This window comes from Colobus angolensis, unplaced genomic scaffold, assembly GCF_000951035.1.
Source record: "Colobus angolensis palliatus isolate OR3802 unplaced genomic scaffold, Cang.pa_1.0 Scaffold289, whole genome shotgun sequence".
Taxonomy (NCBI): domain Eukaryota; kingdom Metazoa; phylum Chordata; class Mammalia; order Primates; family Cercopithecidae; genus Colobus; species Colobus angolensis.
This window is the reverse complement of record NW_012116143.1, coordinates 1,594,062-1,656,919: the sequence shown is the minus strand read 5'-3', so window position 1 is coordinate 1,656,919 and position 62,858 is coordinate 1,594,062. Positions and strand designations below refer to the sequence as shown.

The following is a 62,858-nucleotide window of genomic DNA, read 5'->3' as shown; positions in this document are numbered from 1 at the left end:
GCCCGTCTCGGCCTCCCAAAGTGCTGGAATTACAGGCTTGAGCCACCACGCCCGGCCATAAGTTCAGTCTTAAATTGATACTTATTGAAGCTGGGTTTTGACTACATGAGTTTCACTATTCTGTTCACTCTACTTTTGTATATATTTGAGGTTTTCCATAATAAAAGTTTTTAAAAATCTGTTTACTAAACAGCCAACATATAGCTATAAGAGTTATAGAGTAAGTATGGATACCAATGTTTAAAAAACAGTATAGGGCTAGGCATGGTGGTTCATGCCTGTAATCCCAGCTACTCAGGAGGCTGAGGCAGGAGAATAACTTGAACCTGGGAGGCAGAGGTTGCAGTGAGCCAAGATCATGCCACTGCACTCCAGACTGGGCAACACAGCAAGACTCTGTCTCAAAAACAAAACAAAACAAAACAACAGTATATTTTTAAATACATGGAAAAATTTTTAATTCCATTAAATTATTTCCATTAGTTATTTAAAATATATGGAATATTTTACTCTGCCCACTAATACTAAAAATGTATTATACTTCAAGCAAATGCAGTTTCTCATTATGGTAAATATGTACACTGTTATTTTACTACAGATATATGAAAGATCTGTTTTATAGAGAGTTGCAGTCAATTTACTGTACGTATCCAGCCTATCCTCTGGAAAGGGAATCCTCTACATAAATCAACACAAGGTCCAAGGTCTCCGATATGTCTGATAATAGCCACAGGATGTCATTGTGCAGGTGTGAGAAACTCATCTCCCTAATAAAGGAAATAGTTTACTTGACCATCATTGAATGCCATTTTGAAAAAATATGAATGCTTTTAGATTTTTAAACTATATATACATTTTAAACTACATTTCTAAAATAGTTCACCTTCCTCTTTGGCTCATTTCCTGATAGGTGACTTTATTTTGCTAGCTAGGGTTACAAAGTTTACTAAACTGATTGTTGAATTAAATAGCTATTTGTTCCATAGCGCTAGAAGTTATTCTCATCAAACAAAACAAAAGCATCAAACACCTGGTTGCTGTAAAAAAAAAATTCTTCCCACCTTTTTAATATACAGGCATACCTCAGAGATATTTGAGGTTCAGTTTCAGACCACTGCAATCATGGAATTTTCTGGTTTCCCAGTACATATAACAGTTACGTTGATACTATACCGTAGTTTAAGTGTGCAATAGCATTATCTCTTTTAAAGTGTACATACCTTAATTTAAAAATATTGCTAAAAACATGCTAACAAAGTGAGCATATGATGTTGGGAAAATGGTGCCAATAGATTTACTCAACTCAGGGTTCCCACAAACCCTCCATTTGTAAGACATGCCATATCTGCAAAGCACAGTAAAATGAGGTATGTCGATATGTTAGCTGTCAGTCCGTGGTAAGAGAGGAGAGACGCACACTATAATTCATAAGTCTTCTAATTATTTTCAAACTATTTTGGGGAAACATCATGGGGATACTAACTTTTTTACAGTATAAAAGTAAGGGTCGGGCGCGGTGGCTCAAGCCTGTAATCCCAGCACTTTGGGAGGCCGAGACGGGTGGATCACGAGGTCAGGAGATCGAGACCATCCTGGCTAATACGGTGAAACCCCGTCTCTACTAAAAATACAAAAAAAAAAAAAAACTAGCCGGGCAAGGTGGCGGGTGCCTGTAGTCCCAGCTACTCGGGAGGCTGAGGCAGGAGAATGGTGTAAACCCGGGAGGCGGAGCTTGCAGTGAGCTGAGATCCGGCCACTGCACTCCAGCCCGGGTGACAGAGCAAGACTCCGTCTCAAAAAAAAAAAAAGTAAGTTAATCATTCTGTAGTTCCTCGACTAATCCTCCTCTTTTTTTAAATTCATGTGCTGCTTTATTTCCATAAGGATACACTGAAACATTAGATGATAATGGCTATTGACAAATGTAGAAATGAAGCATCAGCTTCTCTAACCACTCCTACAAGAATGTTAGTACACATTGTCATTACCTGCTTACTTTTGATATTGTCTCATTATACTACATTGTAAAATAATGTAGAGTACAGTAAGGAGGTGATCCTGTATTTCAGGTAAGTGGTAGGTGGAAATCCGCATTTCCTCTTGAGGAAAATTCCTAGGAATCGCAGTAGAAGGGACTTGGTGGTCCTCATCCACACATGAACAAAGAGCAGACAACTGCGTTACAAGGGATTCAACTCGCCACTGCTCTGTAATGTCATATCCATGTTGATGAGAGCCCTGGCACCTGCTCAACTCCCCCTGTAGAGTTTCGCAGTACTTCCGTAGGATGAATTTCAACACTACAGGAACATCTGAAAGGGCTAAAATATTTTCATGCAGGCCAGGCATGGTGGCTTATACCTGTAATCCCAACATTTTGGGAGGCCTAGGTGGGTGGACCACCTGAGGTTAGGAGTTCAAGACCAGCCTGACCAATATGTTGAAACCCCATCTCTACTAAAAATTCAAAAATTAGCCAGGTGTGGTGGCACAGGCCTGTAGTCCCAGCTACTCAGGAGGCTGAGACAGGAGAATTGCTTGAACCTGGGAGGTGAAGGTTGCAGTGAGTTGAGAATGTGCCACTGTACTGCAGCCTGGGCGACAGAGCGAGGTTCCATCTCAAAAAAAATAATAAAAATAAAATAAAATAGACAGAATATTTTCATGAAGTTTCCAAACCTACAAACTATTTTGCTATCAATTAAAACAAAAATATTCCTAATTAAAAACAATAGAAAGGACGGCAGGGTTAGTTTTGTTAAGTTTCCAGAAGTATTTGCTGTCACAATGTTCCTCTGAAACAGGTTCGTTTTCTCAGATCTACCTACACTTCCCAAATCGCCTGCATGTTCCACGCTTTATGGTAGAACGCTCAGAAAACACGCCTCATGGGGAAATCAAACATTTGTATGGGGAAAGGTCAGTTTAGAATTACAGCTAAGTTCAAATGTTAATTTTCTGGAAGTGCATGTTAGTCATTTGAAAGCACAAAAGAACAGAAGGAAGGTTAGAGTTTTGATGAAGTTAAACCATGCATGTCAGTAAGTTCTTTTCCTGCTCACAGAAGAGGGTGAGCGCCGAGATGAAGCGGCCACTACAACTCTTGCATGTCGCAAGACTACACGGTAGGTCCCAGCTGAGTCGCAAGAGGCATCTCAGTGAGGTCTTTATTTCATCTGCTTCTTGCTTACATCACTAAGTGGCTAAATGACTAGCACTTTTCTGCTCTATGAGAAACATGCAGAAGAGTCAATCTGCCTACGTTTTCGGTTTTTAGTTGCAGCTGGACAGAAATTCACTTTGCTGCAGGGTTGCTTTTTGCTAAATCCTAATATGATCACTGTGTGCCCTTATTTGAGTAATACCGTCAAATGAGAGAAAAGACAGGAGGAGACCTTTAAGGAAGGGAAAGCCCACTCTTCCCCACTGATGGTATAGGGCAGAGAGTAAGGACACAAAGAACAAAATTCAAATTCCATTTTACAGGGCAGGAGCCCCTGTCAGTTTACAACTCTTTCGCACAGTCAGGGCAATATACTTGCTCCTTCTGGAAAACAAAGTGCTTGTTGGCCAGATTCACGGAGCATTTTTTGCAGTGGAAGTAGCAGTAGTGCCAGGATGGTCCTTCATAGGCCACCACACTGGAGCGTTTACCAAACCCGGTGATGGAGTGCTTGAATCCAGCACACTTCTTGGCCACAAAGTTCTTGTAGCAATCCATGCAGTGTTACTGGTCCTCCACAGCAGTGAAACGCTGCCCAGCCAGCTTCTTAGAGCAGGTAACACACACAAAGCACTCAGCATGCCAGGGCTCATCCTGGTAAGTGACTCCCCCAGATGTGATGATGGCCTTGTTGCACTTCACGCAATACTTAGCAAACTTGGTCTCACGGCAAGTCACACAGTAGAAGTCCTTCCCTTTAGAGAAGAAGCTTCCAGTCCCCATGACTTGCTTGCAGTTGCTACAGTCTTTGTGCGAGATGGTCCCCTTGTACTCCATTTTTAATCCCCTGCCACAAAGGGCTTGAAGCATCCGTTACACTTGGGAGAGTCCTCCTGAGTGGCGAACTTGTTGCACAGGATCTTGTTGTCCTTGGCCACAAAGGTCTCATTGGCCAAGGGGTGAAGGCACTTGGCATAGTGGAAGCAGGGATCATGCCAGAAGCAGTTTTTATAGTGCATCTCCTTGGAGTCCACACGGATGGGCTTGCAGCATTCCATGCAGATGTTGGCACAGAACTTGTCAAAGCATTTCAGGCAGCAGTGGTAGTCACCCTTGTGCACATACTTTTTCCTCTGCAACGGGTCCCTGCAGTAGAGACAGTCAAACTTCTCCACCATGGTGCCCACCTTATAGCTGAAGGGACCTCACATTGGATGTGTGACAAATAGGATGTATTTGGCAAGGGCTGGATATGGTTGAAAACAACTTCCAGTGAGCTACCTGGGGATGCTCACCAGCATAGCTGGTGGTGGCAGAGGTGGCAGTGGCTGCAGACTGCCTCCTCTTTTAATATATGTGTTGTATTCATTCTCTTTTGAAGCATTCCGCAGATTATCAGAATCAGTTCTTCAGTATGAGCTGTTCAACAATTCATTCACTCAGTAGATATTTACTAAGAATCTATGTGCCAGGCCTGGTGCTACAGGCTAAGCATAAAAGGAGAACACCACGGGCCCTACCTTTGCAGAACTTATGATCCAGTAAATTTTGTTGATTAGAGCATTTATCATAAGCAGCAATATTCGTGTGTGTGTGTGTGTGTGTGTGTGTGTGTGTGTGTATTCAGCTAACTCAAATTTGAGGAAAAAAGGGTAAATACTAGATGACGCTCAAATCTTTTATCAGCTCGTTCCCTGTAAGTCCCTTCTCAACATTCTAAGTTCTTTGTCCTCTAAAAAGTATTCAGCAATCTCAGATGTCCTTCTTTTTGTGCTCCTTTTTTGGGAACAGTTAGGTTTCCACACATTTTTCCCCCCACAGGTGTACTCCTACATAGAGAAATAGCCTATTTCACTGCAGAAAGGGTGAGAAAGTTCCAGAAAAGGTAATAAACCAGCTGTTAACAGAACCTAAAAACCCTACTTCTTAACTGTATATCTTTCTATCTGCCCCCTAAGAGTATGCCTTTGGAAACACAAAAAGAGAGTATGTCTCCCTTCTGGGGATCAGCAACGGATGCTCCAGTACTGGAGGCCTCCGTGCTCATAACAATATACGTCCTGCCGTTAAACTGTTTTAGAGAAAGTGCTCTTCACTGGGTACATGAAACCAATGTCAAAACCTAGCCTGTGCCACTAATGTGTGACACTGGGGGCTGTGGGCTACAAGGGACCCGTGCATCTGTGTCAGGAGAGAGGCCACAAGCAAAGAAAAATGCGTAATGAAGTCTGTTTGACACAAAAGCTACCCAGGAAAATTCTCTCTGGAGCAAATGCCCAAAATTCCATCTGTAGCCTGACTAAAAGTACCTAGGAGAGAGAGTTGTGAAAGAGGAAGGAGAACAAAGAAGGAGAATCAAGGGAGCTGTGACCCTAACTTATGGTCCAGCTTCTATCACCTGTGACAACAAAGCTAGGAAAACCATGCTACCTACTGCCCTAAGACATCCATCTTTTAAACTGAGTCCAGTCACCAAAATGAAAAGCAATACTGACTCACCCCTCCACCCATGTTTTCCGTTCTGGACCAGACCTTCTATCTTGGCTCACAGGAAAAGAGGGAAGCATTGATGTGTGCCAGGTGGAGGAGAAGGGACCATGCTTTGGAATCCCTCTTTCTAGTCACACCACAAGGGAAGATGCGTACCCTCAGGAGAGCACCTGGCAGATAGTCACCCACTTGGCTCCTGGTCCCTCTCCATTTCCAGCCACTTTCTCCTGCTGAACCCATCTTGCAGTTTGCCTAAATTAGGGCTCTGAGTTCTGTCTTTCCCACACAAGCAAACTCACCCCAAAGAGTTTCGTCCAATGGGACCATCATTCAACTCTTGGAAGTCTCACCAATCTCAATCTGTGGAAGGATATTTCTCCCTGTCGTAATGACCAGCTTGACAGCAGATGTACCTTCATCCCATGTCCTGCTTCTTGACTCCGAATCCCTTAGGCCATCACATTCTAAATTCAGAGTACCTCACTTCCTAAGCATTTCCTGTAACAGTAAGATATCCATACGTTAAGTTATTCAATTTTCCTATAATGATCATCTCAACCAATCTCCTACTCACTGCCCCAAGGTCTCTAGGAATTTATGCAAATGACACTGGGGGACAAGGTGATAATCTCCCCTTTTCTCAAGGGCACAGGCCTCTTCAGACACACACTAGGATATGCTGTCTATGAGCTATATTTATAATATGGCATTGACATAGCTTTTCTCTTGCATCTGCACTCCATCTTGCTGCTTCTCTGGACTTATCTCAATCCTCAAATTCTCTGTTTTAAGCCTAAGTCTTGACTCCACACTGTTGCAAAGCTATTTCATTAATGTAACTGGACACATCACACAATATCTACAAGGCAATGTTTAGCCTTGTGTTATAAATCAGAAGCCTGTTTATGTTCTAAGGTAGATTCTGTCATTAGCTGCTTTGGATCATAGGCTAAAAACAACATTCGACTGCTCTCTGAACCCTGCAAAGTGTAAAAACTATATGGGCCAGGTTGATCACTTGCTAAAATGTCAACCTGTTCTTTGACATTTGTGTGAGTAATCCAACAGGTTCTATGCAGGAAGCACAGTATTTGCTAGAGTTATTTCCAATACAGTACAGCACTTTGCTTTGATAATAGAACTCAGCTTCAGTCTTCTTTCACCTGCAAAAACAGAGATTACAAGTGTTTACAGAAAGCACTAGCACAATTTGACAAATAACAAATGAGAACAGTTTCCTGATATTTTCAGGACTTCAATCACATCCTGTAGTACAGCAACATTTTCTTTTCAGACACATATTTAGGTCCCCAAACACCGAATAAATAGAAATAGCTTCCTTCCAAACAGCAGAAAGAACATGTGTGTGGTTTTCGTTTTTGTTTTTGTTTTTTTAGACAGGGTCTCACTCTGCCACCCAGGCTGGAGTGCAATGGCGCTCACTGCAACCTCTATCTCCTAGGCTCAAGCAATCCTCCCACCTCCCACCTCAGCCTCAAAAGTAGCTGGGACCACAGGCATGCACCACCTTGGCCCAGGCAATTTTTGCATTTTTTGTGGAGAAGGAATCTCTCCATGTTACCCAGGCTGGTCTTGAACCCCTGGGCTCAAGTAATCCTCTTGCCTTGGTCTCTCAAATTTCTGGGATTATAGGCATGAGCAACTGCCCCCAGTCAAGAACTTTTTATTTATGGTAGTTTTTTTCTTATGAATTAGGTGATGATTGAGATTGAGTGGTTAATTGTTAATGAGATTGGAGTTACTGCCATAGCCTAACAATAGACTTAGAATCCTTTAATGTTGAGCTTTTCCTAAATGATCAGCTTAGCTGTTTGTGTTAACACCAGTGGTTTGTCACCAAAACCATTCATTTAATTGAGAAAGCAAATAAATAAATAAAGACTCACAGCACAGGATCTGAATGCATCAGCCAATATCTGATTGTGTAAGTCATACAGACATAAGAGGGTTTATCAGCAAATCCAAAAGACAATTCTAAACAGGACTAAAAGGCAACATTTTTAGTCCTGGGAGTATATGGGGAAAAAAGTCTTTATTCCAGGATTTATGTACCCTTTTTGGTTGTTATCCCCCTGAGATGAGCAAATATAACTTCTAAATTCCTTGCACTATTTCAAAGTGCTCAAAACAATGAATGCTCAATAAGTGGGATTGAGTGATTTAATAATTTAAGGTAATCACTCTGTTGTGATGATCATTATAGTCATTTCTTTATCAACTGTTTTTTAGTATACCAGGGTACTTTGTAAAAAATAAACGGTCACGCACCACTTCATGATATTTTAGTCAATGACAGACTGCATATGCGACGTTAGTCCCATAAAACTATAATACTGTACTTTTACTGTCCCTTTTCTATGTTTAGATGTGTTTAGATACACAAATACTGCTGTGTTACAACTGTCTACAGTATTTAGTTCAGTAACATATTATACAGGTTTGTGACCTGGGAGCAACAGGCTGTAGCAAGTAGCCTAGGTGTACAATAGGCCACACCTTCTAGGTCTGTGTAAGTATACTATGGTGTGCACACACTGACGTGTCTCCCAAGAAGGCATTTCTCAGAACACATCCCTGTTGTTAAGCAATGAATGACTGTATTAGAATCACAGGATGATGAATGTTCTCCATGGCCCCTCCAGATCCTCTCTTCACCCTCTCCATCATGCTCAGTGTCCAAGAGGCTAACTTCAATAGACTGTTCAAATGGCCTCCCTTCTCTCTAACTTCCACTCAAGGTCAGCCAATGGAACCACCAAGAGGAGTTTGAGGAGTGGGAGGAAACAGGGGAGGGAGTGTTGATTTCTTGGTCCCCTTCCTGCTTTCCCAGGCTGCTTTGCTCATGGAGGCCACAGCTCCTGTCAGGTAGCCCTCTCCTGAAGCTACAGCCACATCTCTTCCCAAGTTTTACATTCTGGGAAATCAGTTTTTCCCTTTGTCCTTTCAGGCCTAGGGATGAGAAGGCTCCCTCATATTTGTAGTTCTCATGGGTTTCTCTTAATCCCTGTATCTGTGTGTGGTCCTTCACTATCTCCTCAGTTACATCATTAAGTGTGCCATTTGTGTACTGCCAGGATCCTGACTTATACACATACACACTATTACAAAACCCAATTCAAACTGGCCTAAATCATAAGTGGAATTTATTGAATGATGTAACCAAAAAATACAGACATCTGATTTCAGGCCTCCCAAGGATCTAATCATCTTCCAAAGGTCCCACCTTTGAATACCATCCACTTGGGGGTTAAGTTTCAACATTTGAATTTTGAAGGGACAAATATATTTAAATCATAACATGTCTTAGTCAATTTTTAAAATTAAAAATAAGTTTTCTAATTCTTTTTTTTTTTTTTGAAACAGAGTCTCACTCTGTCACCCAGGTTGGAGTGCAGTGGCGCGATCTCGGCTCACTGCAAGCTCCACCTCCCGGGTTCATGCCATTCTCCTGCCTCAGCCTCCTGAGTAGCTGGGACTACAGGTGCCCACCACCGCGCCCAGCTAATTTTTTGTAGAGATGGAGTTTCACCGTGTTAGCCAGGATGGTCTCGATCTCCTGACCTGGTGATTCGCCCGCCTCGGCCTCCCAAAGTGCTGGGATTACAAGTGTGAGCCACCGTGCCCGGCCAAGTTTTTTAAATTCTAAAAGCAATAAATGTTCATTATACAGAATGTAGACATTTAAGATTAACCAAAAAAAAAAAAAAAAAAAAGGAGATGGGAAAGTGTAGCCTTTAATTCCACTGTGGTTAATATTTTGGTATATATCCAATGCTCGCTTATTCCTCTCTCTCCCCCTCTGGGATCTTACTGTAAATATTCTTTTAAGTATCTTTGCACCTCAGAACCTAACACAGGTTCTACATGCATGAGTAAATGATATTCAGGAAAAAGATGAATGCTTGAATGTCCAAAACAGCTCTTTTGTCACATGCTACTAGAGATAATACAGCAACTGCTACACCATTCTGTTCCCATGTGCCTGCCAAAGGAACACCATGTCAAGGACTTGTCTGAACCATCAAGAAACCATAATACTGTACTAAGTTCAAGGGAACACTCCTTAAAAGGAGAGGGACTTTACAAGCCCGTTGGCAGGGCTTCACAAGTGAAGGAGCCCTTCACTAGGAGCTAGAAAATCTAGATTTAAATTCCAACTGGGTCATTCTACTCATTTTACTTGTTTAATCCTTCATTTTCTAATCTCTGAAATGAAGACATCAACTTATGATCTATAAGATCCCTAGTAGTTAATAGTCTATGACATGTATCTCTATCTATCCAAACACAAACATATGTGTGTGCGTGTATGTATATGTGTGTGTATGTGGTGTATGTGAGTGTGTGTAGTAATGAAAAGAGGCAAGAACTATGCCTTAGGTGCTAGAATGACAAAATCTGAGTTTGTTTCCTTGTTTTCTAAAAAGCGAAAGTCTTACAGGAAATCCAGCCAATATGTTTTTCATGCCTACACTTTCTGTGGCTAAGTTAGGAAAACTAAAAGCAGGAAACTCAACAAAGTACAAAAAAAAAAAAAATTTAAAACCACTCCTCTATGTGTGTGGCTTTTTTTAGCTCTCAGTGAGATTCTCAAATGATTGTTGTAATTCTATCTGAAGTTCCCTTTCTTGTTTCACGGCTTAATGCTCTGTTGTGTCATTTCCGAAACACTCCCCTATTTCCAAGGTTATGAGCAGAGAACAGCTCTTCGCTCAATTGTGAACAAGTACTGTAAGGGAACTTAACAAATGAAGCAAAAGAAATCGTAATATCAAACCAGGTTGAGAAAGGAAAATGATAAGTGTCTGGAGGAAATGGAGCATGAACTATCACTGCCTACCTTCCTTCTATCAAGCTCAGAGACGTTTTTAAACCTCACACCAATTCCTTGACAGCTTTTAAGAAATGACATGTTTCCATTGTGATCTGAGTTATGCTGAGGTGCCTCTTCACTCTGCCTAAGCAGAAGGTAGGTTAAGCTTTGTAGAGGTGAACCACAGGGAGCCATGCTTCGAAAACTCTGCTCTGGGAAGTTTATCCATTCAAGTGCACCAAAGCTTTAGAACTCCCTACCCCTAGAATGTCTGCTTTTTCCAAATATTCAGAACACATTTGTTCATTCCCAATACAGGTGATGTGTACCCAATTCTTATCCATTTCCTCTAGCTTGGGACATTTTGCCCCTATGCAAGTGCCAGGCCTGGCTGCAAGTGTTGTCTTTGACTCCTCAGGTCCAGACCAGTCCTGCTGTCTCAGCTTTCAATGTTGTGGCCACCAAATGGGTGTGTGGCCCTCCTGTTCCTGCAGTCAGTGGGGACTGGGGAGTAATTTCTGCTTCCACCTTGGCTGGCACAGGAGTCCTCTCATCTTCAGCCACTGTGGCTGCTGTTGTCGCATCGGGGTTTTTGTGTTTTTTTTTAATTTAAATTTTGTAGTTAAAAAAATTAGGGCATATGGTTACATGCATGGCTCAAGAAGGTATACAGTGAAAAACCTCTGTTCCGACTTTGTCCTCCTGCCACCAAATCCCTTTCTGTAACAAGCAAAAATGTACATATATTCTTTTTAACCTCTTTTTTTATTGCAAATGTTAACATACTACATTGGAAATTTTTCACCTAAAATATCTAGAGATTATTTCACAACAGTACTTATAGAGCTTCCTCACTGTTTTAAAATGTTGTATGACATTCCATTATATGTACCTATCATGATTTATTTAACCAGTCTTATTTAGCCAGCTGACAGACTTTTTCAGGCTCTTTACAATCTTTTTATCATGTAAGGCGTATACAATTTCATTATGGGTACAGGCATATCTGTAGGACACATTCTTGCAAGTGGAATTCTGGGCCAATGGGCTTATGTAATTAAAATTTTCACAGATGTTGCAAAATTGCATTTTCTGGAGATTGCACCCATTTACACTCTTCCAGCAATATGAGTGCCTCACGCTCATATTGGGCTTCAGTTTACTTATATAGGAACTTAACCTGCTTGAAACCACTCCAGCCTAATGGTCTCCCAATTTAAAATTGTTTAACATAATATTAATATCTAAGCCTCAATAGTACCCTCCCTCCTACTTGCTTAACTGTATGTAAGAGATCCATTTTTTTTTTTAATTATAATGAACAGAAATTTATTGGTTCACAGTTCTGGAGGCTGGGAAGTCCAAGGCCAAAGGGCTGTCATCTGGCAACGGCCTTTTTTTCTGAGAGATCAATTTGCTAAAAACTTCAGGGATATTACATGTGCCTCTGAGCCAGTCATTGTCATTATTTCTCATTCTGGTGAGCCGAACTAGGACTCCACAGCCTCTGCAGCAGGTGGTTCCATAGAAGTATCACTCAGAACTGAAACAACTCCTGAGCCCATGGCTATCCCCTGTCTACTGGTGGAGTGGAAACTCAACAATGCCTAGAGCTACATCTAGTGTCAATGAGCTACAGTCCTGCAGCTGTACTGGTAAAGCTGGAACTGAAGTGTCCTTGAGGCTACAGATCCAAACAGCTGACCTTACAAAATGAAAAGAACAATACCCCATCTAGATTACACTCAGGTACAGCAGTACGGGGTCCCACAGTAAGGTTGTGTGGATCTAATGTATCAGACCATTTACTCTCACAGTTCCTTTAATTAATACGCTAAATGACTTTTGCCAAGGGTAATACTTACTGCTAGAAGTCTGTGTTGAGGTAAATTCTATAGCAACAATCTAAAATCTCCTTGCTGAGATTTTAGAGTCTGAAGCCCTTGCTCTATTTCTGGGTCTAACTTGCCAGGCTGGGCTCCTCCTTCTTTTACAGAGTGCTCCTTCCTCTTATGTCCCACACTGTTCTTTCCAAAACTCTTGCCCCCATGAGGACCACACTAGTCCATCAGACCATGTTTTATATGCTTTCACAGAATTCAAAGTCTTTTTCTTGGAAAGCTGTTCACCCTTGGTATAAATCATTGGATGCCAACAGAACCATGGTAGATGGATGTTCCTTAGGTTCTCTCCACAAAACTACACAAGCTCTTTTCCAGACACTGCACCCCCATCCCATCCTTCACCCCCAAAATAATCTAGCTGCACAGTTATCACAAAAGGGAGCAGGTTTCATGGGGTGAGCTGGAAAGTGCAGTACACAAAGGTCACCATGTTGACTCTCACTCACAAACCACTTCTGATAGTCTCTAGAGGATCAGGCCAAATTGATAATTTAATAAGTAAATGAGTAAATAAACTCTTCCATACAGTAGTATCTCAATAAATGTAGAAGGAATGACAGAAATAGAAAATCACAATTTGGTAAACACCACAGTAACAATTATGTCAGGCAGAGATAATTAATTGATGTTAAAATTAATAGACAAAAGTATAATGAAAAACAGAATATTTACATAGTTTCAAAGTATCCCCTCATAAGATGCATATTAATTTCAAAGGAAAGACAGTAACTTCACAGCAGTGAAACCTGCCAGATGCCATCTTAACTCAGTGATCAAAGTGCCTCATTACCAATGATGAGACACATCAACCACATTCCTCCTGACAAGACACACTGAGAAGTACAACGTTGCTTCTATGATATTCTTGACAAAATGTATAACCTGAATTAAATCATCGGGAAATATCAAACATAAATCGAAGAACATTCTGCAAAATAACTGGCCAGTACTCTTCAAAGAGTCAAAGTTATGAAAGAGAAAAACTAAGGAACTGTCTCTGATTAAAGGAGACCAAGGAACCATGAAAACGAAATGCAACTGGTGAGCTTGGACTGGATCCTGAACAGAAAAAGTCCACTAATGGGACAACTAACAAAATCTGAATAAGGTCTATAGATTACTTACTAATACTAAGTTCATTTCCTGTTTCAAAAACGGTACCATAGTTATATAACATTTGTAGAAGCTAGGTAAAGAGTATGTGAAAATCCTTCATATTAGTTTTTGCAACTTTCTCAGTAAGTCTGAAAGCATTTCAAAAGGACAAGTTGGGAAAAATAAAAATAAATATAAAAACTATGACAGCAAAATTCACTTATTACAATATTGGTTTGTAGAGAGTGTGAAAATACATATTAATTACAAAAAGTATATTCATGCTTGAATTTAAAACTGGACAAGTAAACTTATCCTTTGATTAGTCAAATGTAGGCTTATTCAGGCATTTCTTAAAAGCACACTCTAAAATTTCAGCATTTATTTTATTATCAGAAGTTGAAGGTCAATATAACAATTGTATGTGAAAATATTTCAGTAATCCTGGTTTGCCCTTGCAATAATCTGAAGAGATCTCAGCTGGGGACTGTTTCATTATGACATTCGAGCACCAAATACAGTGACCTTCAGATTGTCAATTCCTGGGTGAAAATGGATAGAAGGTTTTCTACTTGGCAGATGAAAAATCAAGACCCCCAAATCCCTTTCCTTAGGAGGTATAGCTTAGGTAAGGAACCTATTATTATTATTATTATTATTATTATTTTGCTGTTTGCCCTAAAATATACCAATATATCACTTTAAATATAGTGATTTCATTTACCAGGGGAAGGAAAAAACTTGTATAACCTAGAGGCAATATGTAGTATAAAAACAAACAAAAAAAATAGAATAACTGGAGCCACAGGAAGCGGAACATCTTATATGTCACAGAATATTATAAAATGTTATAGTTTAGTAGTTTCTTATATAAATACTCAAGGAAAAATAACTGAATAACTAGTAGCCTTAATTTAGGGGTAGACGCATAATTACTACTTACAACAGCCTCTGCCAAATTATTTAAATATTTACCTAAAAGATAAAATATCCAGGCTATAAGGTTTACTGGCCTATTGTTCTTTTCATTTCAGAGACATTCACATTATCAAACACCAGCTGAACAACAGCACATGAGCACAAGAGTTGTCAGAAAATCATCTGAGGCCAGTGTAAGAAGGAATAGGTTTGAGGACTTTTCTCCCAATCGGCAAGTGAGGTCCAGGTCTGGAAGTCCTGGTTTCCTTGGCCCTCATAACTTCTGTTCCCTGGATTCTGTGCTGAATCTTTCTTCTTGACCTTTGCCATCCCACTCCCCTTTCCATCTTCTGTTTTTGTTTTCGAGACAGGATCTTGCTGTCATCCAGGCTGGAGTGCACTGGCACTATCATAGCTTGAACTCCTAGGCTCAACCAAGATTCTCCCACTTCAATGTCCCAAGAAGCTGGGATTACAGGCATGAGCCATCATGCCTGTCCATGTTAATAGATGGGCTTGCACAGAAACAAAGTCTGCTTATACTAACAACTTATGAGGTTTAGCTGCCTTTACTTGCCCAAGAGGTTTTCGTTTTGGAGATTTAGCTTTGCCAAACCCTATACTTCCTCTCAAATTGCTAGATTGGAGATAGGTTGAGAGGTGGATGCTTACATGTCTCTGTTCTCAGGTAAGTCTACACTTACAAGAAACTAGGCAAATGACTAATTCACAGAATCTCTCTTCTTTCACAGGGAAGGGCTTCCTCAACCAAATCTAGGGGAGCCTCTTGTCAAATTGGTTGTCTCTAAATTCCACAGAGGACTATATAGAAAATAGAGCCTTTGGGATATGATGAAGACTTCCCAGTAGAATTTTGTCTGCCTTATAAATACATTTCCCTCACTTACTAAAGCTCCAGAGGATTAAGATTATGCCATTTTCATCATTTATTATTCACTCCATCAACATTTATTCACTCTGAGCCAGACCCTGGACTAGACATTGAGAACAGAAAACTAAAACATAGTACCTGCCTTTGAAAGGCTCACAGTCTGGCAGAAAGAAAAACAATAACTTATGATGTCAATTATATGTACTATAGCAGTGATTTTTACAAAATGTTGTAGGAGCCCAGAAAAAGGGTCAATTGAGTTTGCTGAAGAAATAAGTCAGAGAAGCTTCCATTGTGGGGGTAACATGTTAACCTGACCCTTGAAGGATAGGCCAGGTGGAAAGGAGAAGCAAAAAAAAAAGAAAAAAGAAAACGTGGGTGTGGAAGCATACATGGTGAGGTAGGGGAGTGACAGGAGAAGAGTGGTCTCACAGTGGTTCTTTAGGAAGGCGAAAAGGTAGGAGTGAAGTGGTTACCCTAAGAAAGAAGACAGTGATATTAGATATGGTCAACTGGCACATAGCAAAAGATGGAAAGCTAGTCTTCATTTCCCAGACTCCCTCAACTAGCATTCCAGTTCTAATTAGATGCACTGGTAGAATATCAGGAGGACAAATGTGAAGAGGAGGCCATCTTCCCGCTGCTGCTGCCCAGCAAGGTCATGGAAATGGTTTTTCCACAGCATCACTCTAGCGTGCAGTCTTGATCTTTGTGAGAGTAGGAGGCAATGGTAGCAGTGCTGGCAAGAACTTTCTGATCCTGGCTTCCTGGCAATTGAATCACAGCTCTCCTAGGAGTCTACTGAACTCAGAGTTGTCATGGTGGCCTCCTGGTTCTCCAAAGGTAGAGATTCCCCGAGCTGGTTAGTCCTGTAGGGTCTGGCAGTTATTCAGGCAGGCCCAACGTGGCACATGGTCCTTCACAGTACCTTTTCTGTTCAAAATAACAAAATAATTACCATTTTAATTAAGAAGATGAAGTGACTGTTTTTATATATCCTTAGTCTAATATTAGCAAGTTAAAATTTGTTACACTTTTTCAAAACAGTGCTTGTGTTTATTTTTCAATGATATATACTTATTGTCTTATTTATGCCATTTTTTTTTTTCTTTTCTTAAGAGACGAAGTTTTGCTTTGTCCCCCAGGCTGGAGTGCAGTGACACAAACATAGCTCACTGCAGCCTCAAACTCCTGGGGTCAAGCAATCCTCCCACCTCAGCCTCCCTGTAGCTGGGACTACAACATGCCACCATGCCTGGCTAAATTTACGCCACTTCTTGAGTGGAAATATCAACTTATTTTAAAATATTAATTTACCTCTTAAATAATATTAGACTCATTGCATTTTATATTAGATCTATTTTAAATTTATTTTTTCTTTGTGATAACATTAAATCACTAACCTTAACTACATATTCTAATATGCTTTTATACAAACGACATCCAAAAAACGTCTATCCATTATTTGCTCTAGTTCCCCAGAATTTTCCCTTTGATTTTGTCACATATATATGTTTAACATATAAAATGGACCCAGAGAAAGTATTATTTAGAACAAAAAACTAAACCTATCAGCTCCCAGCTTGCAGAAGTCTGATCAATAGGAATACATTTCTATATTATCCCCTTCCACTTACTGAGGTGGAAGTTCCCAGGAAACTGAATTTTTCAAGTTCCTACCTATTCATCAGTCCTCCAGAAAGAGATCTAGATTGGAGGATGCTTTGTTTAGTACAACATGGTAATGAATCTCTTAATTTACAAAAACATGTCCAAAAGAATCCAATAGAGAATAAAGAGCCCAATTTGTCTACTGTATAAAGCAAGGAAAATTCTGAATTTCAGAGGCAACCCTAGGGAGAAGTGACAGCCCAGGGGCAAAGAGAAGAGATTCAGAAGGGTGGGCAGTATTCTAGAGTGAGTGAAGAAAAGTAGGCAGGCAGTCAGAAGCAGTGGGAAAGGACATGAGGAGGGCCTACAGGGATGGCCAAGGAACTCCTAGATATCAATACCTAATATTCCTTATTTAAGTTGTGGGCTCCATGTTATGGATTAAAGCATATAAATAGATAGGAAAGCTATCAGCATTCTAACATTGGAAGGAAGAGTGGAAGAGGAGAACCCAGCAAGAAAGATTGAGAAGAAAGGATTAGAGAGGTGGGATGAAAAGCAGAAGCCTGTGAGATGTTCTGGAGGGTGGGGGGAGGCAAGTGATCCCTCAAGTTCTTGGACTTAAATACCATCTATGCACTGATAACTGTAGGGGAAGAAAAACATTTCCCTATCCTGTTAGGTTCTATACCTGAGGCCTATGAATTAAACTGACAAAAGACAGATTAACAGAAGAAAAGCATACCAATTTTACTTGATGTTAATATTTTTACCATTCATGAAGGCTTCATGGAAAATAAGTGAAAAATCAAAGAAGTGGTTAGACTTCGGGGCTTATATGCCATCTTAATGAAGGGTGATAAATTGAGGAGAAGTAACTAAAGAAAGAAAAGGGGGTTTGGGCTTATAGAGGTGGCAAACTGTGAGAAGGTAAAAATACAGGGGAAACTAATGGTAGATAAGGATGACAGTAAGGTTTCTTTGTGCAGACTCATCTTGGTGCTGTCTCCATTTCTGGTGATAAGGGGTGTTTTCCTTGTCTTGGTATGGGAGAAGAATGGGGACACCTTTGTGAGAATTTATGCTGTTTTAGGCAGATAAGGACAGAGAGCTCTTGCTGTGTCTGATTTTCTCAATTGCCTTCAGATCAAAATTATCCTTATGCCAAAGTGGCATATTTGGGGGTGACATATTCTGATTCCATTCAACTCCCAAATTTATACCTCCAGCCAAGACTTCTCCCTGAACTTTACTTCTCATATAGTTGGCTGTGCAACCCACATTTCCTCTTGGATGTCCATTAGGCTTGTTCACATTAACACACCAAAAACCAAATTTCTATATTCTCATGCCAAACTTCTTTCATTCTTATGTTTCTCATTTTAGTAAGTTACAATTCCATTCTTCTGGTTGGTAAAACCAAAAATCTTGGAGTTATCCTTGATTCCTCTCTTTCCCTCATATTCAGAATCTCATTGACTCTACCTTCAAAATATAACCAGAATCTAAGACATCCCACTGCCTCTATAGCAAACACCCAAGTCTAAGCCACCATCATCTCTCACCTGTTTGCCACAATAATCTACTAAATTCCCACTTCTATCCCTGTATCTCCTCTCACAGTCTATTCACAACACAGCAATCAGGATCCTTTCTAAATAGAAGTCATTTTAAGCCATTCTTCTAACCCTAATCCATCGTGGCACACCCTCTGAAGCCCTCATTTTATGGCCTACAAAACCCTATACAATCTAGCTCCATTTCCCTCTGATCTTATCCCCTACTCCCCTTCCTCTACTGAATCTGCTTCAGCTACTGACCTCCATACTATTTATTCCTCAAACACACCTGCACTCTCCCACCTCTGGACTTTCGTAAATGCCCTTCACTCCACTTTAAGTACGGTTTCCTAGGATACCCACTGGACTTGCTCCCTCTTCTCCTTCATGCCTTTTTTAGTCAAAGTGAATCTCCTCAAAGAGGACTGCCCTGACCATTTAACTTACAATTACACCCTCCTTCCCACTGCAAGCAGTCCCTTTACCCTGCTTTGTTTCTCTCCTAAGGCTTTTAACATATATTGGGCCCTCCCTATCTGAGGGTCCACATCTGCTGATTCAACCGATTGAAAATACTTGGGGAAAAAAACTAACAGAAAATAACAATACCACAATAAAAATAATACAAATTTTAAAGTTATATAGTATAAAAACTATTTACATAGCATTTACATTGTATTAGGTACTATAAGTAATCTAGAGATGATCTAAAGTATACAGGAGAATGTGCATAGGTTATATGCAAATACTGTATCATTTTATATGAGGAACTTAAGCATCTGCAGATTTAAGCATCAAAAATCTAGAACTAATCCTGATTTACTCACTGTCATTCACTGTTCCAGGTTTTTGACAGGGGTCCTGCAAGTAATCCCCAGCCGATACTGATGGACAATTGTACCATATAATCTGCTTTCTTGTGTTTTACAGTCTGTTCTCTTCTTCCCAAAATATAAGCTCCACAAGGGCAAGATGTTTGCCTCCTGAACACTAGTATATCCTCAGTGTCTAGAACGTGGACTGGCACATAATAAGCCCTCAGTAAACATTTGTTTAATAAATGAATAAATATAACTCATTTCCTCAAAAACCTCCAGTAAAGTCTCTTGTAACTAATAGTTTTGCTTTGGCAAAAGAAAACAGGGGCCAAGTGTGGTGGCTCATGCCTGTAGTCACAGCACTTTGAGAGGCTGAGGCAGGCAGACTGCTTGAGCCCAGGAGTTAGAAACCAGCCTGGGCAACATGGAGAAACCCGTCTTTACAAAAAATTTAAAAATTTAGGTGGGCGTGTTGGCACGACCTGTGGTCCCAGCTATTCAGGAGGCTGAAGTGGGAGAATCCCTTGAACCCGGGAGGCGGAGGTTGCAGTGAGCCAAAATTGCACCACTGCATTCCTACCTAGGCGACAGAGCAAGAAACTGTCTTCAGCAACAACAACAACAACAACAAAATCCTCGTTTGGGAGAGAAATAACAGTCAAAAAATAAGAGTAAAATTGCAAATTCAAAACCAAGTTGGAACTAGAAATGGCTAGAAGAAACTCCTTACTACCACCATCAATGATACAGATGGTGTGCTGGGAAGATGATTTGAGCTATTTTTATATAAATATTAAATGGAAAGGAGACTGAAAATTTGACCCAGAAATCTGAGGTTATATGTGTGAACATTAGCCATCATTCATGCTGCTATACACAATGAGGAGTCATGGAAGGATTTTTAACAAAGGAATAGAAGGTCTGGCGTGTAAAGAGCATAGAAGTGAGAAGAACAATTAGGAGGCCATTGCAATACTAGTTCACATAGGTAATGATGAAGATTTGAACAAGGCAATGGCATTGGGAATGATGAGGGAGGGAAAAATTCCAAACACCTCAGCTGTAGAATCAACAGGATTGGTGACTGACTGGCAGAAAGGCATGGTTGGGATACTTCCAAGGTTTCTAGCATTAGTATTTGAGTGAACACCGATGCGGTTATTTGGGTTTTATAATAAAAGAGGCAGGTTTTGCTGGGGAAATGGTGATTTTTAGTTGGACATCCAGTGGAAATATCCAGAAGAAATCTGGAATTAAACAGAATGCACAAATAGAAGAGACAAGAGGAAGGTGAACATATAAAAACGATGGCCAGGAACATTTGAGAATTGGGTAAAAGGAGAGAAGCCAACGAGAAATCGGAAAGAAGTTGATATACATGCCAAAGAAGGAAAAGAAGAACAGTCAACATTGTCAAATACTGAGTAAGATGCTAGCTGAGAGAAGGTAAAATAATTCTTACTGGATGGTGGAGGTAAATTGTTGTAGTCTTAAGGAGTGAATGATGGTGAGAACAAGAGGACACTAAATTAAAGCTCTGCTGAAGAAAATAGTAAGGCAGTAACTTGAGGGTGAGTCAATGTCCATAAAGGATTTTTATTTCCCACCATAGTCCTAACCTAACATTTGAGATCTATCTAGTAGGCACTCAATACCTACTGAATGCAATAATATTTTCATTTATAGACCAGGTCTATATAAAATGGTCCAGTGTTCTCCACATAAAACAGCACAAAACAGATTGATCATTCTAGGTGGTTAGAGGGATTGAAGGAAATAAAGACATTTCATTTTCTGTATCATGTTTTGGGTTAATTGGCAAGAATAATTACTTCTTTCTCACCCCATCTCTGACTATACACACACCCAAATTATAGATTATAGAGGAGAAAGGAATTAAATGACTCCCTTGAGACCAGAACTGCATAGTCCAAAAGAAAAAAATTTCAGTAATCTTACTTTATTAAAAAATTAGGCATCAAGATGCTGCAATTTGCCTTACTTACACATTTAATTGCTCTTATGGGAAACCTGGAAAAAATGTTTAATGGTATAATAAACGTTTACAACCTAACATTAAATGAAAAAAGCAGCTGCCATATTGCATATGATCTCAATTTGGGAAACAGGAAAAAATACAAATACAAACACACATGCACGCACACACAAAGTCGGAATAAATACTGTAAGAAAATAAACTGAACGGTCACAATGGCTCACGCCTATAGCTCCAGTTACTTAGGAGACAGAGACGGGTGGATTGTTTGAGCCCAGGAGTTCAAGACCGGCCTCGTAAACATAAGAAAACTCCATCGCCACAAAAAAAAGTAAAAATTAGCCAGGTGTGGTGGTGCATGCCTGTAGTCCCAGCTACTCAGGAGGCTGAAGACGGAGATCAGTTGAGAAGAGGAGTTCGGTGATGCAGTGAGCCGGGATTGAGCCACTGCACTCCAGCTTGGGCAATACAGAGCAAGACTCAGTCTCAAAAAAAAAAAAAAAAAAAGAAAAAGAAAAAAAGAACATCTTTCTTTTCTGAATTTTCCCAATTTTCTACAATTAAAAACGCTTTAAAGATTTCCATAAAGTCAGTCATGGGAATTTCTATCTAAGCACTTATCAGCAATTTAAGCTCCTTGTCTTTTGATCTAGGTGGCTCCAAAATAACAATAAAGGCTACAGTAATTGAAATTCACCAGACCTGAAATAGACTGCAGACTTCTTCCTTCCCACCTTCTTAGAATCTTTGTCCTATTCATCTTCCTTACGCTTCCCTGGGTTCTCTTACTTCTGGATTCTAACGGTGAGTTGTGAGAAGCAACGCGGAAAACGGAATGGAGACTCCAGCTTGTTTTAAACGAGCTGTATTACCCCGCACAGTGCAGGGGAAAAGATAATTGGCTCAGGTCTTGGCTCTGCCATCTACCACCTGTGGAGCCTTAGACAAGTCAGTTCGTATCTCTGCCACTCAACGGTCTCGGTCGTGTCATCTTTTACCTGGAATGTCATGAAAGATACAGTACATTGCAGGAACTGCCTCAGGTAAAGAATTCTAGGATTCGGTAGGTCTCAGTCGATCCCTCTGAGAAAGGCCGCACCCTAAACGCACAGTCTCTGACTCTGAGGGGGTGGGGTCGGGGAAACTGCATTTTAATAGCTTCTCAGGTGATTCAGATGTTCAGTCAGGTTTGAGAAACCAAGTCTCTTCCCAGCCCTCCTGTTCTTTGATCCACTTCTCTGCTTCCCCCAGGTCCTAACGATTCTCCAGTTCCCGCACAACAGGAGCGGAGGGAAGAGGGCAGAGAAAGCACCGCCAAGGACCGCATGCCCAGCCGGCCGGCCGACCTCCTCACTCCCCACTCCCGGGGCGCCAGGCGGCGGGTTACATAACGGGCCTCGGGGCGCGCTCTCGCGAGGTTTCCACCGCCCCCCTCCTCGTTCCACGTCAGAGGGAACCGGGCGGAACGGCCAACATGGCGGAACGCAGGAGACACAAGAAGCGGATCCAGGTAGCAAAGCCGAGCTCTGGGCAGGGGGCTTCAGCGCGATGGAAAGTGGAAGGAGCGGGGAAAGCCCCCTAAAAGGGCGAGCGAAAGCAAGGGCGAGGTGGGGTGGGGTGGAGTTCCGCCGCGAGGCAGCTGGCTGCAGACTGCGTCGTTGTGAGGGGCCTGGGGCGGGGGGGTGGTGTTGGCGACGGCGGAGACAGAGACAGAGGTGGTGGTGGAGCAGCAGGGTAAGGAGGGAGGCGCAGCGCTCGGAATCCGGCTGCGGGGGCGCGGCTGTGGGCTCGGAGTTCCTGTGGTCGCGCCGTCCCGGGCCTGACCTGGGAGGTCAGCCTCCTCCGGGGCGCAGACATTGACCCTTCCCGGGGCTCCTCCCCTGCCTTCACCCCATCCTCTGGCCTTAGCTGTCCTGAAATTAAGGCCACGGTAATTGGGGTAGCAGGAGGCGGCGGACTGACCTAAAGCAGCTGGTCCTTTGTGCGCATAGACCGTAAGGGAGAATGATCTGGACTTAGATGCCTCGGGGCCTAGGCAGCGATCTGCTCATCCAGATGTTCAGTTGCGTTGCTCTTCTTTCCCCTCAATATTATTAACTTAATAGTCCACTTGAAGCTTGCCAGCTTTTTTCCAGGCGACGTGGTGTAAACAACCACAACCTCGTTGGTGCTGCAACGAGCTGGTGGCGCCCAGAAACCCTTCACATGCCAGTGTGTCATCCTCGTAGTAACCTACATAACATCCCTGCCTCACTCCACATGCATGTCATTTGTGCATTTCCTCCTTGCGATTTTCCCTGGTTCTTGTTCTTTGCCAAGAAGATTAATTATGTAGAACATCTTGGACTCAGGATATTTATTAGTCGTCTCATCAGCTGATGTGCTGAGAAACCTTCATAAGGCCTCATAAATTGATCACATGTAGTAAATTGTTGCTATAATCATAAATTGTTACACTCATCATTGCCTTTCTGTTCCCGTTTCATTGCTTAGAATGATTTTTTCTTTCTTCCATTTTATCCCGTCTTTTTGTTTTTTTTTTTTCAAGTTTATCGATTTATTGGCCTACACTACAGGTGTTTTGAGCTATACAAGTTAAAATTCTTCTGGAAACTTTTTAAGTGCTGTGAAAAAGACACACATGATCAATAAATTTGGAATTTTGGAATTTGGCAGAAATAAAGTAGTTCCGAATAGGGTACGGAAGGGAATTAGAAACAGGCAGATTTCAAGTTCAGACAGATCAGACTAGGTCTTAAGATCAGTAGAAGTTTCTAATTATACTGTTCTTAATCTTTCAAGAGTTAGTGTTATTCCTCTGACGTGGGCATACAATATTTTATTAGATTGTGTATTGAAATTGTCTGTCAGATTTGTACTTACAGAACTTCTTAGATTTACACTTGACAGTACAATTTTATGCCCTTCAATACACATTGTTTTACAATTCCAGTTGCTTTTTAAGATTGTTGTAAGGGTTATATAATTCACCTTTTGAATAGCTGCTCTTATTTTAGTTGTGGTCTTATATTAAACAGAGGCTGTGGAGTAATGTGACAGTGGCAGAGAGCTCAAACTTGAGCCAGACTGCCTGTTTGTACCCCAGCTCCACCAATTATTGGCTGAGTAACTTTGAGCAAGTTAATTTTTACCTCACTTTCTGCATGTGTAAGAAAGGATATTTACCTCAAAAAAAAAGAAAGAAAAAAGAAAAACTTTAAGGTTGCTGTGAAAATAATAGGTGAGTCCACTTATTTATTAAAAGTTATTAAAAGTATTTGGCACATAACCCCTCCCTTCTATTCTACTCCTTACCCAGGATGAAGGATTTAGATTGGATTGTTATTTTGTTTTTTGTTAAGTACTCTTTGATATACTGAAGAAAGATTAGCAACCCTCTATTCAGTAAATAAACTGTTAGGTTGGGAGTTATGTAGAGTATAGCTGTTTACTTTCTATTATTTGAGGATCAATTATTAAAAACCTACTTGGCATACACAAAAGTAAGTGACATTTATTTTTCTGTCCTTGAAATTTTCTACATGGCTGTGTAAAATGTTTGTGAGAGATCTTAGAGTACTGCTTTTATGCAGCCTAACACACTTATGAAAATATACTAGCCTAGAAAATACCTCAGTTTTATCATTCCAGATAATCAGAAGCTCTATAATCACTTGTGATAAAAAGATCAGATGTAATGAAAAGTTAAGAGTTTAACTTACAAAAAAGATCCTGTTGTGGAATTTTTAGGCAAAAAAGTCTGTAATATCAGCTGAGTTCTGTCATTTGTTGCTTGGTGTTTTATGTTCAGAAAGATGTTTACGTTTAGTGATTCATTGATCTTTAATTGTAGTTTGCACATTGGGGAGAAATGTTTGATACAAACAGATAAGTTCAGGGTTTAAAAAAAAAGTAGCTAATTTGCTTTTTCTGTGTAATTCAGTGTAATTTCAGATTCTTGTGTCCCACTGAAGTTTCTAGCAAGAGGACTGTTGTCACATTTCCTTCTTGGACTCACATTACTGGTCACTGAAAACCAGAAGTGAGCTACATGTACTCATACAGTAACTACATATAGATGAACAATGTGCTGCTGCATACCAGTAGTTGATTTACAATCCTGGTATCAAGAAATTTTAGAGGGCCGGGCGCGGTGGCTCAAGCCTGTAATCCCAGCACTTTGGGAGGCCGAGACGGGTGGATCACGAGGTCAGGAGATCGAGACCATCCTGGTCTACACGGTGAAACCCCGTCTCTACTAAAAATACAAAAAACTAGCCGGGCGAGGAGGCGGGCGCCTGTAGTCCCAGCTACTCGGGAGGCTGAGGCAGGAGAATGGCGTGAACCCGGGAGGCGGAGCTTGTAGTGAGCCGAGATCGCGCCACTGCACTCCAGCCTGGGCGACAGAGCGAGAAAAAAAAAAAAAAAAAAAAAAAAGAAATTTTAGAGTTTAAAAGGATCTAGTAGGGTTTGTTTGGAAGCCTTTTTCATGAATTCAGTCTTACATGAAGGCAGAGTGGTGATCCTACAGCTTACTGATCTTAACCCAACACCGTCGTTTTTCAGATAAACTGAGGTCCAGTGAGGTTTTGTGACTTAATCCAGGATCATCAATCAAGACAGTAAAACCAGATTTAGACCAGGTCTTCTGATTCCCAACTGAATACTCTTTCCATGTCACAATAGATAAAAAATAAGTTGCTCTGAAATACTTTAATCCTGACTTCTTTATTATTGAATTGTACAACGTAAAGACTTAACATGACTTGTCCTTGCTAAAGAGAATCGTCCCATTCAGTATTCTGCTTATATGTAAAGTATCCAGTTGAGTTTTGAGACATTTAAATGGCTAATTCTTAGAACTTTTATAACCCTCCATTAGTTATTGTTGTTGCACCCATCTGTCTTCCTGGCAAGCAATAAAACCTTAACATATTATGGGCTTATGTGCTTAATTTCAGGACAGGGAAGAAAAGAGAAAATTTAGGACTATATAGCCAGCTATACAGGTCTGATGTCTGACTCCGAATATTCTGAAGAGAAGGAACTCAGGAAGTCAGTCCTAAATCAGAAAACTCCCCCCAAAGACTTAATGGTTTTGCAGTTTAACAAACCAATTGCTAGGGAAAGAATACAATAGAAGGGAGTTGGAGCTATTACAGAAGGGCACTGCTGTTGTCTAGATACTCTTGTACAGCTTTATTTGTATAGCACACTGTGTTACTAATGATTAAGGTCCCCTCCATCTTTCAGATTTTATTGTTAAACTACTATTTGCATTTTTCACAAATATTTTATGCTGCTTGAACCAAGCCTTTTTCTTTTTTGCTCAGTTCATGGTTGACAGATCAGCTAAGCTAATTTTTATTGGATGTAGTAATTTTTAAAAGTTCCTCTGTGTCACAAATTCTGTAAGATTGATGTCCGTGGCATATTTACTCTTGATCTTTTATTTTTTTCTCAAAAAGGTTAAATATTGACTAAAATAACTTAGAAATGGCAAACTCTATTTTATCATAGTATTTTAGTGTTGCTGTATTTTAAAGTAAAACATAGTATTTATTAAAGAATTTTATAAGAGTGTTCTAACCAAACTTCCAATTTAAATAATTTTGGATTTTAAGTTACAACACCCAAAGTATTGGTATTGGGTGCAAAGAAAGGAAAAGCGGTCCAGCCTAAATTTATTGACTCTTAGCTTCCTCATTTTAAGACAGTTGTGTTCATTCATTGAACTAAGAAGTTCTCTCCATTCATTTGAAGATTGATGGGTTGGTTTCTCTTTATTAGCGGGTGCTACTATTCCCAAAAGGCCTTCACTTTGTTAGAAGTCTTCTAGGAAAGTTATAAAAATATTCTGTTTACATCAAAAGAAAAAGAGGGGAGGTACTGTGGTCCAACGTATAAACAGAAAGAAGGTAAAACTTTTGTACCCCCTTAGGCCACATCAGGAGAACAGTGAAAGTGAAGACTCCATGCATGTTGGATGTGGTGGCTTGTGCTTATAATCCCAACTATCCGTTCATGTTCTCGTGGTACTCTTTTTTCTTTTCTTTTCTTTTTTTTTTTTTTAAAGAGACAAGGTCTCACTCTGGTGCCCAGGCTGGAATGCAGTGATGGCATCATAGCTCACTAGAGACTCAAACTCCTGGGCTCAAGTGATCCTCTGGCTGCAACCTCCCAACTAGCTGGGGCTACAGGTGTGCACCACCTCACCTAGCTAATTTTTTAAAAGTTTTTGTAGAGATGGAGTATCACTTTGTTACCCAGGCTGGTCTTAAACTCCTGGTCTCAGGCAGCCCACCTCGGCTTCCCAAAGTGGTGGGGATTACCGGGATGAGCCGCTGAGCCCTGCCTCTCATGGTACTCTTCTACAGCAATGGGTCTTCCTGGCTTCAAAGCCCAAGCAATGGTACAAACTATATTGTTGCATTGAAGGTAGTCTACAATATGGATAAGTTATCATAAGTTAATAAATTGCAATACTTTAAGAAAGTATCAATAAACAAGTTAATTCTGTGTCTGGTTGGGAGAGATTATCCAAGTCCGTGTTTTCTCTTCCTTTCATTGCCACTTGGTAGTACCTTTACAAAGGACAGGATGCAGTTTTGGAAGAGTTTGGTGAACTTGAAATTAATTGTTAAAATGAGATTTTTTAATTTTGTGCATACATATCAGATTCCCTATTGCATAATATGTAATTCTCAATTTTTATGTATCCTAATATTTAATCAGATTTTACATTTGATGCCTCTAGCAGCAGTAAGTAGATTAGTATATTTATGTCTGTATTCAGGAATAGTATTATTGTTAGTATGAGTATATATGTAACATGCCTAAATTTGATATGGTCTTTCTCTACAATTACCTTCCTCCCAAATTTCCTTTCTGTTGATAAAGTTAGAAATCTGACATCTTTACCTAGCCATTTTGTTTATCCTTTATCATTGAGTTCTATCTGTTCTACATTTGCAATGTTTCAAATATCTAAATTTCTTTCCCACTTATAATCTGGTATCACACCACAGTTTACTTGGATATTACAGTAGTCATCCATCCGTTTCCCTGCCTTATGCATTTTTTTCCAGTTCATCCTACACACAGCCACCAAAATCATGTCTAAATCATTTTTCTAATTATGTCCTATTCAGAAACTACTAGTGGTCTTTCTCCTGCTTACAGGATAAAGTGGAAATTTCCCCACCTACCTTGATGACTCTTTATTCTACTTTTACACACTTAATCTGCCAATACTTCCTAGCTTGTCTCTACTACAGCCAATTTTGTGTCATTCTCAGCCACAATATTTATGGCTTTTCAATCAGTTTACCCAAAACTGGTTCATCTTTCAAAATTTAGCTTCCTCTTCCAGTGTTCCTGTCCACATTGATAATCTCACTCCTACTTTGTGTGCTTTTACTTTGTTGCCAAGGCTGGAGTGCAGTGGCATGATCTTGGTTCACTGCAGCCTCAACCTCCCAGGGCTCAGATGGTCTTCCTACCTCAGCCTCCTGAGTAGCTGGAACGACACATGTGCACCACCTTTTTCTTTTTTTCTTTTTTTCTTTTTTTTTAGTAGAGAAGGAGTTTCACCATGTTGCCCAGGCTGGTCTCAAGCCTGGTCTTCTGGGCTCAAGCAGTCTGCCTGCCTCAGCCTCCCGAGTACTGGGATTACAGGCATGAGCCACCCAACCCATCCTGCTTTGTGTATTTCAAAAATATTTTTTCTGCCTCTCTTTTCATGAAATAATAATTACTGCTTCTAATAGTTATGTAATAGAGTGTACATATCATGTCTTGCAAATCTTTGCTGTTAACTGTAGCATCCAAAGATGATAGGGTAAGTACTCTGTAAGTCCGAAAGAACAGGTCACGTTTATTCAGACTTCTCCCCCACAATTTTTAATCAAGCACCTCCCAGTAACAAGTTATTTAATTAGATCAGCTTTAAGTTGACAACAGATGTATCAGATGAGGAAAAAATTGAGCACGTGTGATGTGATTATATAATAGAATTGGTTTTTATAAACCATTTATAGTAGTATTTTCAACTTTTATAGTATTACTTTTTCAGATGTATGGATATATAGAATATTATTTACTAATTGAGGCTCTGCAAAGTGTAGTGTATTTTACAAACAGAATTAAATATTACCATTTAATATACCTGATACCAACATATATTAATATATTTTAGTATGGTTTCAAAAATTTTAATGAGGAATTTTTGCCTTTTATTATATCAGAAAGTATATTTTGTAGTCAGACCTCAAATAAATCGTTATGAATCTTGTAGATGTTCCTGAACTTGGAGTGTTAAATTTTTAATTTGCCATTTTTTAAGATTCTACTTTTTGGCTGGGTGTGGTGGCTCATGCCTATAATCGTGGCACTTTGGGAGGCTGAGGCATGCAGATCACCTACGTCAGGAATTCGAGACCAGCCTGGCCAACATGGTAAAATCCCATCTCTACAAAAAATTAGCCAGATATGGTGGTGGGCACCTGTAATCCCAGCTACTCGGGAGGCTAAGGCACGAGAATCACTTGAACCCAGGAGGTGGAAGTTGCAGTGAGCTGAGATAGCACCATTGTACTCCAGCCTGGGCGACAGAGCAAGACTGTGTCTCAAAAAAACCAAACAAACAAAAAAAGAAGATTCTACTTTTTGTGATACATATTTTCATATATAAAAGTTTTAATTTCATAAATACTTGATTTTTACAGTAGTCTTCTTTTGGGTTGAGTGGTTTGGGCTTTTAATTTTTATTTCCACAAATAGCCCACAGCTGGTAGTTGCAGACTGTAGAAATTGTACACCTGGTATGATCTTACACAGGTAATTGGCTACTGGAAGTAGAGGACTTGGGAAAGACAAAAGAAGAAATGGGAGAAGTAGCTGCCAAGAGACTTAGTAACCAAAACACAAACCTCCACTTCATCTAACACATTATTCCTTTTTGGGATAAAATTAAAGGTTTGTTGATTGTTCTTTATTTTCCTCAAACGTAACTGAATTCAGATTTATCTTAACTTTGGAAAAACCTGACATAGATAAGTTGGATAGATTCTTTTTTCTATTTTGCATCATTAGATTTTTTTCACTTGAAACAACTGTGTTTAGCATTAATTCTTGGCATCTTAGATTCTTGCCAGATAATTTTTTACTATTATTTGGCATTTTATTCTTTAAAGAAGCAGACCTTCCTGAAATCATTCACATTTAGATTATATGTTGCTGGAAATATTGAGTGTTCTGTGTATTATGCTTAAGCGTGTAATTAAAGACAGTAATTAAGAACAGTGCATTTGTTTCAGTAGCTTACAGCAATAAGACAACTTTTGAAAGTTTATATATAAGATGTATACAAAGATAGACAGCCTTCATTGTCTTCAGTACGTGAGCAGGGAAAATAAGTTCACAGGAGGAATTGTCAAAGAACTTCAGAATGAAAGGGAATACAGGGAAGATAGGGAATGAGAAACAATAAAGAAAATAATAGAAAATTTGGGAAAAGGTACAGAAGAAAGAAAGCAGAGAAGGACTAAAACAGCCTTTCCAAAATGACTCTTTGTCAGTGCACTTCTGTTAATCACATGAGATAGTAATATCTCTTTTAGCATTTTTTGTTTTTGCCTCATCCTTACTGGAGAAGAGGAGAAAGACAGTCCCAGGAGTGTCTGGTATCTGCAACCACAGTGGGAAAGCAAAGAGAATACAAATTGTCATTGTCTCAGTAGTTCTTATGGCTACCACACTGGGGCAGCTGTCATTGATTAATTTGAGAACTCCTCCTGCGATCTGTTGTCCATTGTTCAGGGTACCTATCTTTGGCTGTTATTTTAACATTTATTTATGACATTTGTTTCTACTTACTTTGACATTTGGGTACTCACTACTGGCAACATCTTATCTTTTTAATTACTGCCTTGTGGCTTATAAAAAGAGACTATAGGCCAGCAGCGGTGGCTCATGCCTGTAATCCCAGCACTTTGGGACGCTGAGGCCAGCAGATCACTTGAGGTCAGAAGTTCAAGGTCACCCTGGCCAACATGGCGAAACCCTGTCACTACTAAAACTACAAAAATTAGGTGGGCATGGTGGCAGGCACCTGTAATCCCAGCTTACTCAGGAGGCTGAGGCGGGAGAATCGCTTGAACTCAGGAGGCAGAGGTTGCAGTGAGCTTAGATCGCACCACTGCACTCCAGCCTGGGCGACAGAGTGAGACTCCATCTCAAAAAAAAAAAAAAAGACCATATAAGAATGAAAGTGAGCTGGTACAAAGTAGTTATCATTGTGGAAAAAACAACTCAAATGCCTCATAGTCGAAGCCGAGAAGCAGAAAGGCTTTGCCTCTATCAACTTATATTTGAAAAATGTAGTTTCTTTAAATCTCCATTTTGTCTTTTGAACACATTATCAGTTCTGCTCCAGGGAAAGCTTGAAAGCAAAGCCTGTACTCCACTTGAAAAGATTCATAAAATAGATTTGTAAATTATTCTTCAGCGCATGGATTTCTCAAGTAAATGATTATACTAAATTAATATTCATATGTTGCAGGAAGTTGGCGAACCATCTAAAGAAGAGAAGGCTGTGGCCAAGTATCTTCGATTCAACTGTCCAACAAAGTCCACCAATATGATGGGTCACCGGGTTGATTATTTTATTGGTAGGATTATATCAGTAAAATCATATTAGTGTACATATCTTGTGAAGTTAACCTACATTTGGGATATGTAGAAGTTTTAAAAGTGCTTTCCAAATGTGATTATTCTGGTGATGGGTATATAGCAGTTGATTATTCTGTTCTTTCCTTTTATGATTGAAAATGTCTATAATAAAAAAAAACATGTTTTCTTTTTTTTTTTTTTTTTTTTTTTTGAGACGGAGTCTCGCTCTATCGCCCAGGCTGGAGTGCAGTGGCCGGATCTCAGCTCACTGCAAGCTCCGCCTCCCGGGTTTACGCCATTCTCCTGCCTCAGCCTCCGGAGTAGCTGGGACTACAGGCGCCTGCCACCTAGCCCGGCTAGTTTTTTGTATTTTTTAGTAGAGACGGGGTTTCACTGTGTTAGCCAGGATGGTCTCGATCTCCTGACCTCGTGATCCGCCTGTCTCGGCCTCCCAAAGTGCTGGGATTACAGGCTTGAGCCACCGCGCCCGGCCAAAAAAAACATGTTTTCTAATAACAATTGTTGGAAATTTTTTTAAATAGGATTTATTTTCAGTGTTTTAAAATACTACCTTTTGTTTAGATAGTATGTGTACTTGGAACTAAGAGCTTTGGCTTTTTTCCCCCGAACAATGTCATTATAAGCTGATGTCATTTATAACACCAGAGCTTCTAAGTAGGGGTTGAGTTTGCCTTTCTCATCAATTAAAAGTGAATTGCAGCTGGGTGTCGTGGCTCACACCTATAGTCCCAACACTTTGGGAAGCCAAGGCAAGAGGATTACTTGAGGCCAGGAGTTCAAGACCAGCCAATGCAACACAGTGAGACCCCATCTCTACAAAAAAAAATTAGATGAGTGTGATGGCATATGCCTCTGAAGTGAGAGGATGGCTTGAGCCCAGGAGTTAGAGGCTGCAGTTAACTATGATCCCACCACTGAACTCCAGCCTGGGTAACAGAGCAAGAACCTGTCTCTTAGAAGAAAAAAAAAAACTAAATTGCCAGTAGAGAAGAAAATTCCTTTATCGTCTCTCTCTTTAGTGTTATTAATGATTTGACATTCATTACAACTTTAAAAAAGTAGATGTGCTAATCTCTTCAGATAGTATGTGTAGCTGTTTCTTGTGACAGCAGTAGATTGTTGACAGAGCTTCTTCCTCAGTGTATTAGAGTAAAACTTGATGAGAATTTTTATTACTTGCAGGGAGCAGAGAATATTTTGGTTTATCTACATATGCTTGTGATTAATAAGAGTGATAGTTACATACAGATATTTTAAATTTTTGAATATTTCCCCATTAATTTATCTTGCTTTAGTTGATATTTCTGAATGCCATTATTTCCCAACATTACTTTTAAAAGATACTTAATATATTTCACAAGTTGAGGTTTTGGGGAACTATTAATCATGATCATGTTAGATTTAATTTTCTGTTGAGTTTGGTTTTCTTTTTTGTTGCCAGAGTGTTGAAATTTCACTTTGTAAAATATTATTTAGATAGACGTAAATTCCCATGTATACTAAATTTAAAATAATGAATTTTTTCTTCAGCTTCAAAAGCAGTGGATTGTCTTTTGGATTCAAAGTGGGCAAAGGCCAAGAAAGGAGAGGAAGCTTTATTTACAACCAGGGAGTCTGTGGTTGACTACTGTAACAGGTACTGTTTATTTCTTAGTGAAGAATAACATAATAATTTTAAATTTTCTTTGTAGTCCTGAATCTCCTTACATCATTAAATGTAGTGATACTACAACATAACTCAAATATAGTTTTCACATGTAACCTGATTTCTTTAGTACCTTTGGAAATGTGTTTGGTATTAGACTATTATACTTTTAACTGTATATAATTTTTATTTATGTTTTATTACTTTTATATATTTGTGAGCCCTACTGAAGGGTCAGCAACAAAAATCATATACTAGTGCCTACAGTAGAAGAGGAAGTTCTTTCTTTTATAGAGCAAATTGGGGAGTCTTTTTTTCAAAACTTGCAGGAATTCCTATTAGTTGTGTTACCGCTATTTTTTTAGTGCCTGCACTCTGAGCCATAAGCCGCATACCCTTTCCTATTTGGTTCAGTGTTTGCTAATGTAGTATTTCTTCTAAAATCAAGGCAGCTGCAACATCTACCTTGTCTTTTTCTGAGAATTTCAAGATGAAATACAGCTAATTCAGTAATGTATCATATATTTTTCGTAATAGATTTTTTTCTGTTTTGAAAAAACTTTTGATGGTGAGTGGTTTACCTAAAAGATAAAGTCACCTTCCTTTTGGAAAGAAGTATGCTGGTTTTTCTTTCCATTATTTTTTTTTTCTTGGTTTACTTAATACTAAGCATTTTCTTAATATATGTTAACTAAATTTTGTTTTCATAACACTAAAGCTTATCTTTGGGGATTTTAGATTATTTAATGTGTACTAATATTTTATTTAATGGCACCTAAAGTATCAGCCACCTAAGAACCCTCTTAAAAACCACTATTTCACCACCTGGTTTCTTAAGCTGTCAAGTCAAAGAATTATTGAATATTTCTTAAAATTCTTAGTTGCCAAAGACTAGAGGTTACTAACAGACCTTTTAGAAATAATAGGTTTCGGCCAGGCGCAGTAGCTCACGCCTGTAATCCTAGCACTTTGGGAGACTGAGGCAGGCGGATCACGAGGTCAGGAGATGGAGACCATCCTGGCTAACATAGTGAAACCCTGTCTCTACTAAAAATACAAATACTGTCTCCTCCAACAAAATGAAGATGCATTTAATGGAGCTATTAGATCTGTAAGCCCAAATCTCTGAGTAGAGTGGCCAGTGTGAATCCACATTTTTTGGCTTTTTAGGAGCCTTGGTACTTTGTTATTTGAAAAGCTCAAAAGACCTGAGTACAGAGAGTGTCCAAAGATACTCAATTTTCATTGTATATGCTCTTCCCACTGACATCAGATTGAGTCCTTTCTGCACTAAAATAAATGAGAGTAGCATAACTTTAAGGTCTCCAGAGCCACTTCTTATACAACCGTAGAGTCTTGTTGGCCAGTCCTCATGAGTTGCTGCCCAGTGGCAGACAAAATCACAAAGGGACTCTTGTCCAGTTTCTTTTTTTCTCTTTCTGGCATCCTCCAATACTCTCAGTTTTTCGGAAGCAGCTAAGTGGCATGAGGGAGTCTGAGGAAAAACAAAATAGGAATATGTAGGATGATAAAACAATCTTTTCTAATGTGATCTATACCTTTTTATGGGCTATATCATGAATGAACTCATACATATTAGGTTAAGTCTCCACAAGACTTTGTATCGCTGACCCCCAATCCAGTTATGTCGTCCTCGGTCTTGTGCACATGCCACACTCATCTTCTCTTCTGGTCTTACTCCTATGATAACTTGCCACTTTGCCTAAATGGTTCTCTTTCTCTGTCCCGTGTGCCTCTCAAAATCACAAACAAATCCCTCAAGTCCTTCCTCTACCATGTACTCTTCCCGAGGCCCTCCAGCCTTCATCAGCCTTTGTATCTAAAGGTCTGAGTTTATCACATTAGTACCTCCCAGTTTGGCCCTTAACTATTTTAGAATTGCTACATATGTGTTATTTTTTTTTTAAATCTCCTCCCAGCTAAATCTGAAAACAATTGTAAGACTGTTTTATACTTTATTGTAACTCCATAACAATTACCACAGTGTGAGCACTTAATAAAAACCCACCTTTGCCACATTGGTGAAAGTCCCCAATATGTCTGGCATTTAATAAATGTTTGTTAAATCTGAAAAAAGATGGAGTTGAGGGAAAAAAATACAGAAGCAATTTTTAAAACTTTTTAGAGCTGTTTTAAAACCACTTACTCAACAAATATTCTAGGCTCCAGGAATATAATCATGACTGTGACTTGGTCCCTACATGAGAACATACTCTGATCTGTTAGGGAAGATTTATAACTAATTACAGTGTGGTGTGTTCTATCAGGAAGAGAGAGATGGTGAAATTACGAAGAATGACATCACAAAGAAAATGTTTTAAGTAAATTTTGAAACATAAATAGGTGATTACCCAACAAACAAGAGAATAAAGGAAATTCATTCCAAGCAAAGGGCATAGAACACACCGAGATAGGAAAGTTTGAGTAGTTCTGTAAAAATGTCAGAGAGCTTTATGTTAGTAATGTGTTCTGTACCATGTGTTTAAAGCCAAACGGAGGCTCTGATATTATACAGATGTTAATGTCAGCCTCACCTTTTGACCTAATTGTGAAATTATTTTCAACACAATTTAATTGAAAGTTAATAGTCTACTTTTCTTTCATGGGGGTGGGCAGCAGTGCAGGAAAGTTGACAGAAGCAGATGATCCTGCTGTTTCTATTGCCTTCTGTATCTACTCATCAGGGAAAAGGCTTTTTTCTTTTTTTTTTTTGAGATGGAGTCTTGCTCTGTCACCAGGCTGGAGTGCAGTGGCGCAATCTCGGCTCACTGCAAGCTCCGCCACCCAGGTTCACACCATTCTCCTGCTTCAGCCTCCCGAGTAGCTGGGACTACAGGCATGCGCCACCACGCCTGGCTAATTTTGTATTTTTTAGTAGAGACAGAGTTTCTCCATGTTTGGTGTCCATGTCCTGACTTTGTGATCCACCCGCCTCAGCCTCCCAAAGTGCTGGGATTACAGGCGTGAGCCACCACGCCTGGCAGAAAAGGCTTTTTTCTACTAAAGTTGCATTGTTTGTTTTTAAAATTATTTCTTTATTAAGAATAATTTTTTCCAATAAAGTAAATTTAAGAAAATGGGAAATGTTGCAAATGATTTAGAAGAAAATCCAAATTACTAATAATGTTGCTTCATAGATAGCCACATTACCATTTGAGAATATATACTTCAGGTACCTGTATGTGTACACATGTACTCTTAATATGTGGACATGTATATGAACTGCATTATAAAATGCTGGTTTTTCAATTAACATATGATAAACAGGATGTATTATGTAGTGGTAATAAATGTTCCTGATAGGAAATCTGGAAATCACATAAGTGCACAAAGAAAAGTAGAATATATTTTCATTACAGATTTTTTTGTAAGACATTCTGAAGAAGAGTAAAAACTACAAGACTGCAATTCATTTTCAAATATCCCACTACTATTCTTAAATCCCACTTTGTACTCCTAAGTAGTTAATCATTAAGGTCTCATTTCAGATTCTTGTTTGTTTATATATGTATATGTATTCATAGCAGATATGATTAGTATTTTAGGGGGCACTTTGAACATTTGCACAATTATATGCACAATCATATTTGCAGAATTTAAAAATAGGTCTTCTGAATAAGTAGTATGGGCCAAATGAGGAAACCTAGAAATTAGCTTTGTGGAAGTGCTCATAGGCTGGACCTAACTGGGGAGCAGATGGAAGCCCAGCCAGGCAGGTAAAACACAGGTGCTTCAGGGGACTGAACACAATGACAAAAAGAAGTGGTTGTCTGGGCAGGAAGAAAGCATCTAGTTAACAAGTGCTGCGATGTGCTGGAGCAGGCACCAGTGAGGTGTAAGTAGAAAGGTAGCTAGATAGTCACCATTAGCAGGCACCAGTGGTGGTGGTGCGACCTAGCTTCTAGATTGTATTGTGGTAGTTGTACATTATCAAAGCAGGAATGAAGAAACCAGTCAGGAATTCTGAAACTAGAACATGAGATTTGAAAAAGTGACTTTTAGATGACAAAAATAAGGGCAACCCAGTTTCTTGAGTAGGATTATAAGGTTAAAGAGAAACTACCAAGCAAGGTTGACTTAATTTGGGGTAAGATAAAAAATGAATAAAGCAAGGATCTCTCTCTTAAGAAGTTTACCGTCTAGTGAAGGAGCAAACAACTATAACAAATTATATAGTGAGTTAGAAGATAAGTGCTATGGATAGGATAACAGGAAACGAGAGAATGGGAAGATGGGCTTAGGTTTTAAACAGAGTAGTTGTGGTTGAGAGAAAATGAAGAAAGTGAGGGAATGAAACAAAAGGACATGCTTATTTGGGGGAAGAACATTCTAAGGAAAGGGAATAGCTGGTGTGAAGGCCCTAAGGTGAGAATATGAAATACAATAATAACTGCTAAAAAGAGAAGAACAATCTATTTAGAGAGAAAGTAGTGAAATCAGGAATGCATCATGTTTTGCCAAATATATTGCACATTTTTCAATTTGATGCTGTGCAAGTCCTTTTCAGAAAGAGTCCAAAAATCTCACCTTAGTATATTTAATCATTACTTAATTGAAGATAATCATTACAGTGGCAGACTGAATTGTGAAGTACTTGGAGAAAAAAGAACACGAAGAGAGCTGAAAAGACATTATTTGGATCAATCAAATCATCACTTTTAATCTGTTAACATTTCTTAAACTGTTTATTTTCTCCATTCTTTATTATGTCAGCTCTTGCATTTGAGACTTAACATAAAGTGAAGCTGAGTCTTGATTACTCTAAATGAACCCAGAAAGGGTCTTTATATGGATAATCTCAAACCTATAATCTCTTTTATAATTAAGTTACATCATTAAAAATGAAAATTATATTGAATATCACTGAGTTTTGACAACTTTTATATAATTGTAAAGTTTTTTGATTTAGTGGTAGCGTTGACTACTTTTTCACGGGCATACTAGTTGTAATTTCTCTTATGTTTGCTAATTTATGTCTTCCTTTGCTTATTTTATTCAGGTCTTGATATTTTTGCTTTTTGATCTATATCTATATGGGGAGTGTAATGCCATACCTGTTTTTCCCAAAGGCTTTTAAAGAAGCAGTTTTTTCACCGGGCCCTAAAAGTAATGAAAATGAAATATGATAAAGACATAAAGAAAGAAAAAGATAAAGGAAAAGCTGAAAGTGGAAAAGAAGAAGATAAAAAGAGCAAGAAAGAAAATATAAAGGATGAGAAGACAAAAAAAGAAAAAGAGAAAAAAAAGGATGGTGAAAAGGAAGAACCCAAAAAGGTGAGTTAATCTAAAATTAAGTAAAAATTTAAAAATCATTATGTGCACATGATCACTACTGGCCTATGAGCATATTTAAATATTATGCAATACCCACCTGAGATAACTATGTTAGAGTTATTATAAATACCATGGTTGAGAATTCTTATTTCTGTGTTACAAATAGTCAGTGAAAATTTTTTGACTGTATGAACGTCATTTCTTGCTTGCTTGTAAGTGTTATTTCTTCTATTCAACTTGTGTTTTCATAGGAGGAAACTCCAGGAACTCCTAAAAAGAAGGAAACTAAGAAAAAATTCAAACTTGAGCCACATGATGATCAAGTTTTTCTGGATGGAAATGAGGTGAGAGTAAGCCTATAACTAGAAGTTCAGTTTTCTATAGGAGTTTTTAGAAACATGTTTGATGCCTTCACTAATAAAAGGAAAAATTTTGAGAAATCTTATCATGTACTTAAATATATAAAAGCTACTCTATTTTTAAAAGTCAATAATTTCTCTGATTTAGATTTTTAAAAGTCAGATTTGACTGTGAGTGACAGGAAACCTGAAATAAAAATATCTTTTTTTTTTTTTTTTTGAGACGGAGTCTCACTCCGTCGTCCAGGCTGGAGTGCAGTGGCACAATCTCAGCTCACTGCAAGCTCCACCTCCCAGGTTCACGTCATTTTCCTGCCTCAGCCTCCCGAGCAGCTGGGACTACAGGCGCCCGCCACCACGCCTGGCTAATTTTTTTTGTATTTTTAGTAGAGACGGGGTTTCACTGTATTAGCCAGGATGGTCTCCATCTCCTGACCTGGTAGTGATCCACCCGCCTCAGCCTCCCAAAGTGCTGGGATTACAGGCGTGAGCCACCACACCTGGCCGAAACCTGAAAGAAAAGCATCTTAATACAAAATAGATGCATATTTCTTTCTCATCAGTGAAATCTGTAGGTAAGCTGTACAGATATGTCAGCTCCATGGTGGATCCCAGCTCTTCTTTTCTCCTCTGTCTGAGGCTTCTAGCTAAGGTTACCTCATGGTCCAAAATGACTGCCAACCTTATATCTACGTCGAAAAGAGGAAAGGAGGGTGAAGAATATATCTCCTCTTTAAGGAGACCACTTTAAGGACACTGTCCAGAAAGCTGGCAATTTCATTTCTGCTTGAATTCCGTTGACCAGAACATAGTCACATGGTCATGCATAGGAGAAGTAAAATCTTGGAAATGCACTTTTTATACAGGGTGATTATTTGCCTAGCTAAAATGTAGGGTTTCCATTATTATCAAAGAAAAAAAGAGCAGAATAGGAGATACCTACAAGTCTCTATCTCTTACAGAATGTAAGTCAGACACATCACTTGAGGGGCTTAAAATTTTTAACGTTACTTGATGCTTTGTGCTTATCATTTGTAATGGAAGATTTGTATGGTGGTAGCCTTCCATAAAGACTGTTTAATTCAGTCACTTCACCAGTACATAAACATGAATTATATACTGGGCATTGAACTGTTATGAATTTTAGGATATCCGTTCCTGCTATACCTATACAAAAGTAACATCTATAAAGTCATGGCTCCTAGGCTGTGTATTTGAAATTCTTACTTGCATGAGACTATCTAGAGTGGGATTGTGGGGGAGGATTATATATTTATAATAAACTGTCCTCAGGTGACTCTGATGTGAACCCCTGGTTAAGAATCATTGTAATAGAAAACTGTAGGTCTTTCTTGGCCAGGAGCGGCGGCTCACGCCTGTAATCCCAGCACTCTGGGAGGCTGAGTCGGGCGGATCACGAGGTCAGGAGATTGAGACCATCCTGGCTCACATGGTGAAACCCCGTCTTTACTAAAAAATACAAAAAATTAGCCGGGTGTGGTGGCAGGTGCCTGTAGTACCAGCTACTCGGGAGGCTGAGGCAGGAGAATGGCGTGAACCTGGGAGGTGGTGCTTGCAGTGAGCCGAGATTGCGCCACTGCACTCTGGCCTGGGCGACAGTGCAAGACTCCATCTCAGGGGGAAAAAGAAAGAAAACCTTTGGTCTTTCTTAATGTGAAGGCTCAAATGCCCTCACTTAAACATTTAAACATTGAGCATCAGCTATGTGCCAAACATTTTTATAGGCGTAGGGAATAGCTTGATAAATAGGATAAAATCTCTTATGATCTAGCAAAGATACAGGCACTTAAACATGTTAGTATAGTACAGTGTGGTAAGCATTAATGGTGCGAGAGCACAAATTAGGAACAGTTAATTTAGTCAGGAAGGATAAGAAGGGTCTAAAGGACACTTGAGCTTAGATGACTGGCAGATTGCCAGGTGTACCAGGAAGGAGTTAAGGTCTATTGGGGAAGGAAGCAGCCTGAGCAAAAGCATGGGTGCTTGCTATCCTGAAAAGCAAGCACCCATGGGAAGAGTACTGTTATTTATAGTAACTAAGAAATAAAACTGAGTTTTGTGGATGAATGATCAAACAAGTTCTGATCTGAATGAAGTAAATTTCTGTTGTATAAAATAATAGCCTGATAAAAGGAAGGAACCACTACTTCATAAGCTTTGAAGTAGTGGTTCCCAGCTTATGGGCCCTCCATGGAAGAGTGGCAATGAAATTATTACAGTCATAGAAACTGTGTTCACCAAGCATGATCTTTAATAATTGTTCTTTGTGTCTTATTAGGAGAGAAAAGGGTGGAGTTGAGAGATACTGGATCTGTGATAGGGCCTGGCTGGAATCTATCTTAACTGTGCTTTTATCCCAAACTGGTTCATCATTACATTAGGGACAAATTAAGGTTGACAGTTGCTCGTGTTTTGTTTGAATAAATAATGATTTTCTCACATTAACAATTTTTTTTCCCCCCAAGACAGAGTCTTGCTGTGTCACCCAGGCTGGAGTGCAGTGGTGTGATCTCAGCTCACTGCAGCCTCTGACTCCCGGGTTCAAGCAATTCTCCTGCCTCAGCCTCCCGAGTAGCTGGATTACAAGCGTCCACCACCACACTTGGCTAATTTTTGTATTTTTAGTAGAGACAGGGTTTCACCATGTTGGCCAGGCTGGTCTCGAACTCCTGACCTCCAGTGATCCACCTGCCTTGGCCTCCAAAGTGCTGGGATTATAGGCGTGAGCCACCAAGCATGGCCAAACAAATTTTTAAATGTATGTAAGAACATACAAATTTACTTAAGTGCTTTATAGAATTTATAGTTTTCCTATAATCATTTTCTAGTGCCAGAAGAACCACTACTGCTGAAGGAAAGATCTTTGAAATTTATTACCTTAGAAAGTACTTCTCATACGTTAAGAGGTTGATGACTGCTTTAGGGGACCTAAAATGTAGAATTAAGTGTTACTTTCTAATGTGACATTAGAACTTTTAAGCACTGAGGTTTCTTGATTCTTCTAGGTGTATGTATGGATCTATGACCCAGTTCACTTTAAAACATTTGTCATGGGATTAATTCTTGGTAAGTAGTGAGATGTTAGTAGCTTTAAAGTGCAATCTAAAATTTAGAAAACAATATGCAGATACTATAAAAGAAAATGTTCCTAAATTTAACATAAAATAGTTGTCATTTTAAAAATACTTTGAAGTCAGAAGGTAAATAATAAACTAAGGAAAATATTTGAAACACATTAAAACAAAGATCTTTACAAACTGATAGAAAAATGGTTAAGGTAGTTAACAGGTAAATACAGTGACCAGTCATCATGAGTGATACTTAATCACACTCATAATATATGCAAATTAAAGCTGTAGTGATTAAGAGGCTTGCAAACCTTGACATTAAAGGTCTTAGAAAAAAATCAACACTCTCAGTTGATAGGTATGTCTATTGTTTTAGTTTTTGTGAAGGACAGTTTGTCAGTATCTCTGAAATTTTATATGTGTCTGCAATGACCCAGCAATTCTAGGAATTTATTCCATGGCTGTTCCCATACAGTTGCACAAAGTGTGTGCATTGACACATTATCTGTTTTTTTTCCAAATCCTTTAGACTATACCTGAGTATAATCTAGCAAATATCTTTCAAATTTGAAATGCTTTATACCATTTGACCTAATAAATTCCACTTTAAGGAATTTACCCTATGCCGTAATCACAGTTGCACAAATGTACATGTGCAAGGGTATTATACCTAGAATAGATTAAAAAAAAAAAAAGAAAGTTACAGAAGAGTAAGAATAATATAAGCTCATTTACTTATTTAGAAAAAAAGTCTCTGTAACTAGTTAATTATATATAGGTAGTCTCTGGGAATACAGGTAGGCTTAATAGTACTTAACCTCTGGGAAGTGGAATAAGAATTAGATGAAGACTTATCTATACCTTTTGATTTGTTTGTTTGTGACAGGGTCTCATTCCTGTCACCCAGGCTGGAATGCAATGGCACAATCATGGCTCACTTCAGCCCGACTTGCTGGGGTCAGGTGATCCTCCCACATCAGTCTACTAAATAGCTGGAACTATAGACACACTCCACCACACCCAGCTAATTTTTGTATTTTTTTGGTAGAGATGGGGTTTCAACATGTTGTCCAGGCTGGTCTCGAACTCGTGGGCACTTGCCTCGTTGTCTCAGAGTGCTGGGATTACCGTTGATTTGTTTTTTTAACGGTGTATATTCCAGGAGGTTTTGTGGGGAAAGAATGATTTAACAAATAGAAAAAAAAAAATAGGTAGTAGTTAAAATAAGCTTGGTCAATATGATATCATAGGATCCCATTCAAAATAACTCTTTTAGGCTGGGCTCAGTGGCTCACACCTGTAATCCTAACACTTTAGGAGGCCAAGGCAGGGAGATGGCTTGAATCCAAGAGTTTGAAACCAGCCTGGGCAACATAGCGAAACCTCGTTTCTACAAAAAATTAGCCAGGTGTGGTGGTTCATACCTGTAGTCCCAACTACTTAGAAGGCTGAGGTGGGAGGATCGCCTAAGCTTGGGAGGTCAAGGCTGTGGTGAACCAAGAGCATGCCCCTGCACTCCAGCCTGGGTGGCAGAGTAAGACCCTGTTTCAAAAAGCAAAATAACTCATTTATAATAGAGTACTAGTCACTTTGCTAAATATTTTGCATGCAATATATCATTTCATCCTCAACAACCTTTGAAAAATAGGAACAGACACTTATTAAATATAAGGTAACTTAGTCTCAAAGAGTTAAGTAACTTGCCCAGGGTTACATAGCTTATTAGTGATGGAGCTAGAATTTTAATCCTGGTCTTACTCTAAAGACCTAATAACCAGGCTTCTGATTTCTTATACTTATTTCTTGTATCCTCACTTTACTTGCAAAAAAACTGGAGATTCTTATAAACAGTTTCCCTAAGTACCAAAAAACAGCTGTAGCGGAATCACTTGGGGAATCTTTTTCAGTCTGTGGATGTCAGAGCTCCACCCCAGAAGAAGAATCTCCAGAGAGGGGTCTTGGGAATCATTTTTTGTTGGGTTTGTTGTTCTGTTGTTTCTTTTAGCTCCCTTACTCAGTAGGCAGATATCTTAATTTTTTTAAATAAGGGAGATATAGCTTGAAAATGGGAGCAGTTGATAAATTAAGGAGGTAACAGTTTTGAATTTCTACATAGCACTTTTTTTTCTAATTATATGTAATTTACACTAATAAAAACTCCTAACCTAGTTTAAGAACAGTATAAAATGTTAGGTTGAACAATATGAAATTCTTCATAATTGACCATTTTTTACCTATAAAAATGGCAGTTTTGTATTTCAATGTGTTTATGTTTCTTAGTTTTTCCCCTAGGGATTTGTTTCTGTTATTGCAGCCATACCATTTAAGTTTTTATTCTAAAAGTTTAACTTTGTCATTTCTTGTTCCAGTGATTGCAGTAATAGCAGCCACCCTCTTCCCCCTTTGGCCAGCAGAAATGAGAGTAGGTGTTTATTACCTCAGTGTGGGTGCAGGCTGTTTTGTAGCCAGTATTCTTCTCCTTGCTGTTGGTAAGTATTGTTATCATAAAATTGACCTCAAGAAGGTTGCTTCTGAGCAGTTGGACTATAATTTGGAACTTCAGTAAAGCTTAAGAAAAAATGAATGGAGGTAAATCAAGAAGTATATGGTCCTACATTCTGAGTCAAATCTCAAAACTCAGGCTTGATAAGATCTGTTCTGTCTGCAGAAAAAGGATTTAATACATCTTTAAAATTTTTTTTAATTATTAAGATTTTTTATTGACAAATCGTAATTATACATTTATGGGGTACAATGTGATGTTTTGGTGTATGTGTACAATGTGGAATGTTTAATTCAAGCTAATTAACATAATTAGCATATCCATCACCTTTCTTGCCTATCATTTACTGTGACATATTTGAAATTTACTTAGTTATTTTGAAATATACCATACATTATTATATCTTAATCTGCAAATAGATGTGCTTTAAAAATTAGTTACGGCAAAGGCTTTTAATATTTTTGCAATGGTAGATCATTTATTAGACATAATACTTTCAGTAAAACATTTTTTAATTTTGACTTAGAACAAACGAAACACCCAAATAATCTATGCATATATTTAATAAATTATTCTAAACAATTGATTTGCCATTTGGGGAAAAATCATTAATTCTCACCCAGGTACCAAAATATTAGATGCAATAAGGAGTTAATGGTTTAAAAATCAAATAGGGAAACCTAAGTAAATGAATTTTCCACATTTCTAGATGATTGAGGTCTTTCATAGTTGATTCATTTAGAGGCAGTGTCTTGCTCTGTCACCCAGGCTGAAGTGCAGTGGTGAGATCATAGCTCACTGCAGCCTTGAATTCCTGGGCTCAAGCAATCCTCCTGCCTCAGCCTCCCAAGTAGCTAGGACTACTGGTGCATACCATCATCCCTGGCTTTTTGTGAGGGAGATAGGGTATCACTCTGCCCAGGCTGGTCTCAAACTCCTGACTTCAACTGATCCTCCAGCATTGGCCCCCCAAAGTGCTGGGATTATAAAATTATCACCACACCCAGCCATCTTTCATAGTTAAAAAGCAATATAGGGCCGGGCATGGTGGCTCACACCTGTAATCCCAGCACTTTGGGAGGCCGAGGTGGGTGGATCACAAGGTCAGGAAATCGAGGCCATCCTGGCCAACATGGTGAAACCCCATCTCTACTAAAAATACAAAAATTTAGCTGGGTTTGGTGGCATGAGCCTGTAATCCCAGTTACTTCGGAGGCTGAGGCAGGAGAATGGCTTGAACCCAGGAGGTGGAGATTGTAGTGAGCTGATATACCACCACATCCGGCTAATTTTTGTATTTTTAGTAGAGATGGGGTTTTACCGTGTTGGCCAGGCTAGTGTCGAATTCCTGACCTCAGGTGATCTGCCCTTCTTGGCCTCCCAAAGTGTTGGGATTACAGGTGTGAGCCACCGTGCCCAGCCTCCTTTCTCTAGCAGCAGAAAAATCCCCTGCTGTTTTTGCATGGAACACGAGCACATTTGTGGCCAAGAAATAATATCTAAGCCTGTTTGAATTTAGTGTCAGTGTAATACCTGCATCAAGAAGGAAAAGTCATAAACTTTGATCTGATATTAGACATAATAAAATTGGTGCTTTTTGCCTTTCAAATTCCTGAAATTTAGAAACTCCTTGGAAATTTTTAGCAAAGGTTTAGCTCCACTGAATAGAACTACTCTACTTGCTTATTTTTAAATTAAACCAGTGTTCACAATAATTTATGGTTATTATATAGTTTTGCTGTTTAAAATATTGTTTCTTCAGTAGTCTCTTTAAATAAATTTTCATTGTAAATATGCTGTGGATTTAAATATTCATTATGAACCAAATAGTCTTCTGAATTATACCAGGAAACAAACCAACCTTTTATGTTGATTCTCTTAGAAAATGCAATTCCAAATATACTTTCAAATAATTAGATATTTCTTTTATATTATCTTTGAGGTCTTTATATATATTTTATTAATATATATTTATATCTATATTTATATATATGTTCATTTTTTGGAGACAGGGTCTTGCTCTGTTGCCCAGGGTAAAGTACCATGACAGAATCATAGCTCACTGTACCCTCAAACTCCTGGGCTCAAGCAGCCCTCCCACCTCAGCTTCCTGAGTAGCTGGGGCTCTAGGAGCATGTTGCCATGCCTAGCTGATTTTTCTTTTTAAGAGTCAGGGTCTTGAAATATTATGTATTGGTCAAAATTATATTTGGCGTTTCTTTGAATATGCATTGTTAATAATGCCATTTAAAATAAGACCTTTGGCAGTTTTCTAAAATCTGTCACTTTTAGTGTAGGAATGTTATTATAGTACATGTCACAGCTTCCCCATAATTCTTCCCTTTTCACTCTTGGTAATGTAGTGCCACATAGCGAAAAACTGTAAAACATGAGCATTCTGCCGTACCATTTGTATGTGATAAGAAATTAGGTTTTATTTGTGCCATTTCTGTATTGCTTTTTCTTTGGTTTGATACAAGATTTCATATTATGAACCATCTGCCTTACAATCCTGTAAAACCTATCATTGCATCATAATTGGAGAAAAAAATGTACAGCCTCCTTAAATTCATTATATCTGTTTATCAGTAGAATTTATTCTTAAATCGTAATTTTAAGCATATTTACCTTTTCCGTTTATACCACGAAAGATTCTAATATATACAGGAGTCTTTCAGAATATTTATATTCTTGTGAAAATAAAAATAGCTATTTTTAAAAGTCAAGACAGTTATAACAATTTTCTTCCATTTATACAAAGCAAAACAATGGAAGACACATAGATTAGCTTATTTCAGGCTTTATATGAAAACAGTGACAGAATTGTCTGAAGAAAACAAAAACCAAAAATCCTATCATAATTGATTAGTCTTTAATTGATTAGTCTGTAACAGTCACATAATTATCATGACCTTTTAAAAAACAGGAAAAATCACTCAGCTCTACATAATTGGTAAATTCAGAGAAAACTAAATATTGGGGTTTGTAATAACTCATTACTAAAAATTTTAAAATTCAAATTCCATTTTTCTACAGTTTTGTCAAAATACAGTGTTATAAAATAAAAGAATAAACCTTACGTGTTTAAGTGATCTTGCTTTCTTTAACATTGTATTTTTCCTAATACTGAGAGGATTGGTCTTTAAGCAAAAATTAAATAATTTACCTAATCAATAAAATAAAAAGGTCAGGTTCAGTGGCTCACAACTGTGATCCCAACTACTCAGGAGGCTGAGGTGAGAGGATCACTTAAAGCCAGGAGTTCAAGCCTGGCCTGGACAACATATCAAGAACCTGTCTATGAAAGTAGATAGGTAGGTAAGTAGAGAGAGAGGGAGAAAAGACAGATGAGAGAGAGAAAGAGATTAGATAAATAGATGATAGGTACATACCTGTAATCCCAGCACTTTGGGATTTTGAGCCCAGGAGTTTAAGACCAGACTGCGCAACATGGCAAGACCCCATCTCTACAAAAAAATACAAAAATTGGCAGAGCCATGGTGGCATGTACCTGCTATTTGGAGGCTGAGGTGGGAGGATTGCTTGAGCCCAGGAGGTTGAGACTGCAGCGAGTCATGATTGCACCACTGCACTCCAGCCTAGGTGACAGAGCAAGACCTTGTCCTCAATAAATAAATAAGACAACAAGGATTAAAAGATGGATTTTAATACTGGGATTCCTTATCCAGGGCTAATTTATCCTTTAGGCATAGTAAACACATGCCTTGGACCAAGATACATATAGGGGTCCACAGAAATATTTTCATTTTTATTTCTTTTAAATCAGAAGTAGTAATGTATATACATGTATGTACTAGCAAACCTATATGGTATTTTTTTCATGTTTATACAAATGCATAGAAAATAGTCATAATGTATAGAAAATATAATTTTAATATTTTTTTGTGGAGTAAGTTCCTTACAAAGGCAAAAGGGCCTAGAGCCTTGGAAAGTAGGATGTAACCCTGCTTTTCCTTCTTAAAGGCTTCCTTCCTAAACACCTTTTCATCTCTTTATTTTATTCTTTTCCTACACCATGATCTTATGAATACTTAAATTCCCAACTGATTGCTATGTGTATTGAAGCATAATATCACAAAGTGCATAAATCAGAAGTGTATATCCATGAAACAACACCCAGATGGAAAAAAGAAGTAATTTTTTTCGGAGTGACGTTACTGCATTGTGACCTCAAGTTCAGAGCAACATGCTGTGCCCCTAGAATACTGCGATAGCTGCTAAACTAGTCAGGAATTTTTTTGTTTTGTTTTCAAGCATGCAGTGGTGTAATTATAGCTTACTGTAGCTCACTGCAGCCTCGAGCTCCTGGGCGCAAGTAATCCTCCCACGTAGCTGGGATTAGAGGTTTAGCCACCACGCTCAGCACTAATCAGGATTTAAATATTCATATTTAAGGTGTATGAAATGTGCAGGTAATAAAACTTTTCCCAGCTTTTTATTAACAAATACTCCCTTTTGAGGCAACGTTTGAATTACTCAATTAGAGAAATGTTTCTCCCCACAGCTCGATGCATTCTATTTCTCATCATTTGGCTCATAACTGGAGGAAGGCACCACTTTTGGTTCTTGCCAAATCTGACTGCTGATGTGGGTTTCATTGACTCCTTCCGGCCTCTGTACACACATGAATACAAAGGACCAAAAGCAGACTTAAAGAAAGATGAGAAGTCTGAAACCAAAAAGCAACAGAAGTCCGACAGTGAGGAAAAGTCAGACAGTGAGAAAAAGGAAGATGAGGAGGGGAAAGTAGGACCAGGAAATCATGGAACAGAAGGCTCAGGGGGAGAACGGCATTCAGACACGGACAGTGACAGGAGGGAAGATGATCGATCCCAACACAGTAGTGGAAATGGAAATGATTTTGAAATGATAACAAAAGAGGAACTGGAACAGCAAACAGATGGGGATTGTGAAGAGGAGGAGGAAGAGGAAAATGATGGAGAAACACCTAAATCTTCACATGAAAAATCATAATCTGACTAATTTTGGGACTGAATGAATAAGTACAAAAGGTTGGATTTTCTATGTTGGCTGATTACCATATTGAACACATGGCATTTGTAGCATTCTTTAAATCTATTTACTGAAATATATTTGACATTCAAGCAGTTATATTCAGTCCTTCATTTTATAGAATATTGGCACTATTATTGGTACAGTTTAAAGCCATTAATATGTTTTATCCATTTGATAATTTTACAGTAAGTAGATCTTATTCATTTTGACATCAAAGATGTACTTTCCACAGTTAAATTTACATTAATGGCAGTTTTTGATAGTTTTATGGCTTTTTACTGTTAGACTAATCAAAAATAACTTTAAAAGGAACAAAGAAACTCCAACATTTCACATTATGGCATAGTTATGTAGCCATTTCACAGTTTCTTTAAGATGCGTAAACTCATTGTTCTTGATAGTTCTTTTATCTTTCATTATAAAGTTATACCAGATTTAAGATTCTGAGTTAGCAGAATTCAAAACTATTTTGTGGAAACAAGCCAACTAGTAACAATGCAGCAACACTTCTGGTTTAGCTAAATTCTTTTTCCAATGTAGGAAATCCACACTGATTTGTACGTCTGACTCAGAGAAAGATGGTCATCTCCAACAGAGAAAGTGAACAGCATTTGTTGGAAAGTGATGGCTCTCCCACTTCCCTCCCCATTTCATTGTCGTAACGTAAAGTGTATTCTGTACATAATTTGCAAATAAAACATTTTATTTTAATTGTTACTTATTATTTAGATATTTCTCAACACTTAAATTCATAAAATTAAGACCATGTAAGGGTATGTTTTTAGAGAAATGGAAGTTTCAGTAACCCACAGAACATCTGTGATCTTTCTACAGCAGCTTTAGTTTTGTGCCAACATTCCATGTATTTTGAATATGAGCAAAAACTGATCTTTATTAAATAAGAGCAGACTTAAAGTAGCTTTGTACGCCTTAATGTTCATTTTGATTTATTTTAAATCTTTACATTCAGAAATGAGATACTGTATTATCAGACCAGGAGGCATTGCTGTGAAAGATAATTTCCTATTCTAAAATATCAAATTTAAAATAAAGATAATAAAACGTAAGAGAACTATTGGACTCTAATTGCTTTGAACTAGTTTTGCAGTTTGACTTTACGTCTTACACATCTTAGTTACAAGTCTTTGAAAACTCTTGTTTACTTATGAGCATAATCATTCCTTGGAGTTATACTTTTATAAACTAATAATGAATATTAAATGATTTTCCTTCAGTCACAGTGAGAGCATTTTGCTTTGTGGTTGAAATAGGTAGTGTATGTCAGTCTTTGCTTTAGTCTGCTTCTCATCTAAGTGTTTGAATTAAAGATGTTAAATTTTTCTAATTGTGAAAAATACGTTTTATGTATCATTGACACATTTTATTAAACATAGCTTGATTGCTTCTTTATAGTAGTCCCTGTAAGTGGACAGAAATGTGGCTATTTGATGTTAATGCAACTATGTCAAGACTGCAATCACTTTAAGAGTTTTTTTTAGCAAATGTTCATTGGTGAAGTGCCTGGGTATTTTCCCCTCCCATTTGCAGAGCTCTACTACTTCATTTCCACAGTAAGCATGTATATATAATACTGGCTTCTGGGTTTCTTTATCACCAGTAACATTGATACCTATTTTGGGATATAAACATGGTGTTTTTCAGAAATAAAAATTATTTCATTAACCTTTACTATTACAGTGATAATACCCAGGCACTCAATGTTTATCCTGAAATTTTTTATAATACATGTACTTTGTCTAGTCTTAAAGACATTTGGAGCATGGCCAACAGGAAAGTCAGCTTCTTACTGATGTGTGTGGATTCTTACAGAATGGTAGTACAAATTTTTATAAATATTTGGTGATCCCTGGGGGGAAATATCATTCTTACTATGGTTAGAAAGTGAATTAGCATTTTCCGCTCAGTTTCTATTTTACTATTCAAGTTGTATACTTTAAACAAATACAAAAATCAAAAGGCTGCCTCTATTACAATCCTCAGTGGAATAGATGGCTATCTTTCTTGGCTAACATTAAATATTCTTGTATCAGAGCATGGAAAATTGTTTATAATTGTTAATAGAATGGTGGGTTTTTTTGTTTTTTTTTGTTTTTTTTTTAAGAACTTCATATGTGGGCCGGGCGCGGTGGTTCAAGCCTGTAATCCCAGCACTTTGGGAGGCCGAGACGGGCGGATCACGAGGTCAGGAGATCGAGACCATCTTGGCTAACATGGTGAAACCTCGTCTCTACTAAAAAATACAAAAAACTAGCCGGGCGACGTGGCGGGCGCCTGTAGTCCCAGCTACTTGGGAGGCTGAGGCAGGAGAATGGCGTAAACCCAGGAGGCGGGGCTTGCAGTGAGCTGAGATCCGGCCACTGCACTCCAGCCTGGGCAACAGAGCAAGACTCCGTCTCAAAAAAAAAAAAAGAACTTCACATTCGCTATGCTGCTGTAAGTAGAAGCATGAAGCTTTTTGATCATGTAGGGCTTATTGTAGAGGGTATCAATTGGCCTAACTAAGCAGGATTGGATTTACCAGAGGCTAAGTTCAGATAGTAAGAATAATGCATATGTGATTGTTCTTAAAGTCAATGTATTAAATAAGGTATTTTTCCTTTTCCCTCTTACTGGATTTTTAAATTTTCAAACCATATGGCCTAGATAACTTGAATTGAAATAATATAGATTTAGTTGAATACTAGTCAGGAAGTAATACATTTTAATATATCACATGGAAATTATGCAGCGGTGATGAATTTTGGTGTTTCCCCCCTCTTTCTGGTTTTACATCATGAGGATCAATTAGCTTCTGACAAGAAAAATCATCTTGTGTCTTTTGTAAATTGAATTTTTTTTTTTAATCTTTATTAGGAACTGGAAAACAGCAAGTATGGTTGATTCTCATTATTCAAGGTAGTTATGTTCTATAAAGTCACTGTGAACACTGAATTAGCAAATACAGAACCTAGGGGAAATACAAGGCTAGATTTCTGCAAACAACTGGTCACATTTTCATCAAGCAGTCAACATGTAAATGTCTGTTTAAAGACACCTTATTTAATATAGTCGATTCATTAACCTTGAAGTCATGACCAACAACACTGTAACTCATGCCTGGATGAGGCTTATCTGACACATAAGCTTCATAAGGCACACAACAGCCTTTTTGCCCTTAGGAACAGCTTTTTGCCCTTAGCACTAGGCTTGGGTGCCATTTTAAACAGTGAAATCAAAAAAAAGAACAGAAATGCAAAAACCATGGCATTAGAGTAAAAAGGACACATCTATAGTATGAAAGCTAGAACATGGCCTTGTTCAGCCTCAGCTGAGGATATATGTACAGCAAGTTTTTTGCTGTACCACAAAATTTTAGGTTAGGCAAATTCACAAATACAGAATCCACGAATAACAAGGATCAACTCTACTTAACTATATTTTAAAGCTGTGACATTTATCTACCTGGTTTATGTAATAGAATTTATTGCTGAATTATGCTCCAGTATTTGAGTGATGTTTTAAATATCCTGTGTCTGAAAATAATTCCTCCTAATTGTGTAGTAATTTGTTTTTACTGTTTCAGCAGTATTTCAGGTCTTTGTTCATTCACTCAGTAATACTGAGCACTTACCATGTACCAGAATTTTACTAGGCACAACCATGAATAAAAATACAATTCTACCCTCTTGCACCATTAAATAGTGTGTTAAGTGCTACAGCAGCAAATTGCTATGTATGCTGGATATCTCTTGTTTTCCCCTCCCACTCCACTCTGCCCTTGCCCCCAAAGCTGACCCAAATGGACCACAGCAGTGGGCTCCTATGCCTCCTGGCTTCTGAGTGGGTTTGGCCAAGGAGTGTCCTGGCCAGAGATCAGAGGATGGTAGGGTGCCTATTCTCAGCTCTTCTCCTAGGGTTGGGGGGCTGCCTTAGCAGCCAAAGGTCACTTCTCCCAAACCCTTTCCCTGCTTTCCAGGTTGCCAGTCCCTGCACTCTTCCTTTCTGGCCAAGGATGATGTCTGTTCTGCTGCTACTAGCCTGGAGTTTCAGAAGCTACTGTGTTTCCTCTGTGGGTAGCCTATGCCTATACTTTTGTAGTATCTCCTCATAATAGCTTAATGTAAAGAACCATCTGTTTCTTATTGGAATCAAGACCAATACCAAGGAGAAATTCCTAGGGAACAAAAATTCCAATGAGGAATTTACCTCTTTGTCAGATCCTTATCACCAAACATTAGAAAAGATCTCATAACTTTATACAGCGTGTTGTAAGAGTGTTGATAACTAAAATCCTGTTCTAGTGGATGTCATGCAGATAACTACACAAGGAGATGAATTTAAATTTGCCTTCTTTGGCAAGCCCTTAAACCAATGGCTAAAGCAGTTGGTTGTGAGTTTCTGAGTAGGTCCCAATGCATTTATTTCATTTGTCCAACTGAGCAGACAGACCCTTTGAGACTTTAATTTCGTGGCTTTTCCAATCAGACGATATTTCAGTCTGAGAGAGGACATATTTTCTGAGGTTTATAGTTTTAGGATTGTCTAAAAGGCCTATGATCTCTTCTTAACATGACAGAAAGAGGGAAAGATAAGTTAAATTTCAAGGGGGTCAGATCATCATACTTATTTCATTTTCAGTGATTTCCCAGATGACTTTAATTTTTTGTGTCATGACTCCTCAGAATAATGGGTTTTTGTTTTTGTTGTTACTGTCTTTTTGTTTTTTGTTTTTTTTTTTCTTTTGAGATGGAGTCTCACTCACTGTGTCGCCCAGGCTAGAGTGCAATGGCGAAATCTCGGCTCACTGCAACTTCCACCTCCTGATGTTCAAGCGATCCTCCTGCCTCAGCCTCCCAAGTCGCTGGGATTACAGGCGCATACCACCACACCCTGCTAATTTTTGTATTTTTAGTAAAGACAGGGTTTCGCCATGTTGGCCAGGCTGGTCTTGAACTCCTGACATCAGGTGATCCACCTGCCTCGGCCTCCCAAAGTTCTGGGATTATAGGCATGAGCCACCATGCCCAGCCAGAATAATGTTTTTAAATGCAGAAAAGGAAATGCATGGGGTTACAAAGGAAACCAATTACACTGAAGTGTAAGCTACCAAAATAAGTTAATTTGTTATGTGGTAGTTATAGGTGTACGGTTAATAGCCAGATCTACGAGTGGATGTAATAACTGCTATGATATTGAAGTGGCATAAAACATAGATCTCTGCACCAACTGTGATGTAACATGGAAATACGTGATTCCTGTTGACAAAGTCAGTTACTGCTAGTACAACTGTGGATTGCTGTCTGCACTTGTCATTGAAGGAAATACTAAATTTTAGTTTTAGGCTAGTGAAATTAAAGTTAATTTTTCCCATCCAAGTTCATGTATCTTCTGAATTATATCCGTGAATCCCTTAGAGGTCTGTGGATTGTAGGTTAAGAACCCCTGCCCTAGCTAATCAGATCCACCAATGCTTCAAATAGGACTATAACATATTCAAAGGCCAATGATACTTAGCATAATTCAATTTTAATATTATTCGCATTTCATGTCACAAATTTAGTAACTTACATTTGTTATGTGATGTTTTGTTTGGATAGATTATGTCTTACTCCTAAATAAAAAGTCAAGATTTTTGTAGCGACTTCTATTTATTTTACGTATTATTTTGAGATGGGGGTCTCCTCACTCTGTCACTCAGGCTGGAGTACAGTGGTACGATCACGGCTCACTGCAGCCTTGACCTCCCGGGCTCAAGCGATCCTCCCACCTCAGCCTCCCAAGTAGCTGGGACTACAATTGCATGCTACCATATCCAGTTAATTTTTGTAATTTTCATAAAGATGGGGTCTCCCTATGTTGCCCATGTTGGCTTTGAACTCCTGGGCTCAAGTGATGATCCTCTTGCCTTGGCCTCTCAAAGCTGTGGATTATAGATGTGAACTGCCACGTCCATCCTGAAGCATCTTTTAAATGGGAGAAGCAAAACAGGGTCGTAACAACACAAATATTATCTTTCAGTCATTCAACAAACATTTGTGGAGTGATTACTACGTGCTAAGCATTGTGCAATCACAAAACTCAAAAAGCTAGTTTAGTAAGAGAGACAAGTATTCATGCAAACAGTGGCAATGGTGTTGTGTAATGTCGAGTATCTGTGACATGCTTATGAGATCACATAAGTGAATACCCAGCCCAGATTGGAAGGTCAGGAAAGGCATCCCATAGAAGTATCATGAGCTAGATCTTGAAGAATGAGTGGGTATTAGCCAAGTGAAGAATAGGGGAATTCTGGGCCAGTGCAGCAAGATGTGCAAAATAAGACAACAGAGTGATCATGGCATCCCCTGAAACTGAAACTAGTTAAGGTACAGCTGGGAAAGAGAAGAGTCTAGAGAGGGATACAGGTGGCAAGTCATTGTCTGACTAGAATCCTTTCCTTTAAGAAATACTCCTTTCCCTTCTGTGGTGCTCCTCATTCCATTCCACGGTGACTGGCCTCAAGGATGAGCACCCAGTTCACACCAGGCCAATTGAAGTCTTCTCATTTCCTCAGGGATCTTGAATTCTAAGGACCATGTGGACCTGAAGAAACCAGTGGCTATGTTGCCTTCACATGAGTGGAGCCTGTCTAGAAATAGAACCAACATGAAAAAAACAGAACCAAGGGGTGGATCAGGAAGACAATGCCTTAATGCCATCTTTGAACTCCTAGATCTAGCCTGACCTAAAGCCATTCCTGGGCTTTTCAGTTGCATGAGCCAACAGATTCCTCATTTTTTCTCAGTTATTTTGAATGAGATTTCTGTCACTGGGAACTGAAAGATGACTGAGTTGCACACAGTAAGTATGAACAGTGACACTAAAATACCTTTGGAGCAGATTGACTCAAAGCAGGAGAGTAACACATTCAGATTTGCATCTTAGACTACACTAATCACATAGAAAATGGCATGGCAAGGAGCAAGGCTTAGATATTCTCTGGATATTTCCAGTATTTCTCAGATTTACACATTTTAACCACAACTCTCCTCTTGTTGTTAAAAACAATTTGTTTTCTTATTACAGAAAAATCAGAAACTTATAAGCAAAAATAACCAGAAAACTCGCAAACCTACTTAGTCCATTTTGTGTAGCTATAACAGAATACCACAGACTTGAGTAATTTATAAAGAAAATAAACTGACCTGGCATGGTGGCTCATGCCTGTAATCCCACCACTTTAGGAGGCTGAGGCGGGAGGATCACCTGAGGTCAGGAGTTCGAGACCAGCCTGGCTAACATGGCAAAACCCCATCTCTACTGAAAATGCAAAAATTAGCTGGGTGTGGTGGTGTGCACCTGTAGTCCTAGTTACTCAGGAGGCTGAGGCAGGAGAATCACTTGAACCCAGGAGGCAGAGGTTGCAGTGAGCTGAGATCACGCCACTGCACTCCAGCCTGGGCAACAAGGTGAGAGTCTGTCTCAAAAAAAAAAAAAAGAAGAAGAAGAAGAAGCTTATTTGACTTACAAGTTTGGAGGCTGAGAAGTCCAAGTGCATGGCGCTGGGATCTAGTGAGGGCTTTCGTGCTGCATCCCATGGTGGAAGGCAGAAGGGCAAGAGAAGATGAAAGCCAGTGAGCAAGAAGGGGCTGAACTGGCTTTCATAACAAGCCCACTCTCATGATAATAACAATGAATCTGTGAAGGCAGAGACCTTATGGCCTAATCACCTCTTAAAGGTTCCACCTCTTAATACCATCACAATGGCAATTAAATTTCAGCATGAGTTTTGAGGGGGACATTGAAACTATAGCACCTACCTCCAGAGACAACTACTGTTAAAACTCATATATACCCTTCTATAGCTCTTATATGTGTAACATGTATGTCTGTGTTCACTGAGGTGAGGAGATAGTAAATAAATGAGATCATACCATGTATACTTTATATTAAGAGTATTCAGAAATAAACGATCTGGAAAAAGAACATGTTGTGTGAAACCAAAGACACCATTTTTTCAGAAGAACAAATTATTGACCGGCTTATGATTTTAAATTGTATTTCTGCTCACCAACTTAAAGCTTCAGATTGTGATGTTATCCTTAGACTAAGTATATAGTAGGCCAGGCGCAGTGGCTCACACCTGTAATCCCAGCACTTTGGGAGGCCAAAGTGGGTGAATCACGAGGTCGGGAGATCGAGACCATCCTGGCTAACATGGTGAAACCCCGTCTCTAATAAAAATACAAAAAATTAGCCAGGTGTTGTGGTGGGCGCCTGTAGTCCCAGCTACTCAGGAGGCTGAGGCAGGAGAATGGCGGGAACCTGGGAAGCAGAGCTGGCAGTGAGCCAAGATCGTGCCACTGCACTCTAGCATGGCTGACAGGGCAAGACTCTGTCTCAAAAAAAAAAGAAAAAGACTAAGTATATAGTAAACACATGCATGTTACAAAGTATTTCACTACAGTGTTTTTAATGATCAACATTCGAGGGGATTAGAAGGAAGAATTTATTATTAACTTGCCATATCCTCAAATACATACACCTTTTACAATTACGGCACTTTGCACTGCAAAGAAAAAAATAAAGGGCAGTAACAAGTGAATTAGTACACAACAAGGCTCTTGAAAACAAGAGCAGTAACTGCAGAAACTGGTCTGTACTTACAGAGTCTGGACAATATCTGACAGACTGCATAGCTATAAAGAGTGGTTGGATACTATACAAAGCAAAGCAAGTTGCATCTCTATCCCATCTCTCTAGTTGCATATACTCCACAGGGTTTAATTACAAAATCGAAACCCTATTCTTAATAACTTCTTTTCTCATTGTCCTTTAATAAAAGAACCATCAGAATTCTCCACTTTTCAATCACATGTGCTGTCTTCTATCTCACCTTCCATCCCATCCCCAACTTAGTCTCCTTCCAAAGTACTGATTGCCAATTTCATTACTTAACAGACAACATATGTGGCCGGGCGTGCTGGCTCATGCCTATAATCCCAGCACTTTGGGAAGCCAAGGCAAGCGGATCACGAGGTCAGTAGATCAAGACCATCCTGGCCAACATGGTGAAACCCTGTCTCTACTAAAAATACAAAAATTAGCCGGACGTGGAGTGGAGGTGCACACCTGTAGTCTCAGCTAGTCAGGAGGCTGAGGCAGGAGAATTGCTTGAACCCAGGAGGCAGAGGCTGCAGTGAGCCGAGATCATACCACTGCGCTCCAGTCTGGGCAACAGAGCAAGACTCCATCTAAAAATTTAAAAAAAAAAAAAAGCAATATTCAGATGTCTCGTGCTTCCCTCTGCCTCCACCCAAAGTTTATTATTAACAGCACTGGTGGGAGCATGACATGTTTGTTTGAACTGTTCTATCAATGCCAAGCCACGATTATACACGGATAATATCCCTAGAGAAGGGAACCAACTCCTGGAAAATGAGCTCGAATGTTCAGCCCCATTGCCACCTCACATTCTTTATTCCCCACCACACAGATTGAGAGGGGTGTGGTGATCAGACAGAGGAATGCCATTTAGACTCCCAGCACAGGCCTTAGACTACTTTTCTCAAGAGGCAATGGCAGTTCTCTGCAACACTCAGGAGGCGAGTCATCTGAAGAATCTTAAAACTGGGAGACCTGCTCCACCATCCTTTCCTTATTTCATTCAACCAACATTTACTGAGCCTCGACTATGTGCTGAACAATGAAAATATAATGAGGAACCCATAGTCCCGGCTCAGAATCCAGGGAAGGAGCAAGGAAACCAGCGGCTGCCTGCACATGCACACGTTGCCGGAGGAGAGCCATCTTCCGCCCTAAAAGCTACAATCTCCACCATCTGAAAGTTTCCAGCCTGGTAGGGTTATGATAAGGCAAACAAACAAACAGATACAAACAAAGTGCTGCAGGCTTTGACAAAGAGGTTCGATGGTGAAGGAGAGATTGCAGAGGCAAAAAGAGGCCAGCAATGAGAGAGCTCTTATCCCACAATGGAGGATTTTACAGCAGTCATCACTCCTTAGTCTCTGTTTCCTTTTTATCACCGCCACAAATGCTTCTCAGAACTGGGAATATTGCCCACCAGGAGTTTACAAATCCAAGTGAAAACTAACCACTAACTGATGGAGTAGAAAGGAAAGGAACAGGCTGCGCGGCAGCTCATGCCTGTAATCCCAGCACTTTGGAAGGCTGAGGCAGGCGGTCACCTGCGGTCAGGAGTTTGAGACCAGCCTGGACAACATGGTGAAATTCCATCTCTACTAAAATTACAAAAATTAGCTGGACGTCGTGGCAGGTGCCTGTAATCCCAGCTATTTGGGAGGCTGAGACAGGAGAATCACTTGAACCCAGGAGGCGGAGGTTGCAGTGAGCCGAGATCGCACCACTCCACTCCATCCTGGCCATAGGAGCAAGACTCTGTCTCAAAAAAAAAAAAAAGGAAGTAAAGAAAGGAACAAAAGAATAACTCCTTGGGCCTCTGGTATAGAGGCTTCCAGCAGAGTCACAATATGTGGGACAATATCAAATAAGCATTCCATTTGTCACTAAAATATCTTGTGTTTACCATAAAGTGATACCTGCTTAAAATAAAACCCATCAGGATGCTCATTTTGTTCACCCTACCCCCACTTGCCACATTACAAAGAGGAAGCAATAAGACATTGTTCAATGCTGCTGAGAACAATTTCATTTCCTTCCTGTTCACTATCTTTTTTGATACAACATGTAATTATGGGAATTTTTAAGAATTTTCAACAAATGTCTTCTGTAAAACTTAGTCCCTTCTGTAGCAACATATGATGCCCCTGCAAATCAAGGTAGCTAGGAATCGTGCAGTGAAAGAGAGTGGTTTGCTTTAATGTTGTGTGCAACTAACTTCCTGTTGCCTTTTAAATGTTCTGCTGCTAGTACAGCATAATTGGATAACTAATAACAAATACACATGGTGCTGATTTTGTTTCATTAAAACATTTACAGAAGTTCAAAGTTAAGTATCTGAAACACCTGATTGATTTTTGTTTTTCACTACAATCTTTTTATGGCATAACATATGCACAGCTAATATTTTAAAATAAAATGTAATATACCTAAAGAGAAGTGCACAAATCATAAGTATACAGTTTAATGAATTATCACAAAGTGTACACACCCATGTAACCATGAGACCAAGCAGCAGAACATCAGCTCCTAGAACCCCCTGATTCCTAGAACCCCCTGATCAGCCACCTGATTCCTCACCTTCCACTTTTAACACCACGGGTTCGTTTGCCTGTGTTTGAACTTCATGTAAATGGAATCATACTATAGAGTCTTTTGTGTTTGACTTTTCAATACTGTGAGATCCATAATGTATATAGGAGCAGTTCCTTCAGGATCCTTGTACAGATTATTAATCACATCCCAGATGGGAGAATGACCCACAACTGATGATTACGAGGTTTGTCACAGACTGGGACTCCAAGTACAACTCCATTTCTTCATCTCCCTACTCTAACACTGATGAACAGAACCTCTGTTGTCTGCTGAGGGCCGGCTACTGGCTAGAAGAATAATTTCCAGAGAACCCTTCTCACCATTGTAACTCAATCCCTACTAAGAATGTTGCTGTTCTCTTCCCCGTGAATCCACTAGTGAATGCCAAGCACCTCCTGTGCGAGTCCTCCTGTGAGTGCTGCGGGGAAAACAGTCCAGCCAGGAAGCAGCTCATATAATTCAAGGACACGATCTGATTAAGATAAGAGAGGTACGAGTTGCTTTGGGAATTTTAAAGTCAGAGGAAATCGCTTCATTCGTCAGAGGAAATCGCTTCATTCGAGGGATCAGAAACAGGCCTTTGAGGACCAGTGGGATCGACAGTCTAATCTGTGGGCACACTTCAGGCCAAGGCTATATCCTGAGTAAAAACAAACAAGCAAACTAAAAGAGACAATGGGGCATTGTGCGGAAAATATGAAGGGTCCTGGGTGGCTTAATCCTAGGGAATATTGGGGGTTGAGTCTAGAAACCCAGGTAAGGATCATATTGTGGGAGATCTTAAATGTCAAGGGGAGGAAGAAATTTACTCCAGTGACTTTTTTCACTGGTTTCTGCCCTGCTCACCTCCCTTTTCAACAACTAACTTTTGTCCACCTTGCTTCTCTCTTAGGTGCCTTTCTCTCCCCCTTCACTCCTTATTTTTGTTTTAGTTATTATTATTATACTTTAAGTTCTAGGGTACATGTGCACAATGTGCAGGTTTGTTACATAGGTATACATGTGCCATGTTGGTGTGCTGCACCCATCAACTCATCATTTACATTAGGTATTTCTCCTAATGCTCTCCCTCCCTCAGCCCCCATCCCTGACAGGCCCCGGTGAGTGATGTTCCCTGCCCTGTGTCCAAGTGTTCTGATATCACTCCTTGTTTTTTTAAGAATTCCGATTTTCCACTTCAATTTAACCCACTGCAAGCTGGCTCCTATACCCAACTTCTGAAATTACTCCTGCTGAGATCTCTGTACATCTCAGAGTTCTTGGTTGCAAAGAACTGAACCAGCTCTGGCTAGAGGAAGCAGAAATGGGATTTTCTAGGGAAGGGTGCACATGGCTCCCAAGATTGAAAGGAAGGCTGGAAAAGTAAGCTTAGAAAACAGAAAGGAACCAAGAAATACCCGGCAGCCCGGGACCAGTCACCAGAGCAAGCTACTTAGGTCTTCATTGCTGTTGTATCCTCCCACTGCACCTCTGCTTTGACTGATCTGACTGCCCCAACTCTTTGCATCACTCTTTCAAGAGTCAAAGTCCTCCGTGGGAGCATCCTTCTGGCTGAGCTTGGATAAAGGGGTCTGGCTTCTCACTCAGAAAAAAAGAAGTATTTACCCTCACCTGTCAGATTCTTAGTGAGAGGCAGAGACCCCTGAATAGTGAAATATTTGAATGAGTACAAACGCAACTGCTGAGCCAAATAACCTCTTTTCAGCCTTTATCCCACTTTATC

The 62,858-nt window shown here is 39.2% G+C and overlaps 1 protein-coding gene and 1 pseudogene across 2 annotated transcripts; one reads left to right on the top strand and one right to left on the bottom strand.

The window, feature by feature from the left end:
* Nucleotides 1-3,505: 3,505 nt before the first annotated feature.
* On the bottom strand, nt 3,506-4,428 carry LOC105516728 (annotated as a pseudogene).
* An 18,273-nt stretch (nt 4,429-22,701) lies between these two features.
* Nucleotides 22,702-51,417, top strand: SEC62 (SEC62 homolog (S. cerevisiae)). 2 transcript variants are annotated; one of them, XM_011949009.1, is made up of 9 exons: nt 22,702-22,790; nt 31,842-31,950; nt 33,503-33,608; nt 38,708-38,912; nt 39,164-39,256; nt 42,298-42,358; nt 44,730-44,849; nt 49,389-49,896; nt 50,441-51,417. In XM_011949009.1, the coding sequence occupies exons 1-8, from the start codon at nt 22,755-22,757 to the stop codon at nt 49,856-49,858; spliced, it is 1,200 nt and encodes a 399-aa protein (XP_011804399.1). In that variant the 5' UTR covers nt 22,702-22,754; the 3' UTR covers nt 49,859-49,896; nt 50,441-51,417. The 2 variants fall into 2 exon arrangements, with proteins under 2 accessions (XP_011804399.1, XP_011804398.1); XM_011949008.1 differs by having other exon boundaries at nt 49,389-51,360.
* The last annotated feature ends 11,441 nt before the right edge of the window (nt 51,418-62,858 follow it).

Bases quoted from the DNA above. Each gene is read 5' to 3' on its own strand.
- SEC62 (XM_011949009.1), top strand. From the start codon at position 22,755: ATGGCGGAACGCAGGAGACACAAGAAGCGGATCCAG. The intron at 33,609-38,707 runs GTACTGTTTATT...TTTTTCCCAAAG, and splicing joins GTGGTTGACTACTGTAACAG to GCTTTTAAAGAAGCAGTTTT. The intron at 38,913-39,163 runs GTGAGTTAATCT...GTGTTTTCATAG, and splicing joins AAAAGGAAGAACCCAAAAAG to GAGGAAACTCCAGGAACTCC.